At 41.2% G+C, this 65,254-nt stretch overlaps 1 protein-coding gene across 1 annotated transcript; it reads left to right on the top strand.

Annotated features, from left to right (window-relative positions):
* Nucleotides 1–10,760: 10,760 nt before the first annotated feature.
* Nucleotides 10,761–27,000, top strand: LOC311053542 (synaptotagmin-2-like; the record flags this gene model as incomplete). Its single annotated transcript, XM_084069145.1, has 7 exons — nt 10,761–10,854; nt 18,323–18,451; nt 19,083–19,250; nt 21,516–21,683; nt 25,097–25,214; nt 25,469–25,602; nt 26,785–27,000. Exons 1-7 carry the CDS (start codon nt 10,831–10,833, stop codon nt 26,998–27,000), a joined length of 957 nt encoding a protein of 318 aa, XP_083925271.1. The 5' UTR covers nt 10,761–10,830.
* Nucleotides 27,001–65,254: the final 38,254 nt, after the last annotated feature.

Here is a 65,254-nt window from a genome sequence, read left to right as displayed (position 1 = left end):
ATACATACATAGATGTATTATTATAGAGTGTATAACATAGTAATACTGTGATATACATACATAGATGTATTATTATAGAGTGTATAACATAGTAATACTGTGATATACATACATAGATGTATTATTATAGAGTGTATAACATAGTAATACTGTGATATACATACATAGATGTATTATTATAGAGTGTATAACATAGTAATAATGTGATATACATACATAGATGTATTATTATAGAGTGTATAACATAGTAATACTGTGATATACATACATAGATGTATTATTATAGAGTGTATAACATAGTAATACTGTGATATACATACATAGATGTATTATTATAGAGTGTATAACATAGTAATACTGTGATATACATACATAGATGTATTATTATAGAGTGTATAACATAGTAATACTGTGATATACATACATAGATGTATTATTATAGAGTGTATAACATAGTAATACTGTGATATACATACATAGATGTATTATTATAGAGTGTATAACATAGTAATACTGTGATATACATACATAGATGTATTATTATAGAGTGTATAACATAGTAATACTGTGATATACATACATAGGTGTATTATTATAGAGTGTATAACATAGTAATAGTGTGATATACATACATAGGTGAAATACTGTAGAGTGTGTACACTACAGTAGATGGATCGTGGGGCCGGGGCCCACTGGTGGGCAGTGAGGGTATTGCAAGTGGGCCCAGAATTGAGCTTTTGAAGTGGGCCTGATCATAGAACAGGTCTGTAGTGATATACCAGGCTGTATAGATAGATAGATAGATAGATAGATAGATAGATAGATGTATAGATGTATTGATAGATGTATTGATAGATGTATAGATAGATAGATAGATAGATAGATAGATAGATAGATAGATAGATAGATAGATAGATAGATAGATATCAGATGTAGGCCGTGTGTGTTTTCACTGACAGAGACCTCAGATAATTGTTCCTGGTTTGACAGAATCAGGGTTATAATTAAATAAGCCTTAAGGCTTATTATGAGATTAACTTTAAGAGCACTCACAGTAGTTAATAATGAGATACTTGTATTATGATTTAATAACTGATTAATTACTCCACTTTAAAACCTATCCTGCACTGCAGTGTTCTGTATTAATGTACCTCTATATATTATATATATATATATATATATATATATATATATATATATATATATATATATATATATATATATATATATATATATATAATGTAGCTCTATCTATCTTGTTGACTACAAATGAATTGGTCTTCACTACACACATTCACCTTTGACCTCTTTAAGAAGCACTTCATCGTCATAATTGGTCCTCACTAACGCTCATTATCATATCATAACCTGCCTTTCGATGATGTCACTGGTAGGCAGGTTTCTGAAGTGTCCACAGCCCTCCTCTGAGACACAGAGTGAGTAGAACAGAAGTGGTTTCATATTATAACGAGCATTAGTGAGGACCAATTATGTACGTAAAGATACGGTTTAAAATGGGTGAAGTGCTCCTTTAAGCCCTTTGTGTAGGCCTACTTCATCGTATAACACACGGTGAAAATAGCTGATCTTCAAGCTCACAGCGCGTCGTGTTGTGAGCTTGAAGATCAGCTATTTTCACTGCTTTCTCTTGTGTGAAAGCACCGTCAAGATGAACATGATTATTGGGGTCAGTATACCTGCCAGAGGGTCCGTTGTGTCATAATCCCCTCTGTGTGTCCTGGAGGTCCGCTTTATCTGCAGTGTGTTTACATCATCATGTGTGTGTGTGTGTGTGTGTGTGTGTGTGTGTGTGTGTGTGTGTGTGTGTGTGTGTGTGTGTGTGTGTGTGTGTGTGTGTGTGTGTGTGTGTGTGTGTGTGTGTGTCTGCAGTGTGTTTGTATGTTCAGACATCTTGTCTCAAACGTCCTGAACTGTTCCTGAAGGATCCGTGTTATTTATGAGGATGATGACTCATAGGTCCTGCATGATCACTTCATATTAGAGCATGACAATCACTTTAAGCACGGGGTGGGGTGGGGTGGGGGGGGGGGGGGGGGCGACTTAAACCGTGTAAACTTACTGCTGGCTGGAGTCCCCCAGGGCTTTATACCAGGCCCTCCCCCTCAAAACCGCTGGAAATAGCAGATCTACCAGCTTGTAGATCTGCTACTTTCACTGTTGATGTTGAAGTGGATATCTGTAGACTAGGATATTCTATCGCCAGGTGTTTGGATAAGACACTTAGTCCAGGCAGATCTTCAATCATCATCTGTTTATGTGCGTATAGGCAGGTCACAGCATAGCAGTTAGCAAGCAGTCAGCCCCGTAGCCCTCAATGTTCCACTACTAAATATAACCCTCTCCTCACATTTAAAGGACCCCATGTTGCAATTCTTCTTTTGATTCGCCCCCTCCTTTCTGATGGGGTCCTATTCTTGTGCAACAACACAATAACATGTTGATATCATCATCTCATTTCGGGGAACTTACGGTACAAACCCTGACTTCCCAGACGCTCTGAGTGCTGCTGCCTGAAGTAGAAACAGCTGTATAACAGTGGTGTGAACTAACTAAGTACATTTACTCAAGTACTGAAACGTCTTGAGGCCTCCTGACTGTATCATAGGATTTAAACCTGTCTATATTTCTCTTTTATAGAAGTATTTGCCACTACAATGTTCAACAAATCAGAGTTTTATAGTTTAACGGAGGAACAGTTGATATATTAATTAGCAGAGAGCTCGTTAAGAGGCTCGTTAAGAGTCTGCTGTGAAGCATCACTAATGGAGATAATAAAAGAACACAGACCCTCCCGTTACATTTACCTCTTCTTTTAATTAAAACGGACCTGATAACCATGAATGTGAACGTTTAATTCACTATTAAAACAAGTACGCCCCTGGACTATTATGTCACATGATGTACAAGTAGGCCACACCCCCTGGACATGATGCTAGTATGTCACATGATGTAGAAGGAGGCCACACCCCCTGGACATGATGCTAGTATGTCACATGATGTAGAAGGAGGCCACACCCCCTGGACATGATGCTAGTATGTCACATGATGTACAAGTAGGCCACACCCCCTGGACAGGATGCTAGTATGTCACAACCTTTTGTCTGATGCAAGTAGGTGGAGCTCCATGAAATAAGTGTGTGTGTGTGTGTGTGTGTGTGTGTATGTGTGTGTGTGTGTGTGTGTGTGTGTGTGTGTGTGTGTGTGTGTGTGTGTGTGTGTGTGTGTGTGTGTGTGTGTGTGTGTGCACGTGTCTCTGATGTAAGAAGGTGGGGCTCCGAGGAAATGTCCACTGATGCAGTCTGTTAGCCTGGCATTGGCCAGACTGATAATGTGGATTCACTCTCACGTTCCTCCCCGGTATCAGTCTGGACTTCGGCCCATAGGGCGCGGCCCATAGGGTATGAGAAATCATTATGTTGATGCTTTTCACTGTTGTACGGACGGCAGTTGAAACGCAGTCACTGATTGGCCCGATCATTTTCTGATATCTCATCATACTCGCTCCCTATGCTATGTTCAGTGTGCAACACCGCTCTCAACTAAGCATGATGAAGCCTCTGAGGTGTGGCGTAAGCGTAAGGCATGGATTTATACACAGAGGGTTAGGGTTAGCCTCTGGGGTGTGGTGTAAGCGTAAGGCATGGATTTATACACAGAGTTCATAGAATGATGCATTCAAGTTCAGGAGAATTTGGAAAAGGCAATTCTCTTGAATGCTGCCTTCAGATGCAGCATGGAGAGGAAACGAGGCTTTTACATGGTGTGAAGAGAGAGATCAAACCCTTTGATGTTTATGTGTGGATGTGCTGCTACACACTGATGTGGTCAGCACAGCGTCATAGCACATTATACCACAGCTCTACATTGTTCATCAGTCCAGGCCTCTGAATAATAGAAGCTGATCCTGAGCCTTGATTTAAATTATTCATACCAGGGAATGTAGGGAGGAGGAGCTAGTGCTCGTATCACCATGGTGATGGAGGAGGAGGAGGAGCTAGTCTCAGCTGTAAATATATTTAGTTTTAGTGACTGAATCTACAGTTGATTTAATCGACACATCTGTATTTTGGCCTTGATGGCGTCGTTATGCCTGATTTATACTTTGCTGTGTGCTGAAAATAGTATAATACTGTACTGTGCTCAGACAATAACTGATCTACAAGCTCACAACACATTGTCTGTACGTCCGTCCGTTCTGTGGGAACTCAGCCAGAGGATGACAGTTGTCACTGTGGTTACACACTCTTATCCTGGACACACACTGCCGGCTTTTAGTACAACTGTGTGTGTGTGTGTGTGTGTGTGTGTGTGTGTGTGTGTGTGTGTGTGTGTGTGTGTGTGTGTGTGTGTGTGTGTGTGTGTGTGTGTGTGTGTGTGTGTGTGTGTGTGTGTGTGTGTGTGTGTGTGCGTGCGTGCGTGCGTGCGTGCGTGCGTGCGTGCGTGCGTGCGTGCGTGCGTGCGTGCGTGCGTGCGTGTGTGTGTGACAAAAAACTCCCATATCTGCTGGGCGAAGTACAACAATGTGAAAACACAGCAGCAAGATTCGTGAGTTGCTGTGATATGAAGGATATCGAACGGAACACAACCACCCTAAAGACTAATCATTGTGTATATTCCTGCACTATACCTGCACCCAGTGATCTTGGTACATAGAAATTGATCTATTGAAGATTCTGACTTTCAAATGTACATTTTTTGTTTTGATTGTATTGCTGTATTGTTGTATTGTGCTTTTTGCTTTGGCAATGTAAACGTATGTTTTCTCATGGCAATAAAGCCCATTGAATTGAATTGTGTGTGTGTGTGTGTGTGTGTGTGTGTGTGTGTGTGTGTGTGTGTGTGTGTGTGTGTGTGTGTGTGTGTGTGTGTGTGTGTGTGTGTGCGTGCGTGCGTGCGTGCGTGCGTGCGTGTGTTCATTCAAACAACAACAACACCACAACTCACTACAGATGAAGACAAGAGATTATTGTCCATAAACGTTCATATCTGATCTTTAAATTCAATCAGAGCCAAATATATCAAGCTCAGCTCTGAGACGATGACTTTATAAATCTGATGTTTCTCGTTTTAACCAGAGAACTATTTACACAACTGATATTTAAGGTGTGTGTTTAAGGTGTGTGTTTGGTATCTTCCAGATGTTTAAGGTGTGTGTTTAAGGTGTGTGTTGGTGTGTGTTTGGTATCTTCCAGATGTTTAAGGTGTGTGTTTAAGGTGTGTGTTAAAGGTGTGTGTTGGTGTGTGTTTGGTATCTTCCAGATGTTTAAGGTGTGTGTTTAAGGTGTGTGTTAAAGGTGTGTGTTGGTGTGTGTTTGGTATCTTCCAGATGTTTAAGGTGTGTGTTTAAGGTGTGTGTTGGTGTGTGTTTGGTATCTTCCAGGCACGCTGAGCAGCCGACATGCCAAACAGTGGAACCAAGTGGAACCTGTTGAAGAAGAAGCCTGAGGCCATGGTGGGCCCGGAGCCCACCGGGGGCGCGGCGGGCGCTCTGACGGTGGCCCCCCAGCCCGTCGCCTCCACCGCCGCCGACAACTCCACCGAAGCCGTCAGCAAGAACGACGCCTTCGACGAAATCAAGAACAAGTTCCTGAACGAGATCGACAAAATCCCACGTGAGTATTTGAGAGTTCAGTCAGGAACACTCACATTAAAGTAGATTTAACCATTTATTTCCACAAATGGAATACAGTTAAGCTTGGCCTTAAAGGCTCTGCTCTTGGAGATATTCCCTGAATGTTGTCCATGCAGCATGCTAAGCACAATCAGGGAATGCTAAGCAAAACCCCCATAGGGATACAATATCAAACAATAAGCAATTATATTGACATATTAGCTTGAATTAGCAGATATAAATGACAGTCACAAGTATTTGAGCCAATGCCTAAAAAGGTGGAGGCTGGGGTGGAGGAGGTAGATAGCAGAAATGAATCAAGACAAGCAGAGACCTAGTGAATGCAAAGCCGTATTTAAAGGAACCTCTTTGTTAAGGCGTGAGCTGTGATTGGAGGATGAATGTGTGACGTAATGACCAGCAGAGATGTTGGCTGATGTTCACATCAGCTGACTGACAGCCGATTACAGCTGAGGCGTGCAAGACTTCCGTGTCCTGCATGAACTAACGCTTTGCTTCATTTAGTTTGAGTCAACAGTTTCATCCAATTAGCAGAGAGAGAGAGCAGCCATTTAACAGCTTCAAATGTTACAGTGTAGCCTGTACGAGTCCTCTCTCCTGATAGGATGAAACGGGTATCCCAAACGGAAAATTGTATTGTCTGTTTACTAAAGAGCTGGAGAGACAGGGAGACCCCCTGTTACTGAACAAACACTCTATAGCAATGATTACTATCACAATATAGAGCTATTTAACACTGTTACTGAACAAACACTCTATAGCAATGATTACTATCACAATATAGAGCTATTTAACACTGTTACTGAACAAACACTCTATAGCAATGATTACTATCACAATATAGAGCTATTTAACACTGTTACTGAACAAACACTCTATAGCAATGATTACTATCACAATATAGAGCTATTTAACACTGTTACTGAACAAACACTCTATAGTAATGATTACTATCACAATATAGAGCTATTTAACACTGTTACTGAACAAACACTCTATAGCAATGATTACTATCACAATATAGAGCTATTTAACACTGTTACTGAACAAACACTCTATAGCAATGATTACTATCACAATATAGAGCTATTTAACACTGTTACTGAACAAACACTCTATAGCAATGATTACTATCACAATATAGAGCTATTTAACACTGTTACTGAACAAACACTCTATAGCAATGATTACTATCACAATATAGAGCTATTTAACACTGTTACTGAACAAACACTCTATAGCAATGATTACTATCACAATATAGAGCTATTTAACACTGTTACTGAACAAACACTCTATAGCAATGATTACTATCACAATATAGAGCTATTTAACACTGTTACTGAACAAACACTCTATAGCAATGATTACTATCACAATATAGAGCTATTTAACACTGTTACTGAACAAACACTCTATAGCAATGATTACTATCACAATATAGAGCTATTTAACACTTATTGTAACAAACACATATCACTTACTGCATGTTTAATAGTTTAATAGTCAGCTAAAATGTCATGATCTTTGAAACTCCAGTGAGTCAGACGCCAGCCGTCCTGATTGGAGCAGACATTGTGTTAGAATTGGATCTGGTCCGTCGCTTCAGGGTGTGTGTGTGTGTGTGTGTGTGTGTGTGTGTGTGTGTGTGTGTGTGTGTGTGTGTGTGTGTGTGTGTGTGTGTGTGTGTGTGTGTGTGTGTGTGTGTGTGTGTGTGTGTGTGTGTGTGTGTGTGTGTGTGCGCGTGTGCGTGCGTGCGTGTGAAGCTGCTAATGTGTTTATTTTCTATTGATTGACAGGCCGCTCCTCCTTAACGAGGCACAAATCTAATTCTCGCCACATGTAATTGCCAACTTATCACCTCCCTAGCATCTATATGCGTGGCTCAGGCAGGTATCAGTGTTCTGGTAAACGATTGCCGGGTCAAAATGTCAGATCAGTTTATTTAGTTGTAGAGATGTGTTGCAACACTCTGCTGCTGTTGCTAGGCGACCCAGCGTCCTGCCGGCTGTTTACTCCGCTAGGCTAATTTAAATCATTATGCTAATTAGAATAATACATAATTAACAGTTTGTGGTTTCCTGGGGGAAGTGGTTTACTAAACAGGAAGGTCACAAAGGTCGCAGCGTTCAGGCCACTGGCGGGAGTTTTTACAGCAGGGGAGGGGTGTGTGTGTGTGTGTGGGGGGGGGGGGGTAGATAGATATATACCTTTAGGAAATTCAGACAAAGACAGAAGAATAACAATACAATAAATACACCCACAAACAAATACAAGTATACAGATTCCTCCTGCCTGGTGCAAGACCAGAGAGAGACCTCAGCACTGGTACCGTTAAGGTAGATCTCTATCAGCACAGGTAACGTTAAGGTAGATCTCTATCAGCACAGGTAACGTTAAGGTAGATCTCTATCAGCACAGGTAACGTTAAGGTAGATCTCTATCAGCACAGGTAACGTTAACAACTCATTCACTGCCAGAATTTTTTTGGCCGCGTTTGAACACTGCCATATTTTTCATTGAAAAAAAAAAAGTACTCAGGAGCCGAGATACAGAATTTTTAAGTTTTAAGTTAACAAGGAAGTGGATGGGAGTCTATATCTTCAAAAAATCATATCTCCTTGGTCTTTGGGTCAAAAAAAAAAAAAAATCTAAAAAAAAATATATATATTTTTAATTTTTAATTTTTTAAAAAAAGTCGTTTTAGTCGTTCTTGGCAGGCATGGCTTATGGACAGAAGTCGTTTTAGTCGTTCTAGGCAGTATATGAGTTAAGGTAGATCTCTATCAGCACAGGTAACGTTAAGGTAGATCTCTATCAGCACAGGTAACGTTAAGGTAGATCTCTATCAGCACAGGTAACGTTAAGGTAGATCTCTATCAGTGCAGGTAACGTTAACGTAGATCTCTATCAGCACAGGTAACGTTAAGGTAGATCTCTATCAGCACAGGTAACGTTAAGGTAGATCTCTATCAGTGCAGGTAACGTTAACGTAGATCTCTATCAGCACAGGTAACGTTAACGTAGATCTCTATCAGCACAGGTAATGTTAAGGTAGATCTCTATCAGCACAGGTAATGTTAAGGTAGATCTCTATCAGTACAGGTAACGTTAAGGTAGATCTCTATCAGTACAGGTAACGTTAACGTAGATCTCCACCGCACCCATACCGGGCCGACTCGGCGGCGGGAGGCGCTGAAAAGCGTCTCCTGCCGACAACCTGTTGTGGATAGCGCCGTGTCGTCGCGTTGGGACTGGAAAGAGAGTCAGAACAGATTCAGAACAGAGTGAGAACAGTCAGAACAGAGTCAGAACAGAGTCAGAACAGAGTCAGAACAGTCAGAACAGTCAGAACAGAGTCAGAACAGAGTCAGAACAGTCAGAACAGAGTCAGAACAGAGTCAGAACAGAGTCAGAACAGTCAGAACAGAGTCAGAACAGAGTCAGTACAGAGTCAGAACAGAGTCAGAACAGAGTCAGAACAGAGTCAGATCAGAGTCAGTACAGAGTCAGTACAGAGTCAGAACAGAGTCAGAACAGAGTCAGAACAGAGTCAGAACAGAGTCAGAACAGAGTCAGATCAGAGTCAGAACAGAGTCAGTACAGAGTCAGAACAGAGTCAGAACAGAGTCAGATCAGAGTCAGTACAGAGTCAGAACAGAGTCAGAACAGAGTCAGAACAGAGTCAGAACAGAGTCAGAACAGAGTCAGAACAGAGTCAGAACAGAGTCAGAACAGAGTCAGTACAGAGTCAGAACAGAGTCAGAACAGAGTCAGAACAGAGTCAGTACAGAGTCAGAACAGAGTCAGTACAGAGTCAGAACAGAGTCAGAACAGAGTCAGTACAGAGTCAGAACAGAGTCAGAACAGAGTCAGAACAGAGTCAGAACAGTTAGAACAGAGTCAGAACAGAGTCAGTACAGAGTCAGATCAGAGTCAGATCAGAGTCAGAACAGAGTCAGAACAGAGTCAGAACAGAGTCAGAACAGTTAGAACAGAGTCAGAACAGAGTCAGAACAGAGTCAGAACAGAGTCAGAACAGAGTCAGTACAGAGTCAGAACAGAGTCAGAACAGAGTCAGAACAGAGTCAGTACAGAGTCAGAACAGAGTCAGAACAGAGTCAGATCAGAGTCAGAACAGAGTCAGAACAGAGTCAGAACAGAGTCAGAACAGAGTCAGAACAGAGTCAGGTACCCTTTAGGTACCGCTGGCCTTTGCGTGCCTCGTTATACATGTTCTTAGACTGAAGCCCCTCCAGCCTCGTCTTAAAGGGTAAAGGAACTCTCAATCTGCATGTTGAGCTGTCAGGACCTTTCTGTCATAAAGACTAGTTCCTCTTCCTGTCAGGACCTTTCTGTCATAAAGACTAGTTCCTCTTCCTGTCAGGACCTTTCTGTCATAAAGACTAGTTCCTCTTCCTGTCAGGACCTTTCTGTCATAAAGACTAGTTCCTCTTCCTGTCAGGACCTTTCTGTCATAAAGACTAGTTCCTCTTCCTGTCAGGACCTTTCTGTCATAAGGACTAGCTCTTATTTCAGCCTCTTAGTTTCCAACATTTGTTTAGTTTCTTTGTGACACATTTTGAAGAAAAACAGGGTCTGTGGCCAAATATTGTATCTAAATACTGTATCTAAATACTGTATCTAAATACTGTATCTAAATATTGTATCTAAATATTGTATCTAAATATTGTATCTAAATACTGTATCTAAATATTGTATCTAAATACTGTATCTAAATACTGTATCTAAATACTGTATCTAAATATTGTATGTAAATATTGTATCTAAATACTATACAACATGTACAGTAATGTGGGTCCTTGACACGTTTGTTTACGGAATACATTTTACGGTCTCTCTTACGGTCTATCTTTGTGCGCGCGTGCGTGTGTGTCTCAGTACCCTCCTAGCCGTGTTCTCATCCTGACCTGTGTGTGTGTGTGTGTGTGTGTGTGTGTGTGTGTGTGTGTGTGTGTGTGTGTGTGTGTGTGTGTGTGTGTGTGTGTGTGTGTGTGTGTGTGTGTGTGTGTGTCTCAGTACCCTCCTGGGCAGTCATTGCCATAGCCGTGGTAGCGGCTCTTCTCATCCTGACCTGCTGCTTCTGCATCATCAAGAAATGCTGCTGCAAGAAGAAGAAGAACAAGAAGGGAAAGAAAGGAAAGGGGGATGTGGGCATGAAGAACATGAAGGGAGGAGAGGTAGGAAATATTAATAACTATATGTGTACCATTAACCCTATACCTATCCCTATACCCCATTATAACATGTGTATACACACTCACACCATACAGTATACCTCAAATACTCACACCCTTCCTGTTTCAAGTGTAATTTTAAATGAGTAAAGTTTACTGTACAGCCACATAGCATTATCCTCCAATACTAATAGTAATAATAATAATAATAATAATAATTGTTATTATTACATTAATAATACTAATAAGATAGTGTGTCATTAATTATTTGCACACATCTTTATTTCAGGCTGTCTAACCCTAACTGTCTGAATCTTCAATATACAGTCCATCTATGTTATTATAATCATTATTTATTGAATGTATTTGTCATGAATGTTGCTTCTCTCTCTCTCTCTCTCTCTCTCTCTCTCTCTCTCTCTCTCTCTCTCTCTCTCTCTCTCTCTCTCTCTCTCTCTCTCTCTCTCTCTCTCTCTCTCTCTCTCTCTCTCTCTCTCTCTCTCTCTTGTGCTTTTGGTCTTGGAAGGAAAATGACATAAACAATTTATTCAACATTTATCTGATCATTAAGGTCAATTACATGACAATAAGATGGAAATACTTATATTTAAGGTGCATTGTTCTGAAATGTATTTCCTTGTTGCATTCTATGTCACATGACCAATGACCCTGTCACATGACCAGTGACCCTGTCACATGACCAGTGACCCTGTCACTGCTAAATAGTAAAGTGTAAATGATGTCTTTGGGCCAGTTCAACGTTTCAGTGTAAAACAGAATGTAATTATGTTTAATTCATGTTCAGGGCTTTTAGACACATCATTTCCCTTCATGCCCTATAGCGGTGGTTCTCAAAGTAAGATCCGGGGAACCCTGGGGTCCTTGAAAGGGTTCCAGGGGGTCCCCAGCATCAAAATCAGTCAAACCACTTTAACCCTATTTTATATACTGTGGCTGTTTGAAAACAGTCGACCTACAAGCTCAGCAACGCACTGCATCGCAGCATGTTGTAAGCTTATAAATCGACTATTTATTTATTTATATGTGGGGGGGGGGGGGTAGAAAAGTCTAGAACAATGTGGAATAATTTAAACAAATAATCAATAAACTAATCTTCTGTGATGAGGGTCCCTGACACAAAAGCTTTTCACATTTGGGGGATTAGATCATCAATTTGGGGGCTCGTCCTTTGCCATGAGAATCATTTGAGAACCACTGATCTCCAAGTCCAGTTTGAGTGTTTTTACTTTGATTGTGTTGTTCTCTGGTTGTCTTGTTGTGACTCTCTCTTCCTTCCTGCTCTGTGTCTGTCGTCTTGTGCTCCGTGTATCTTCACTGTGGTGGATTCTTCTTCTCTCTCTGTGCCTGACGGTAGGTCTGACATGATGGTCCTACTGCGCCCCCCTCTGGCCGCTCTGTGTAAGCGCAGGCCCAGGGCCGGGCGGTGGTGGTGATGGTGGGCGGGGGTAATGATGGGGTGGGGCGGGGGCGGAGCTTGGAGGGACTGATTTGCATAATGATGACGATGATGATGATGACGAGTGCGATGGCTTATCTGTTTAGTCTTGCAAGGTTTGCGCTGCGACTGCGTTGATTGCAGGGTTTGCTTGACGGTCGATGGGAGCTTCGCAAATCACTGAAATGACTTGATATGATATTATGTGATATGATATATGATATAGGGCTGCACAATATATCGGAAATGTATCGCGATATCATGCACAACGGACATATCACGACTGCACTAAATGCTATATTTAAGTATATGTGTTCACTCTCTTCAAATATACAGTCATCCATTTCTTGCTTCTTTCTTTATACATCCATTAGAATGTTCATTGTCTGGATTCTATGTCAGCAGACAAACCTAAAGACACAAAGACAATTCTGACTGTATATTCCTCAATACAGGTTTACTTATCGCCAGTCATATATATCGCCATTGTAATATGCAACGATGTTATGGCATTATCGCATGTTTTCCTAATATGGTGCAGCCCTGATATGATATGATATGATTTATGATATGCCACACCCACTGCAAATGCCTTGACTCCTCCCTCCCCCGGAGGTGTCAGCCCGTCCTCCAACGATGAGGCCTGGAGAGGCTTAAGGTTTAAGATGGCGTCTCAGCGGAGCGGTTCAGAGCCTCGTGCACACCTCACTATAGAGTTCACTAACATGCATGAGCACAGGGGCGCGCACGCTGGGAGTTTGTCAACTCGGACCACGAGGAGACTTTATCCACATGTCCACCGATCAGCATGTTTCCACTGGTCTAGGTTTTTTACAGCATTGTGCAAAACAAGATGAAGTCATCATTTCAATTGGAAATATTCTTTAAGACCTGAGGAGGCGATTCTTTAAAAAAAGATCTAAATCCTAACAGTTTTTTGATAAAAAAATCGAAAACATTATTTTTCAAGATTTTTCAAAAATAGCAGATCTACAAGCTTTGCATATCTGCTATCTTTGAATAGCCAAAGAAATCTAAAGTGACACAGATGCGTTCCAGGTCTTAATGGGTTAAATCAGTGCCTTTCACCGCACTTTAAGAACCACTGCTTTGAACGCATTGAAATTCACAGACAAGAAACAACACAAGCCAGAATTATACTTTGGCTCATTTGAACTTAGCCGATCTACGAGCTCAAAGCGCATCTCAATGCGAGCTTATAGATCTGCTATTCTTATTTTTTTGTAATGGTATATATATATATGCTAATTGTTATGTTAACCATATGCTATCGTGACAACATGCTGGTCGCTCCATGAGGTTTAAAGGTGTTTGTTTGTCGACAAACGTCCCAACAGGCTCTTTCTGGCTGAACAAACATTGAATGGTTATTTTATATTAAAACATTGAATGGCCACAAACTTGACTTGAGAGTAACATGTACTTCCTGGATGACCGTGTGACCATGCTGACCATATTAGGAGATATCCTGTAGAGATATCCATGCTGTAGAGCACCCACCATGGCCCCCTGGGGTGTCACAGACCAGACATGGGTGCCAGAAGGTCTTCATCCCTGTCTGGATGGATCGCATTTGGATTGGGTTGTTAGAAATATTATCAGTGGTGGAAGAAGTACTATGTAGGCTCTACTTAGTTACTTTCCACCACTGGATATTATTTTATGAATCAAACGTACATATTTCTCATTGACATAAGTGTTGCTTATAGACAATTCTATGATCACAGATTAGTATCAAAGTGATTATTTTATGAATGACCCCGAATCCAAATATGATCCGTTCAGATACGTATGAAATGCTTTGACCTCGTCGGCCCTGAAGACAGATCTCACAAAACCAAACGTATTTATTATTTAACAGATTGATTATCATTTGGCTTTTTATTTTGTAACTTTACACATCTGTTGACGTGAAGGGCGTTGCTTTCAAACACACCATGTCTCTACCTGTGAACCCCACGGAGAGAACACACCATGTCTCTACCTGTGAACCCCACGGACAGTTTGAGAAAAACTCTGGGATTTTTCAATCTAGCATGATTACCTGAAAACATTACAGCTCATATTTCATGTGCCGTTATTTAAGAAGCGGTCAAAAGAAAAGAAAAGAAAAGGTTACAGACACATCCACACATTGCTTTATCAGTCGACAGCAGTCCCAAGGTAACTTCATTTACATTTGATATCTTTCTGTCAGAAAGGACTTTTCTTCTTGAATCTCTTGCATTGTGAGCCTGGCATGCTTGAATGAAAAGCATTTACCACACCTCCATGATAGTGAATGCACCAATAAGGAGCTGTGTGTGTGTGTGTGTGTGTGTGTGTGTGTGTGTGTGTGTGTGTGTGTGTGTGTGTGTGTGTGTGTGTGTGTGTGTGTGCGTGTGCGTGCGCTAGAGCCCAACCGATATATTGGCCAGTATTTGACCAGTATGTGTCTTGATTTTTCACCTTTTAAAATGTGTTTGCTAAAATATAAGTTATTCAAATTGATGTTAAGTCTTTCTTTCTTACAAAATATTGGTTAAAACATGCAGGTAATCGACCGTCTAGGACTGTCCAAAATCCACATCAGTCAAAAAGATTTGACTTGGGTCGGGCTCGAACGTGTGTGTGTGTGTGTGTGTGTGTGTGTGTGTGTGTGTGTGTGTGTGTGTGTGTGTGTGTGTTCCTCTTGCAGCTCATCAGGTCCTATCTGATGAAGACATCAGTGTTTTTGTAAGAAGGGACGTTTATCCAACATCATAAATCCTTTGATGTTGGACTTATCAGACTAAAGTCTTCTTGTGATTGATTGGTCACAACGATCTCTGAAGAGATAAACCTCATTAAAACGAGGGGAGAACGTTTTGTAAGACGGATTTGTGTGAAACAGCCAGAGTTGAGATAAACTAGTTCATTTATCAACTGGAAATGCAGGTTAGAAATTGGAAGTGAAGTGATTAAACAACAGACTAGCAGACTAAATTGAACCTGGAGCTGAGTAATGGGTTTTCTCTCCTCCTGATTGGATAAAATTGATATCCCAACCTGGAAATGTATTTTCTGTTTACTAAAGAGCTGGAGAGAGTAAACATGTTACTTAACAAACTGTCCCATTTATTACTATCGGAAATAGCACTTTAACTTTTTTAACAAAAGAAATGAACAAAAAACATCTTACATCCCTTTTTATTCTTTTAATGACAAATAGTATCTTATTTGTGGGGAATGAAGTTAACTCTTCATTCATGAAGTTAACCCTTCATTAACTCATTAACCCTTGCATTGTGTTAGAAACCTGCATACACTTTTGGTGTTAGTGGGTCAAATTTGACCCGTGATTTAACTCAGTCCAAAATACGTAAAGATATATCATTTATTTTTTCTCCCACCTCATAGCTGACTTGTTATGCATTCATATCCATGTAAACACTTTTTAAAATATATGTTTCATCTTTCAATATGTCTTTGTTTTCAATTATAACAATGTTAAAATTCACTCATTACATTTCCTATAATGAAGACAATGGATAATGATGTTATCTAGCTATAATAGACTAACGTTAGAACACACTTCCAAAAAGAAGGTAAAAAGTCATTTATTTTTCATAAAATAACTCATGATAGCAAATGCTAATTGAGGACACGTTTCTCTCACTCTCAAACATGTAAACATTGAGATGAATTGAGCCACACTTCTCTGCCGGGTCAAATTAGACCCTTAACACCACACCACTTTTTTTTTAGACCATCAGAACCATCAGAATTAACTAAAATGGTGGTAATTGATTAATTTTGTTGCATTAAAATAGCTGTTTCTGAGGATATCATGAAGCCTGGTTCCAATAAAGAAATGTAAAGGGTACTTTTTACCTATTTAAAGTAATACAAGGCAGGTCCACAAATAACAATTTTTAGCAACCTCTGCTGGTCACTACCGTCACTGCATGTATTTAGCATAGTCCTGCATTACCCAGAGTTCCATTTGTTTTCACCGGAAGGCGGAAGCGTTTCAAAAAACGTTCTTTTAAGAGCTGTGTTTTCTGTTGTTTTTCCATCTTCAATTCTTACAAAACAGCGTGAGATTCCTTTTTGTTATTAGCGCAGTAGTTCCTGGCCAAACAGGAAACCGGTGCGGTAGTTCCTGGCCAAACAGGAACGTTTCCGTTTTCCGGCCGGATGACGTCATTGTCACGGGAAAGAAGCCCCTCTCCACTTTCAATATGTTAATAAAAGGCTTTCGGGGGTGAAATTCATGGAGTGGGTGTTGTGAAACATTTCCCACTCACAAAAGATATTAAATGTAACTTTAGTTTTTTGGAAAAAGTTACCTAGTATTACGTTAAACTTGAAAACGGGTCAAAAATAACCCTAACACAATGGAAGAGTTAAAAAGTGTTGACATGGATATGAATGCATAAGTCAGCTATGAGGTGGGAGGAAAAAATGAATGAAGTTAACTGCTAGAGTTTTTCAGAAAGGTTTTTCAGACACACCAGTAAGCTGTGGTGTACAGCTTACTGGTGTACAATAAGCTGTACACCACCTTACTGTAGACCAGAGATGAAGCACCCACCACTACATATGACTTCAGACTAAATTGTCTTCTTGTGATTGGTCACAACTGTCTCTGAAGAGATAAACCTCATTAAAACCGGGGGAGAAAGTTTTGTAAGACGTATTACTGGGAAACAGCCAGAGTTGAGATAAACTAGTTCATTTATTAACTGGAACTGCAGACTAGAAATTGGAAGTGAAGTGATTAAACAACAGACTAAATTGGATAAATAAGTTGCCGATCTTCAAGCTCACAAGTCAGTGACGGGGTTAGCGCCACCTCCTGAGCAGGAGCTCTGGTCCATAGCATTAGAAGGAGTTCAAGGTTCAAGGAGTTTTATTGTCATTCCTTCACAGAACGAAATTTGTTACCCAGGTCCTGGTCATGGCAGAATAGATAAAATACACCTAAACACAACAAAACTAAAAACTGTATGAAAAGCAGCAACATTAAAAACAGCATTAAAAAACAATTCATGTGTCACAGTTCAGTACTTTCACAGATCACTAGATCACTAATGCAATGATCATCATAGTTCAAGGTCAAGAGTTCAAGATTCTCACAGCTAGAGGGTAGAAGCAATGTTTTTGCCTGGTGGTGGCCTTGATGCTACGCAGCCTCATGCATCATCATCAGATGAAAATAGCTTTTCTATAAGCTTACAACGCGTCTAGTCCTGATGCATTATAAGCTTACAGATCGGCTATTTTCGGCAAAGACATTTAGTGAAGAGCCGCCTTAGTGCAGAGCCCTGAGCGACTCCGCCGGTCAACTAAGTATAGGGTGTAAGTATCTAAGTATAGGGTGTATATAGTATAGGGGTCTAAGTACAGTGTGTACGTGTTTAAAAATAATTTGACTGTCTTGACTGTTTACATTGTCTTCTTCTTTCTTTCTCTTTCCCATTCTCTCTGCAGTCGTTTTATGAAGAAATCTGGCGTTTGGTTAAAACTATCTCTAGAACATCCAGTACACACAATAAACTATCTCTAGAACATCCAGTACACACAATAAACTATCTCTAGAACATCCAGTACACACAATAAAAAACTGTAACGTTGTTAGAAGTGAACAATAAAAAACTGTAACGTTGTTAGAAGTGAACAATAAAAAACTGTAACGTTGTTAGAAGTGAACAATAAAAAACTGTAACGTTGTTAGAAGTGAACAATAAAAATCAGTTACGTTATTAGAAGTGAACAAACAGCATGTTGACATCCAGGAGGAACGTAGTGAAATCAAGTCAGGTTGCAACTTGTGGTCATCGATGAACAGATTGCACTACTGTTGTAGTAACACCGGGGGTCAGGTAGGTGGCGCTGTTACTAACCCTGACTGCTGCTGAGGACCCAGGTTTGGTTTGGTTTGGTGTAATTTGCACCGCGGTCTCGTCCATGCACGGTTTGGCTAACTGCCTGTGCGGTCCGCCATCTTGGTTATGTTTACAGAAACAACAGGACGATGACGATGATGAAGATGACGCTGAGACGGGCCTGACAGGAGACGAGAAGGAAGAGGAAGTGAAGGAGAAGGAGAAACTGGGGAAGCTGCAGTACTCCATCGATTACGACTTCCAGGAAAACAAGGTTTGTTCGTTAAACACGACCATACAGTCTTGCGTTAAGATTCAAATGTTATTTAGATAGCATGTTATGTAGACTGATGCTAGGTTCATTGTTTACCTGAGACACTACACTGTCTCTCTGCATTCTATGTATGTGTTTACCTAGTTTACTGCAAGTCACTGTGGATAAAGAGCCTCTGATACATGACTACATTGTAAATCTTTGATGATGCAGAGTTCCACTATATTTCCACACTCACTCCAGAGGGACACATTGTATATGTACAGTCGGGCAGACACTCTTGTCCCCGTATTTTTACCTTTTTCGTAAATGAGTACTTCGCCATTCTAGAATGGCGGAGAAAATGTCATAGAAAATAGCAAAAAAAAAATCAGGATTCCAATTCAAAAATAGCAAAAATAGCAGATCTACAAGCTCAAAACGCGTCGCAAACTAGTCATTAAGCTACTAATATAGACTGAAGTAATTAAAGCTGGTCATGTTTGGAATGGTAACAGCTGAAATCAATAATATATCACTATTCTGATATTAACCTGCAGGCCGCATTAAGTGAAGGTGGCCAGTTGCCCATGTACTGTATGTTGTAAATTGTAAATTGATTATGACGGTTTTAACCCTCCCTGTTCTCCAGCTGACCGTGGGCATCCTCCAGGCAGCGGACCTGCTCGCTATGGACGGTGGAGGAACATCGGACCCCTACGTCAAGGTGTTCGTTCTGCCAGACAAGAAGAAGAAGTTTGACACCAAGGTTCACAAGAAGACCCTGAACCCCGTTTTCAACGAGACCTTCGTCTTCAAGGTGAGGCTGTTTCTCCTGAACCCACACATACTCTTTGAAGGATCTATCAGGATCTTTGAAGGATCTATCAGGATCTTTGAAGGATCTATCAGGATCTTTGAAGGATCTATCAGGATCTTCTTCCAAGCTGTGAAGGTGGATTTATCTTAGTTGATCCATGTAAACCTGGAACACCTATACGTTGCAACATTTTGCTGTTGCTATATATATATATAAATATAAATATAAACATATATATATATAAAAACATATAAAACCATATAAAACCCTACTCTCCTTCAAAACCGCTCTAAAAGAACACTTACAGGTGGCTGCTATTCAGAACTGGCCCCTGTAAAACGTCTAACCCCCCCCCCCCCCCCCAATATTTTGGATCACAACTCGTTTACTTGATGTTTTTGCATAGTATTGTGTATTTGTATGTCATTAAATATTTAGATAAATTGAATACACTGGACCCCAATGGAAACAAGCCATAATGCCTTGGGTTCAGTCCTTTGAGCTTCTTTTGGTGCTTTCTTTTTTTTGCAAAGTGCTATTTATTGTTGCTGCATCTCAGCCTGTCAGAACCTCAGAAAAGAAAAAAAAGAAAAGAGATGAAAGAAAAGAAAAATGAAAGTGCTTTGTTCCAGTGGCAATGAATTCAAACTGACAGCCAGACTGCATAAAGACAGCACGTGCGTGCGTGCGTGCGTGCGTGCGTGCGTGCGTGCGTGTGTGTGTGCGCGCGCGCGCGTGTGTGCGTGCGTGCGTGTCAGGGATTGAGTCCATTTTTCATCATGCCACTATAATGACAGCACTGCGGTCTGATGATAAGGTTTAGCCTGTCTGTCTGTCTGTCTGTCTGTCTGTCTGTCTGTCTGTCTGTCTGTCTGTCTGTCTGTCCGTCCGTCCCCCCAGCCTGCTGACACAGCCCGTCTGTCTCTCTGTAAACACACGGATCAAACGGTCGTCTTGTGAAGGACAGGACTGTCCCTCCTGTCCCTGCTCACTGTCCCTCATTAAACCACACACACACACACACACACACACACACACACACACACACACACACACACACACACACACACACACACACACACACACACACACACACACACACACACACACACACACAGGCCTAGACCACGATTACTCAAGTTTTAACACATATTTTGTCAGAAAGTCTAGTTCTATTATATTGAAGCACTTAAATAAAACCATCTATAAGCTTGACTATTTTTGAAACATTTTTGAAAGCTTTTGCTTTTGCCACACACACACACACACACACACACACACACACACACACACACACACACACACACACACACACACACACACACACACACACATTGAGGCTAAGCGTTGTGTTTTATTGAGGCTAAACGTTGGGTTTTATTGAGGCTAAACGTTGGGTTTTATTGAGGCTAAACGTTGGGTTTTATTGAGGCTAAATGTTGGGTTTTATTGAGGCTAAACGTTGGGTTTTATTGAGGCTAAACGTTGTGTTTTATTGAGGCTAAACGTTGTGTTTTATTGAGGCTAAATGTTGTGTTTTATTGACGCTAAACGTTGGGTTTTATCGTGGCTAAATGTTGTGTTTTATTGACGCTAAACGTTGGGTTTTATCGTGGCTAAATGTTGTGTTTTATTGATGCTAAACGTTGGGTTTTATCGTGGCTAAATGTTGTGTTTTATTGACGCTAAACGTTGGGTTTTATCGTGGCTAAATGTTGTGTTTTATTGACGCTAAACGTTGGGTTTTATCGTGGCTAAATGTTGTGTTTTATTGACGCTAAACGTTGGGTTTTATCGTGGCTAAATGTTGTGTTTTATTGACGCTAAACGTTGGGTTTTATCGTGGCTAAATGTTGTGTTTTATTGACGCTAAACGTTGGGTTTTATCGTGGCTAAATGTTGTGTTTTATTGAGGCTAAACGTTGGGTTTTATCGTGGCTAAATGTTGTGTTTTATTGAGGCTAAATGTTGTGTTTTATTGACGCTAAACGTTGGGTTTTATCGTGGCTAAATGTTGTGTTTTATTGACGCTAAACGTTGGGTTTTATCGTGGCTAAATGTTGTGTTTTATTGACGCTAAACGTTGGGTTTTATCGTGGCTAAATGTTGTGTTTTATTGACGCTAAACGTTGGGTTTTATCGTGGCTAAATGTTGTGTTTTATTGACGCTAAACGTTGGGTTTTATTGAGGCTAAACGTTGGGTTTTATTGAGGCTAAACGTTGGGTTTTATCAAGGCTAAATGTTTGTGTTTTGTCATGTTCAGATTCCGTTCCAGGAGATGGGCGGGAAGACTCTGGTGATGTCTGTCTACGACTTCGACCGCTTCTCCAAACACGATGTGATTGGTGAGCTCAAGTTTCCGATGCACACGCTGGACCTTTCCAAGCCGGTGGAAGAGTGGCGTGACCTGGACAGCGCCGACCACGAAGAGGTAGAGTCAATCACATCTATCACATCTCATTCATACGGGCTGATGCTTTTATTTATTATTGTGTACTGTCGATGTACTGTAGTTATGACTCAAACAGCATGTAAGGACTAACAATAACAATAAAGGCTTTTTAATGAAGACACTCTTTAATGGCATCAGGTGAATTCCAAAGTGTAATATATCCTCGATGGAAAATTGACCTGATATCACTGTCTGTTATTCAGCGTGTTCCAGGAACAAACTGTAATGACATGATGAGACATAAAGGACAACAACACTGTCTCTGTGTCTGTCTGTCCTCCAGACACTGTCCTCTAAATACACTTATCATGTAATGGTGTTATCAGGATTATGCTGCACTTCAACCTGAAAGAAAAACAACAACATTAAATACACTTATCATTTAATGGTGTTATCAGGATTATGCTGCACTTCAACCTGAAAGAAAAACAACAACATTAAATACACTTATCATTTAATGGTGTTATCAGGATTATGCTGCACTTCAACCTGAAAGAAAACAAAACACTGTCTTGACTTTTTAACACATTCCACGCCAGAGTTTAATATCATAATATACTCACCAGTGCCAGCGATTTATTGTTGTTTTTTTGTTTTTTTCACGTCGCCACAGACCTCGCTAAATACCTTAAAATCGCACGTTCAACTGTTTGTAGACACACAGGTTAGCTGTGTGAGACGCCCAGAGAAGACCGTTTCGATCGGCGATCGGCCATCTTGAAGGTACAGCGGTTTCTGTTAAACAACGATCAGCGAGGAGAAAAACAACAACCGAGAAAATGGCGATTTAGTTTCCGCTTTAGAGCGGCGCCGGATGGGAACGAAAATCTCTGGATAAGGATATTTCCGTTTCCGGGTGTGCTACAATGAAATGTGTCGTGGCGAACGAGGCCTACAATGAAATGTGTCGTGGCGAACGAGGCCTACTGGCACGCAATGTGTTAACACTCGACTGTTTCCTAGTTTCACACCTTCATTTGGTTTGACCTTTTATGTTTTATTTCAGACAGACAGACCTTTTATGTTTTATTTCAGACAGACAGACCTTTTATGTTTTATTTCAGACAGACAGACCTTTTATGTTTTATTTCAGACAGACAGACCTTTTATGTTTTATTTCAGACAGACAGACCTTTTATGTTTTATTTCAGACAGACAGACCTTTTATGTTTTATTTCAGACAGACATACCTTTTATATTTTATTTCAGACAGACAGACCTTTTATGTTTTATTTCAGACAGACAGACCTTTTATGTTTTATTTCAGACAGACAGACCTTTTATGTTTTATTTCAGACAGACAGACCTTTTATATTTTATTTCAGACAGACATACCTTTTATGTTTTATTTCAGACAGACAGACCTTTTATATTTTATTTCAGACAGACAGACCTTTTATGTTTTATTTCAGACAGACAGACCTTTTATGTTTTATTTCAGACAGACAGACCTTTTATATTTTATTTCAGACAGACAGACCTTTTATATTTTATTTCAGACAGACAGACCTTTTATGTTTTATGACAGACAGACAGACCTTTTATGTTTTATTTCAGACAGACAGACCTTTTATGTTTTATTTCAGACAGACAGACCTTTTATGTTTTATTTCAGACAGACAGACCTTTTATGTTTTATTTCAGACAGACAGACGACTCTTGGATTGAATGAATATATGAATCGATCATAAATATAAAATGTATTGAGAATAGAAGAACATGATAATATATTCCATAGTTGTGGGCAGTTTAATGTGGTTTGTTTGTCCAAAAAGCAACAGAAACCTGAGAAATAAAGACCTTTCTAAATCCTTTAACATTAGATGGGACGGGGCTGGGTTTGTTGTGATCACATTATGTCCGGGTCTACTGTTCTCCAGAAGTCATAGGTTGGCGAACAGCACCCTCTAGCGTAAACCATTGAAAACAACTGGTCAATGGCAGTGTGAGCCTCGGGCCAACTGACAGTGGCAGTGAACGAGTTAACGATAGATGGACGGCAAGAGGCTCTATGCACAGCAGCCATTTTAGAGATAAATTGGGCCTCTTCCTTACTTCCTTCACAGGTGTTACCAATGATACTAATGAAGGCTCTGTTCCATTCTGGTCAAACAGAGTCAGGGTGTTTGACTCACTGGAAACACTCTGCTACACCAGTGGGTCTCAAAGTGTGGTCCAGGGACCCTCATGGGTCCTTGAGGGGGTTCCAAATGGACCCTTATGGGTGTGTAACTCTGAGAGTGTACAAATGGAACCAAATGGACCCTTAACGGTAGACATTTGGTTCCATTTGTACACTGTCAGAGTTATGGGGGTCCTTGAAATGAAAGGGTCTGAGAACCACTGTGCTACACTAAATGGAACAGAGCCTTCATTGGTATCATTGCGAACACCTGTGAAGGAAGTAAGGAAGAGGCCCAATTTATTTCCAAAATGGCTTCTGTGCATAGAGCCTAGTCACAACGTCACAAACTGCATGAATGTCTTTTTAGAGCCGCCGTGATTAATCACCCGTTGCTAAACAAAAGATGCCTGGGGTGGGCAATTCACGCCATCAACACCTCCGTACTACTCGGCCTGGGGCCCGTGACCCACCTTTTTCCCACACATTTTGCAAACCTAGGTTGGCTCAGGGTAGAAGACAGTGTTAAACAACAAAACATGGGATTGGTATTCAAAATTGTCAATGCAAATTTGCCCGAAATGCCCCCTATACCCTATACCCTATACCCTATACCCTATACCCTATACCCTATACCCTATACCCGCATATCTGACTAAATACCTCCAAAAGGTTAGCGACACCCACAGTCACAAAACTAGAGGGAGCGTTAACAACGGTCTGGTACCACCCACCCATAAAACAAACATGGGTGCATTATCCTTCTACAGCACTGCCACCCAGGTGTGGAATAGTCTGACACATTTAGATCACTGGCTTCATTTAAAGCAGCCCTGAAAATTCACCTTTCAGGAGGCCAAAGAGGGAAGTAGTACCACTAATCCCTTAGACAGACAACCCCCCCCCCCTATTATCTTTTTTTTTTTTTTTTGTGATAATATTGAACTGTTGGTGCTACTTTATATGTTTATGAATTGAATACCAAGGACCTCAATGGAAACGAGACTGCAAGGACTTTTTTGGACGGACCTTTTAGACAAAGTGTTTTAACTGTACTTGTGCTGTTTTTCACATTCTGCCTAATAAAATATTCAATCAATCAATCAGTAGGCTACTCAAACAATATGAGTCACCAAGTTCTAACATGTTATGAATATCGTCTTTAAATTAAATTATTTTATAAAACATCACCAGAAATGTTTTGTTGTTGTTTGTTATGAATGCCATCTTTAAACGCAGCATAAATGTATTTTTTGTGATTGTTCTGCAGCCAGAGAAGCTGGGAGACATCTGTATCTCTCTGCGTTACGTTCCTACCGCTGGGAAACTGACCATCTGTATCCTGGAGGCCAAGAACCTGAAGAAGATGGACGTAGGAGGACTGTCAGGTACTGTATAATTATTATTATTTGATGGATATGGACTGAGGTCAATCCCCCCCCTCACACACACACACACACACACACACACACACACACACACACACACACACACACACACACACACACACACACACACACACACACACACACACACACACACACACACACACACACACACACACACACACACGAATGAATGAATAAATACATATATGTATTCATTAGTAATCAGTGTCTTCTTCTGGTCTTCTGGTCCTCAGATCCCTACGTTAAGATCAACCTGCTGCAGAACGGAAAGAAACTGAAGAAGAAGAAGACGACGGTGAAGAAGAACACCTTGAATCCTTATTATAACGAATCCTTCAGCTTTGAGATTCCTCTGGAACAGATGCAGGTACAGTACCCTTATTACCCTTATTATATACCCTTATTACCCTTATTATATACCCTTATTACCGTTATGATATACCCTTTTTACCCTTATGATATACCCTTATTATATACCCTTATTACCCTTAATATAACAAATCCTTCAGCTTTGAGATTCCTCTAGAAAAGATGGAGATACACTGTCTGTCTGTCTGTCTGTCTGTCTGTCTGTCTGTCTGTCTGTCTGTCTGTCTGTCTGTCTCTCTGTCTGTCTGTCTGTCTGTCTGTCTGTCTGTCTGTCTGTGTTTACCTATGACATGAAGTGCCATGTTATGTATTGTCTTGATAGTCAGTGAGCCATACATGCCAACATCACATTTAAGTATGACACCACATACAAATGTAATATTTCCAACAGATTTAGATTTTCCATATGCAGATCAACCTTATTTTGTTCTTCTTATTCTTTTGAAATATGTTCTTTCACATCAGGACATTGTAATGATCATTAGACTCTCCTATCTCCCACACTCCCTCCCCAGTCAGAGTTCAGAGTTTGAATGCATGTAGAATTATGTGCGTGTGATGTGAGATGTGACTTTGTTTAATTGACTACATAAAGTGAAAAAAAAAAATCACTTATGTCAGTGATTATCCTCCCCAGCGCCTAAGGTTGCTTACTCCTGATCATTATCAGTGCACATTCTGATACCCAACTAAATTAATGAATGCATTATAAATGGTAAATGGTGCATTTATGTAGTGCTTTTATCCAACGCACTTTACATAGATTGTGCATTACATTCACCCAATCACACACACATTCACACACACACACACACACACACACACACACACACACACACACACACACACACACACACACACACACACACACACACACACACACACAAACACACACACACACACACACACACACACACACACACACACACACACACACACACACACACACACACACACACACACACATTCACACACAGATGGAGGAGGAAACCATGCCACACCAACTCATCAGGAGCAGTTAGGGGTTCAGTGTCTTGCTCAAGGACACTTCTACACTAACTCTGGGGGAGCCCGGGATCAAACTGGGCCGCTTTACCCCTGAGCCACTGACACATTATAGGGTTAAGGTTAGGGTAAAAAGAATACCTTGCAGAGAAATAAACTTTTCTCCTTGCTGCAGAAAATCATCGCTGTGATCACCGTCTTGGATTACGACAAGATCGGCAAGAACGACGCCATCGGCAAGATCTTGGTGGGAAGCAAGTCCACCGGGGCGGGGCTTAAGCACTGGTCCGACATGCTGGCCAACCCACGCCGTCCCATTGCTCAGTGGCACCCCCTACAGCCCGAGGAGGAAGTGGACGCTTCATTGGCCGCGCTGAACGCCAAGAAGTAAAACATCTACTGTCTGCCCGGCCGCTCATAACCCCCCCCCAACACACACACACACACACACACACACACACACACACACACACACACACACACACACACACACACACACACACACACACACACACACACACCCCTCCCAACCACACAAAAGATCCATAGGTTAAACGTGCAACCTTCCCGAGACGTACGTTGAATCATGTCATTAAAAAAAAGAAGAAAAAAAGAAGACAAAAAAGGAAAACAGAGCGCAGAATGGACAGATATACTCCGTTAATTTTTTTCTTTAGATATATTTTTGTATCGGGGTTGTGGTTACATGATAAGAATACAGAGTAGTCTATGAAAATAATAGGAGAGTTATACAGTTATGATATAAGAGGGGATTAAAAACATAAACCTCCATAACGTCATTAATTGTTACCTTTAAACCCCTTTTCCCTTTACAGTTTGCTTAGAGTAAAAAAATGCTTAAATACTTAAATAAATGCTTTCTACTGCCGTACGATAGAGAAAAAACACAAGCAGGTTCCATTCCGTAGGTGTATCGTCAACGTGCACCATTTTCCATACCTGCCAATTTATCATTCTGAAGCCTCGTTTATGCTCCGTCTGAAGCCACGTTTATGCTCCGTCTGAAGCCTCGTTTATGCTCCGTCTGAAGCCTCGTTTATGCTCCGTCGCGCTGCTGAGAAAGGCAGAGAATAGCAGACCTACAAGCTCACAATGTGTTGCATCCGCCACGCATTGTGAGCTTGTAGGTCTGCTATTCTCGTGTCGCGGGACGAAGCATGAACCAGCTTCAGATGGTCCGGTTAGTTTGAAGTACATTCCTAGAAGTCGGGTAGCGAGTAGAGATAGACGCGTATCCAGTGACCCACAGACACACTGCCTTTTTCCAATTGGTTAAAACTTCTATCCATCATTTCTCAGGAGATCTGAGAGAAAAAAAAACTCAATTTTAAACGCCTTTTTTTTTATTCAAACAAATGCTTGATTAGAGAGAAAAGTTTGATTTGAAACTTCGACCAGTTGCTTCTTCCAACGTTCCCAGCAGGCTCGTGACTAGTTCACGTTTAGTTTGTCTCCACGAGAAGGCATACCTGAACTGTTAAGGGCTTGGTTTACATTGTTGCAGCGATGGCGTCGCGAACCGAAACTAGCCGATCAGCGAGCTCAGAAAGCGCAACGCTTTGTGAGCATGGCTGAACGGCTGTTTTGGGCACAGACGTGCACAGAAGATAAGGCTATATTAGTATAGCTATTTTCGGTGCGTGACACAGCAGGCACGCTACTACGTATAAATCTGGCTTCAGTCATTTTGAAAGTGAGCGGCCGCTTGTCATTGAAAGAGACTCTGTGGGACCGGCAGCGGTCCAAGGTGACATTACAGTGGGTGACGTCACCCATGACGAGACCAATGACAATGTACAGCCTGCGACCTACAGATCTACCACCACGACTCAATGCCTCTGGATCCGTACGCATGTGTTCTGCATAGTGTTCTGCTGCACTGCCATCAGCCATGGACCCACAGCAAGCCAGGGGAGTTATCCCTAGATCTACACATCAGTCATAAAGGAGACAAGCCTTCCAACGTTACAAAATATAAGCAATTTTCAACTTTACCAGGGACGCCTTCCGGTTAGCAGTGTTGATGTCGTCATTTACTTCATCGTTTACTTCATTTGGTTTAACTTTACCTTCCAACATTTTCTATCTTTTTCTATTTTTATTTTTTTTCTCTAGCACTTTAAATTGACAGGTTATGTTGAACTACTCTTTGACAGGATATGTTGTTACATTACATGTTGTTATAGGTTATATTGACAGGTTATGTTGTTATATTACATGTTGTTATAGGTTATATTGACAGGTTATGTTGTTACATTACATGTTGTTATAGGTTATATTGACAGGTTATGTTGTTATATTACATGTTGTTAAAGGTTATATTGACAGGTTATGTTGAAGTACTCTCCAAAGCCAGAGCTTTAATTGTTTAGTTTAAACATGATTGCTGGTAAACAACAACAACAACAAAACAAAGAGAGGAATGCATTTTCTCAACCATTTTGTGTGTAATTTGTTTTAGCAATTGTTTTAATTTAAGATTTTCTCACATGATTGCGAGGATGAGGTGTGGAAGGATGCATCAATCAGTGTGTATGTTTATACACAGATACCAAACTGCTGAATCTAAATGCCTGATGTGTACTTGGTTGCGCGGCCGTGCCGTGCACCGGAAATCTATTTTTTGGTGCACGACGCCGGCTCGCAGCTGTGTACAAATCACCCTTAATTGCACTACTTGCTCCGTTCTGTGGTGATCGAGGCTGTTCTTTGAACCGTGTAGTTTTTGTGATGCAACGTTGTGACATTCGGTTGTTTGCGTAGATCTGACAACTTGACACTCACTCGCTATTGGAGTGGTGATGGATTTTAGACGACACTAGCCAGTGATTTGGATCAAAAGTGTTTGTTCTTGTGGCCAAATCTTTAATACCTGAATCGATTTCAGATTACAATTTACAGTGAGCAAGTGTTTATTAGCATTTTACAGTCTGTTAAGACACAGAATTTACAACAAAAACCACAACTTGATTATTATGTGCAAGAAAATACAAAGTCAACGAACATGCTTGTGTCGTCAAACATTTGGAAGTTTTCACAACTTTTAGACAACTTTGGGAATTTAATGAATGTTGGGTATTGATTCATTTAGTGTTTTCTATTGGACAACAGTCAACCGTTTATTTATTCCGTCCAATAGAATTCATGTTCAGTGTTTTGTTTATTTTTTCTTCTCTGTTGACAAAGCAACACTAAAGCAAAGACAAAATGCAAGCAATCAAAGCAAACCCACTGGTGTGTCGTTTCACATAATATATACATATGTAAATACATATGTATGTATACATATATACATAGCTCATACATGTTAATACTGCATGTTTATACAAAAATACTGTACATAAGAGCATGTTTTAGAGACTAAAGCAAAAATATCTTGTGTACGTATAAATGGGTGTCATTTGTCATTTTAATAACACAATGAACGACGGGAAAAAAAGATGCACTGTATATTTTCTAAACGAATCAAAATGTGTGATGATTTTCCATGAGCGTCATTTGGAGAGAATGTCCTGCTATATTAGAATATTCTATTACTAATAATAACAACCTTTCTCCACGCCTGAAAACTTCTTAAAGCAAAGATGTGTCGTCACGTTAAGTAACCGTGTGTTGAGTCCGTGTAGGATGAAGATGTAGCCGCATGCAAGCTAGCTAAACTCCTTTATGTTTATGGAGCAATATATTTACCATTCAGTTAAAAATGTGTTTTATTTATGGCTTATCTCAAGCTCAATGTGTCTTTCCAAAGCATATACTAGTTATTTTTTAATTTATTTGAATTTGTACTTTTATATTATTATGATTTTGATTATTATTTGTTGTATAATTGATTGACTGATTGACTGATCGATTGATTAGTCGATTAAATGATTTTTATTATGTTATGTATGTATTTTTAATTTACTTTCTTTTTCTGTTTTGGGGAATGGGACGGTCTCCAAGTCCACAGCAATGTAATAACTGTCTTGACATGCATTTACACCAAAACAGAAACCAAAATAATAGGTACAGTATGCTATCTACTGTACCTGTACTGATGATGGGATGATGGGAGCTGTACCTTTACCTTTAATGCATCCCTTTTCCCTGTACCTTTACCTTTAATGCATCCCTTTACCTTTACCTTTACCTTTAATGCATCCCTCTCCTGACACCAGGACATTCACATTAAATGTGTGTCTCTCCTGACACCAGGACATTCACATTAAATGTGTGTCTCTCCTGACACCAGGACATTCACATTAAATGCATGTCTCTCCTGACACCAGGACATTCACATTAAATGCGTGTCTCTCCTGACACCAGGACATTCACATTAAATGTGTGTCTCTCCTGACACCAGGACATTCACATTAAATGTGTGTCTCTCCTGACACCAGGACATTCACATTAAATGTGTGTCTCTCCTGACACCAGGACATTCACATTAAATGCGTGTCTCTCCTGACACCAGGACATTCACATTAAATGCGTGTCTCTCCTGACACCAGGACATTCACATTAAATGCGTGTCTCTCCTGACACCAGGACATTCACATTAAATGCGTGTCTCTCCTGACACCAGGACATTCACATTAAATGCGTGTCTCTCCTGACACCAGGACATTGCAGAACGACGCAGAGATGAATGGTCTCACGTCGACACATTGTGGCTTGGATCCCCGTCTGTTATCCCAGATGAATTCATTTGTTTCAATTTAATTGGGGTTTTATTCTGAGTGGGTGTGGTTTTACGTGACACCCTCTTCACGACGTGTCTCTTTTACTGTGTTTTATGATGTGTGTGTATGTGTATTTACTGATAGACGAATACGATACAACTTAAAGCCATAAAACTCAAGCACTAACTCTTTAGAGCTCAGCTGAGTAGCTAGAGTCGATAATATAAATATATAGATATATATATATATATAAGAAAAAAGAAATCAAAAAACACGTCTTCATTTCCTAGGCCAGTGTTTTTTCTCTTCAACATTCCGTTCAGAGGTCTTTGTTCATTAAAAAGCCACATTTATATTCCGTAGTACGGCGACGTTGCTGGCCGGAAAAGAACAGATCAACAAGCTAGCGCTAAGCTAACGATGCAACACTATTCATAGGCTTGTTAGCTTAGTTAATCCACAATCAATAAGCTAACGCTACAATTAATCCTATAGCTTGTAGATCTGTTGTTTTGTGTCGAGTGGTGTCCTCACAGGACGGGCTATGAATTCAGCTTAACGAGGGCAAAATGCATTCTACTGTATATGTGAGCTTTTGAGGACAAAATTGTGACTTTTAGTAATTGAGTGAATGTGTCTTTTTCTACTTTCAAAAGCCGTTGATGTCCTTGTTTTTCATAGAGGTAGCTGATTTTAACGGTGGTGTTGTGATTAGTATTGTGTCTATGCCTCGTTTTGATATTATAGTATATGAATCCATAGATATAATCTCACAAGAAAGTTCTCAAAAAAATACTTATGATTATATGAGAGTTTGTTTTCCGCACAGAAAAATCCAGAGTTGTTGATAGAACTGTGGAAGTGTAAACGTGAGCCCCCCCTGCTGGGCCGATTTTACACTTGCAATCCTCCTGATTTTACTGTGTGTTCTTGGGCTGAGTGCAATTAATGAATCTAACTGGGGCTGCTGTCAGTTTCTCTCCTACCTTATGACAGTAGAATGTATTCATTAAGTCTTTACGTTTACTGTCAAAATATAGACTATATTGATCTGAGAGATCTGTTTTATTGGTTCTTGTTTTTAGTTGTTAGTTAGAGTTTAGTTCTAAGGTGTGGAGAAACCTGTTAGAAGCACCCATGTTATGTAGGCCTGGATCCCTCCCATAGAACTATGCATAGAACTATGATTTGATGAAGTCACGTAAACACAGCTGTTGTTAAACATTAAGTTGATAAAGAAATCAAAGTGACCTCAGTTTACTGGGGGAAAGCCAATAAAAACGTCAACTTTAAACTGCCACAACTCCAGCTATATCGACCACGTCCAGTAGCCCTGTAGATCTGTAGATCTATTCTATCTGTAGATCTATTCGATCTGTAGATTCTATCTGCCAACAGTCAACAGTCAACCTGTTTGATGCAATATTATAATTGAGTCACTGATGCCGGTTTATTCGATGTCCCAGTTAATCCTTGTTGACTGACCAAGCGACACACTGGAACATTAATCTACTTCTTTAACATTCCAGTGTGTTTAGTAAAATACTGCCAGTACCCATAAACGCCACAATTACAGTTCCTCCGATCATCAGCATTTCAGTTTGAATCTGTGGAGCCAAAGGGGTTAAACGGAGGACTGGGCACCTGACAACTCTGGGCACCAATTTAGACAATATATTTCCTGATTTTATGTTTTGTTTTAAATGTACATTTATTTTATAAATGGGAGGGTTAATACATTTTTTTTAAATATTTCTACGTTGCTATACAATGCTATAAACATATGGATAGCCAGTCATTTTGGGCATAAACAACAAGTTGAAGTTGTTCAAATCATCTGTACTCTTTCTTTGTACACGATATCCGACCAAAGCATACTTTTATTCTTTTACATGTTAGAATAACGAGCCGATGTCCAGGTGTCCATTCCAGCTGTAGCTACACTACTACTACTGTACCCGAGGCAAACAGAGAAAAGACTAAAGATGATGATTAACAGACTGCATTAATAGCACAGCATAGATTTATTAGATTTATTAGTTTTTTTTATGCGTTTTCACTGCCCAGGGTCAGAGGTCAGACTCCACAATCACACACTGACCGTCTGGACAGTCCAGTTCTATGAGGGGACAGAGACTGAGAACTGTGTGTGTGTGTGTGTGTGTGTGTGTGTGTGTGTGTGTGTGCGTGCGCGCGTGCGTGCGTGCGTGTGTGTGCGTGCGTGTGCGCGTGTGTGCGTGCGTGCGTGTGTGTGCGTGCGTGTGCGCGTGTGTGCGTGTGTGCGCGTGTGTGTGTGTGTGTGTGTGTGTGTGTGTGTGTGCACGTTGGCTGTGTTAAACCCGTCAAAGCGTTGGCCCTTTAGCAGACATGGTGCAATAAAAGCCAGATTTTATACCTCGTCGTGCGATGGCGTCTCGCTCCAAAGAGTAGTCCATCTAAAAGCTCTTACATCGTGTTGTGAGCTTTTAGATCGACTACTTTCGGCGCGACGTGATGGTTGGACGAAGCATACCTTACGCATCAACACATCCAGATCTACAACTGTTATTCTGCATGTTTCATCTATTAATGTACATCTATGTGGAATTATCAGTCAAACTAATAATTGTGATTTTAAGTGGGGATTATATCTATACATTTGTTTTAAATAGCTATATGTACTGTAGATGTAATAACCTTATTATGCACAAACACACGTCATCTGAGTCAGTGTGCAGCACAGAGCACCCTGCCTTCACCCACAGCCACCCAGGGGTGTCGTTTCTTTGAGAGAGGTCCCCAGGGCATGGCAGTTTGTCTCCCCCTGGTGTCTGCATTTATAACCTCAAATTCAGTTTCATGCATCATTATTTTCTTATTTATTTATTGTTATATTTGCAATTTTAAATCTCTTAAAGGCTGAAAGTGGTCACTTTGTATCTTTTATTTTTAAATCTTAAATCTCTTAAAGGCTTAAAGTGGTCACTTTTTAATCTTAAATCTCTTAGATAAAGTGGACACATTTGTGCTGCCACCCTCTGGTTTCTTTGGGGAATGACACCTCTGGTAAAGAGAGCACCCTTCATTAAAACAGAACAACAGTCAGTGTTGCTTTACTTTAGTTTTATAAACAATGACAGGATTTAAAAAGGGAAACCATCAAAGTCAATTCGATCATACAGTACAGTACAGTACAGTACAGTTACCACCATGTCTAAATGTGTTCAAAGCCTCTTTGAAGCGTCTTGTGTTATTTCTATATTCTGGGACGTGTGTAATAATAATAATCACTTGTTTAGTTGTTCTAACGCTGTCGTTTGAACTGCATTTACATCAATGGAACACAGAACAGACTCTTGTTTTTATACTGTAGAATTCTCAGTGTACAGTAAGGGGGGAGGGGCAGACTATTCATTATTAATAAGGGTTTAACTAAGAGCCTGCATAAGGGTCCATTTGGTTCCTCTCAGTCAAATAAACAATGAGAATTTTACAGTTTTACTTTTCTTTTGTTTCCTCAATCTTGTTTTTTAGGGTTTTTTTCTCCATGATGTGCAAAACTCTGACAATGAGCATCAATGTTCCGCTAGAATGCACGCCTTCATGTTTACAACGTGTTTAACATTCATTTATTTACTGATTATACGTGTATAATAACTGTACTGAATCTCCCATCTTCCATGCAATTGTATTCTAAAAGCCTAAAAGACACATTTATGCTCCGTCCCCGCCACTGTTTTCTCGAGCGGGAAAATAGCCGATCTATAAGCTCAACGGGCTTATAGATCGGCTAGTTCCGGCCTGTGACCCCGTTGCGCGGTGAGGTTTAAGTCAGGCTTGGTTTATGCTCGGTTAGACGACAAAGTGTAAATCTCTGTAAAGACTTTCTTGTTCTTTTCTCTGTGGGAGCGTCCAGAGCGTCCTCTAAAAAGCTGTGTTTTTAAACGTGTGTCTTTCGTGTCGTGGTTCTTTGCGTGTGTAGAAAGTTCATGTCCGTTCGTCGTGCCTCTGGTGTGGATCGCATGCTTTAGCCCTTGAACCCGGACACTTAAAAACCATGCTCACGAAACTTCCTCTCTCTAGCGCCCCCATGTGGGCCGAACCACCGCTACAGGCGGCGGAGGGGAAAACAACGATCAAGGGAACCAAATAACTTAATACCAATTTATCATTATGTGTTACCAAGTTCTGTAAGAAACTGATAGGAAATAAAGGCCTTTTAATTACCCCTGACTCTGTGTGTGTGTGTGTGTGTGTGTGTGTGTGTGTGTGTGTGTGTGTGTGTGTGTGTGTGTGTGTGTGTGAGACTTAGAACATGTGCAACATTTTACACCACAAACAGTTCATCACGTCACCCATTTTCAACCGTGTCTTATCTTCATATAATTGGTACTCACTAATGCTCATTATAATATTATATTATATCTTATCTTCATAAACAATTGCACACTGTAGCTCCCTTTTTCGTATTTATCTTTGGTACCACCTGAGGGGTCTGCTCTTCTTCAGACTAGTTTGGCACAACAGAGACGCCATCTTAAAGGGTAAGACCACTGTGGTAGAGGTTTGGGTTGTGTAGTTACCTTGCCATGATGTAACTCCAAAGGTGGACAAGAAATGAAAAATAATTGCTCCATTGATTAGCCAGATTTTGCTAGTTTTATTAAGAAGAAAACCTGTTCACATTTTATACAAGAAAAAAAAACCTTTTACTGGGTTTGGTGATTCTATAGCGTTATATATTGTCTGAATCAGCTTTGTTTGCGTGTGTTTATGTGCTAAAAGAGTGACTATTTATTATTCATTTCTTATCCACCTTTGGAGTTACATCATGGTAAGGTAACTACACAACCCAAACCTCTACCAAAGTGGTCTTGCCCTTTAAATACAAAGTGATCAGCTGACCATAGATAGAAGAATAGATAGAAACCTAGATACCTCATGGCCGCTGCAGTTCATTGGAGCGACCTGTTTCGTATGGTGGCCGCCATATTTCCGGGGGGAACGGGCGCTGGCCAATCACAGTGCGTTGACTACTGGCCAATCACAGCACGTCTTTTCCAGGACTTGTCTGAATCTAGTTGTCCCGCCCCCACCTGCCTCTGGTTGGCCTACTGAACGCCCCCTTCTGTGACGCACGCGGAAGTTTCCAGCTAACCCCCCCAGAAGCGGAAGCGCGCCCGCCATACAGCCGCCTCAGAGCCAGAGGAGGCGTCTACCTTTATACGTCCATGGCCATGACCATAGAGGCTATGCGTGTGACATCATCGTACCTGGAAGTTATGTGGGAACGCCTACTGAGTGGCAAAAAAAATACTTTCTGGCCTTGACAGCCCATACGTCCAAACAGAAAAGTCCTTTCTGATTGTATCAAACAACGTTAAACTCACCAACATGGCAGCTGTACGGAAAGCTTGAATTATCCTCTTTCTATCTGCAATGTTTGTGTTTCATGAAAATCCACCGTAGAGACATGTTATGAGATTTTTATGTCAATACATTCTGTGCAGGTGATTATGTTTCTAAGTGTCAGAGTTTGGAAGCGCTCGTTTTCAATAACACAACGTTGTGCTGCCTCCTGCATCATGTGACATTTAGACACAGGTGGTACTCAGGATTGTCTCGGTGGACTTATTTTAGTTATAAACAAATGTATAACATTTACATACAGTGAATACAAGGTGAATTTACAAAAAGCGTATATTAAACAAACACAATGTCATAAGTAGATAAGATAAGATAAGATAAGTAAGCCTCTACATATAAAGCCTAAATTATTTGTCATAAATTCACAAAAATGGCGCCCCTGAACTGAATGTCAAGAGACAATATCAACAAGATATCCCAATATTACTAAACAGGAGTACACAGTCCAGGAGGAACAACAATATAGATATTGGGATTGCTTCATTTTAATCACTGTAACTCTATATACACGCCTATTTGAAAATAGCCAATCTACAAGCACACAACGCGTCAGATCGCAGCACATTGTGAGCTTGTAGATCTGCTAGTCCTATAGCTCTCCTCTCATCGAGGATCACTTAGTACAGTGGTTCTCAAACTTTTTCATGTCAAGGACCCCCAAATTGACACTTATTATCCTGCGGACCCCCATTTGAAAAGATATGCCAGGGACCCCCCATAAGAGAAGATTTTTATGGCTCTACCAGTGATTCTCAACCATTGTAATTTCAAAGACCCCCAGGTTGACATGCATTTAGGCTACGGACCCCCATTTAATGGCCTTTCTATCTCTGGGACCCCAATTTATATTGTAAAATCAATGTTAAAGGTGTAGTGAAATGAAAAATATGTTTTTCACACTTTTAGAGCATATCCGTGGTCATCATATGGGCATACCTAACAATAGATGCCCAAAAAAATGAAAAAAAACCCATTTTTGTGAATTTTTACATCTAAAGTCCCTAAAAAGCCAATCTTAATTACTTCCTGTAAACGAAAACGTGCTGCGTGATGACATAATACAGCCTTCACGAATATAAATGAATCTTGATTACATGCACCTGTTTGATTCCCATAGCTGCACGTTCTTCAAACACAGCTGATTTTAATTACAGAGATACTCCGTTTTGAATCTCATTGAAGATGAGTGTATTACTCATTTTAAACTTCATCTGCACACTAAAATATGTATCTGAAAACATTATAGGTTAGAAATAAGCCAGGTAGTAGCAAACGTGCTTCACTGGCCGTCTCTCTCTCACTTGTAAACAAACACTAGCCGTGTGCCAGCACGGCTGAAGTGATTGAGATCCAACGTCCCATAGCCTGAAGGGATGGGACCTTCTGATTGGTTTAGAGTCGTTGAGCCGACGTTTCAGGCTGAACCTTCAAAATAAAATGCCCGAAAATGTCACTTCAGTGCGTCTTTAATGTAACTCTGAGAGTGTGCAAATGGAACCAAATGGACCCTAACGGGTCCATTTGGTTCCATTTGGTTCCATTTGTACACTCTCAGAGTTACAGACCCATAAGAGTCCATTTGGTTCCTAATCTATCATTTAGCTGGGGACCCCCTGGAACTCCCTCAAGTACCCCTGGGGGTCCCCGGACCCCACTTTGAGAACCAATGACTTAGTAGATCTGATTTTCCAGAAATAAAATTAAAAAGTTATGTTTTTGAATAATTTTAACAACACAAATGTTGTATAGGGGTAAAATGTTTGAGAACCACTGGTTTAAACAGCATTAGACAATAAAGTTTGAGTGACTTTGCCTAGTTGTTTATTTTGGGCTTGTTTTCATAGACCTGGTTGCTTGTTTCTCACGCGAAATGTGGCAACATTGGGCACCCCTGGCAACACTGGGGCAGTGTGAGTGAGTTAGCTACCTGCTGCTAGCTGTTAGCATCGGGAGGCATGCGATAATCCGACAGACCTTTTCTCCGACTATGTGGCATCCGCGTGCGGTTAGGGTCAGGGTGCGGGTTTGGTTCGGGTTTAGTATTGAAACGTCGGAGCGCTGCGCTGTCGGAGGAATGCGCTGTCGGACTAACGTACTGCACCCGTTAGCATCAACACTTATCCAGGTGAGTTAGCTACCTGCTGCTAGCTGTTAGCATCAACACTTATCCAGGTGAGTTAGCTACCTGCTGCTAGCTGTTAGCATCAACACTTATCCAGGTGAGTTAGCTACCTGCTGCTAGCTGTTAGCATCAACACTTATCCAGATGAGTTAGCTACCTGCTGCTAGCTGTTAGCTTCTACGTAGGTGGTGCACCTCCTACTGGCTCCACTGTGACACTGCAGTGTATCTACATAGGTGGTGCACCTCCTACTGGCTCCACTGTGACACTGCAGTGTATCTACGTAGGTGGTGCACCTCCTACTGGCTCCACTGTGACACTGCAGTGCATCTACGTAGGTGGTGCTTCTTTCCTTTCCTGTCTTTGTCCTGGGTTGGCTCCCATAGTGTCAGTTTGTTGACTCTAGTTCCAGGTGCCTGACGCAGTGCCCTGCCAGCCTCATCCTTCTCTCTCTGACTTTGTCTGTGACCCGTAGTATAGGTCCTCATAGAGGTCCCCGTTTCTGATGTGGTCCATGTGACACCTAGTGCCATACGTAGCATTCTTGTGTTTGTTTGTTTGTTTATTTTATTTCGAACATTAAAAAAAGAAAATACAGGAGAAAAAATAAAAAGTAAATACAGAAAACGATAACTCAAAAGTACAATAAAACATTAAAAAAATGTGGTGATGCATAATAATTTTCACCTTTATAATAAAATCTTAATTGTTCGAAAAGGAGTAGAATGAAGCCTAAGCTTATCTGGCTCTACCCCTATTGTAACTATATATGTTTACATATACAGTACATACATATACATAGTCACAAATATATATATATATGTTTTCTTTTGAACCATTTCATGATAATGGTCAAATATATATATATATATGTGTAGACTCCATCCAGGGCACTTTCCTGTTGTGCTGTGAGGGTCCATATCTCAGCTCCATACAGCAGTACTGACTCCACTGTGAGGGTCCATGTCTCATACAGCAGTACTGACTCCACTGTGAGGGTCCATGTCTCAGCTCCATACAGCAGTACTGACTCCACTGTGAGGGTCCATGTCTCAGCTCCATACAGCAGTACTGACTCCACTGTGAGGGTCCATGTCTCATACAGCAGTACTGACTCCACTGTGAGGGTCCATGTCTCAGCTCCATACAGCAGTACTGACTCCACTGTGAGGGTCCATGTCTCAGCTCCATACAGCAGTACTGACTCCACTGTGAGGGTCCATGCCTCATACAGTAGTACTGACTCCACTGTGAGGGTCCATGTCTCATACAGCAGTACTGACTCCACTGTGAGGGTCCATGTCTCAGCCCCTCTACATGTACATGTATAGGCCTTTTCCTATGAGCTTTTCCTATCTTTAAAACATTTTAACAACACAAATACGTTGATGCTGTCAGATGAAAGAGGGCGGGGCTCCGACTGATCTACAAGACCTGTCTGGGGAGATGAAGTGAAGTCTCTCCCATGGCCGCAGTAACATGTAGTGACCACTAGGGGGAGACATGACACATGATGTCTGCATCTGCCATGATGCATTTATGAATCATTTTATATAATTCTCAGAAATAGTGTAAAATATCTGATCTACAAGATGGATCATGCTGCTTCTGCAGATCAAACAAACTAAAGTTAAATATCTGTGTGGGTTGATGGGAGACTTTTAAAGGAGGGACTTTGTCATTAGTTCACTTCCATGTATCTTTTTATTATATATTATTATATATTTCCCATGGAGGAACCACTTTGTAAAGAAGTGTTTTCACTAAAATGCTTTTAAGAGCTTTTTAAATCCTCTGGGATGTTGTTGTTGTGATGATACTGTTGTTTCTATAGTGCTTTTACATTATAATTATTAAAGTATCATAAACTCTGTTTCTATAGTGCTTTTACATTATAATTATTAAAGTATCATAAACTCTGTTTCTATAGTGCTTTTACATTTAAAGCTAGAAAAGAATTGCTCCTCGGTGCACAGGTCTCCACCATGCCTACATAGACCTACCCAGACCTACTCAGACCTACCCAGAACTACCCAGACCTACCCAGACCTACCCAGGCCCACCCAGGCCTACCCAGGGCCCGCAAACTTCAGAAGCCAGTCATAGCTACTTGGAATGGGATCTGGAAAATGGTCGGAGCCTTTCATGGGAACTTGTGTCATGATCAGTGGCGTCGTTAGGGGTGGGCTTCGGTGGCTATAGCCACCAATGTTTTGTCCAAAGCCACCAATAAAAAAAAAAAAAAAATTAAAAAATTAAAAGTTTTTTTTTTTTTTTTTAATTATATATCTATCACCCTAACCTAACCCTACCCCTAACCCTAAAACCGAAATAAAGTAACAAAAAACGGGGGGGAAAGCACCCTAATCCGCGAAATCCGCGAAAAAAAACGCGCGCGCGCGCCTGTGGGGCTAAGCCCCCGACCTAGTAGAGACCTAGCGACGCGTCTGGTCATGATCCAAGGAATCAACCTACGGTTGAACATATAGGCAAAAATGTGATACAGGCTGTTAAAGCGCCACCATGAGGCCTATTTGAACACTTTGGGGTGGAGATTCTTCCTTGGCCTACTGTAAACAAGAATCAAAAGGTGATAATCTGGTGCAGGTACCAAACAAGAAGCTCTTATTAATGGTTCCACTGTAAAATACGGAAGAGCATTATGGACTGTGCTCAATCGTCTGGGATTTATTAACCTGTAACATCGAGCCATCGTTTTTTTTGTATTCAATTCAATTCAATTCAATCTTTATTTCAGACCCAGGAGGATCCATATCACAAGAAAACAACACTACACAATAAAAACAGAAAATAAAATAAAATAAATAAAAATAATGCAAATAGCTCACAATGTTCAGTTTCTGACATACAGACATGTGCGCCAATGGTTCCACAGTCTAGAGGTGAACCTGACAGAGCTTCGTGTGGGGTCTGTTATGACAGCGATTATGTCATTTACTGACTCCGATGCTCTACACATAAACCTATACATAAGGTTGCGTAGCACAGCAGCACAGGTGGGTACCCCAACACTAACAAACATCTGGCTTGCACTGGAGCTTCTTGGAGCTCTCAGCAGCAGCCTCATGCAGTCATTATAGGCCACTGTAAGGCGTCTGATGCTGCCTTGCCTGAAGCGACTCCAAAGGTGGGCAGTATACAGTGGTGTACAGAAGGATCTAAACAGTGAGATCTTCACAGGTACTGAGCACATGCTAAATTTGCGGCACAGCATGTTTGCTTGGGCATACAGCTTACGCCGCTTTCTATAGATGTCTTTGTCATCTGTTAGGTCATTGGAGATAATATGTCCCAAATAAGTAATCTCACTGCACACACTAAGGGCAGTGCCAGCCAGGTAGAAGTCAGGAAAGGTAGATAGTCTGTCTTCCCTACTTCGGACAATCATGACCTTACTCTTTTTAGCGTTGTATTTTATATTAAAATCAAAGCCATACTGTGAGCATATCCTCAGTAGCTGTTGTAGCCCAGCACTATATGGACTAAAGATGACCAAATCATCTGCATACATCAGGTGATTAATTAACGAGTCACCAACTCTACACCCTGTCCCACATGCATTTAACATCAGTGATAAATCATTCATATAAACATTGAAAAGGAATGGAGAAATTATTCCTCCTTGACGGACACCATTGGTCACATGAAAAGGAGCAGATATTGACTTCCCCCATTTTACCCTCATTGTCTGGTGAGCATACCAGAACACCAAGATTCTGACTAGGAAACTAGGGACCCCTCTCTGTGTCAGTTTTAAGAATAACTTTTCATGATTAATGCGGTCGAAGGCCCTAGAGGCATCAATAAAAGAAACAAACATAGTAGAATTCTGCCTACTATATTTATCTAAAAGCTCTTTAAGTGCAAAAATACACAAATCAGTGCCGTGTTTTCGTTTGAATCCAAATTGGTTATCCGCTGACAGGATCAACCTCTCAAGTCTACTCAGTAGAATTGTCTCTAGCACTTTGGATAAAACGCTGGCCAATGCTATTGGCCTATAGTTATCAGAGCTGTTTAGTTTACCCACTTTGTCTTTAATGACCGGCACTAATACGACAGAGAGCATGGAAACAGGTAAAAACCCATGAACAAAAAAACCTGTAAAACACATAGCAACCAAAGGGCACAGTTTCTTACTTTACTATTGTTTTGTTTGTTGTTTCTTTTCAGTTGCTCTTGGTAGTCATGGCTGCCAGTTCCCCCCTGTTGTTGTGTGGGAGTTCAGACTGATCCAAACCGTTCTGAATAACTTATAGCTTACATAACGTCTTAAGACTAGGACTCAAGTCTAAGAGGATCAGGTCATCAGAGAGTGTTCCGTCAGGTTTGTGTCCTCCACAGAGGATGATACGATCTCCCACCATGCAACAGGACATCCTATACACTGGTCTTTTCCCCTTGGGCTCAACCTTCTTCCAGGAGAATGTCTCTGGATTGTATTTCCACAGATCATTGAAGTACTCAGGGTATTTGCAGCCACCATATATGATATGAACAGCTCTCCATTGTAGGTAATGGCTGAATGATCACAGCGGTGTGTTCAGCCAGATGTTGGTCTCTTGTGTCAAACACTCTGATTGTGTTGTAGACCCTCCAGTCCCCCCAGCCCCCAAATACAAACATCTTTGTCCCGATGATGGTGGCAGAGTGACATGATGAAGCAGGTGGTGAAGTTCCTCTGGTGTTAATTAAAGACCAGACCATTGTGATCAGTTGGCGGAACAACTCAAAGCCGGGCCAGGAGGCACAGCACAGTGATCAGGCCCCCCCTGCGCATGCACGCACGAGCGCTGCGCGAAGCGCTCGCGCAAAAAATAATAATCTGGTTTTGGGGGGATTCGGTCACTTTTTTTTGTCACTTTATTTCGGTTTCAGGGTTAGGTTAGGGTTATGTTGTTTAATTCTTATTGTCTCCGTCAGGCCGAAGAGTATCTTTTCACTCCGTCCGTCCGTCCGTCCGTCCGTCCGTCCGTGTGTGTGTGTGTGTGTGTGTGTCCGTACGTCTGTGAACACCTAATCTTTTGGATTGGTCAAGCTTCACGTGACATCACAATATGTAATTTATGTAAATAATAAATAGGTAAGACAGAATTAGGATCAGTACTGATCCTAATTCTGACGGAGACCTGTGCTCCGAGGAGCACATTTTCTAGTTTTTCAATATTATTTTAATGATGATAATGCTTTAAATGAGAGGCGGAGAGGCGGAGCACGTCCATGTGATCTGACGGCCCGGGCCCCCCAGGGTCGCGGGCCCGTAGGTGGCCGCCTCCCTGGCCTCCCCGGACGCGCCGCCACTGATTGTGATGGTGTCCAACTTGTAGATGTCATTAATGTGTCTATAATGCTGGATGTATCCTCCATGGATATGTTGTTGGTAGTCATGGCTGCCAGTTCAAACATGATGTTGTGTGGGAGGTCAGACTGCTCCAGACCGTACTGAATAACTGATACCTTACATAACGTCTTAAGAGTGTGTTTTATGTCCACCTAAGATGATGATACGATCTCCCACCATGCAACAGCACATCCTACGCATTGGACCCGGTCTTTTCCCCTTGGGCTCAACCTTCTTCCAGGAGAATGTCTCTGGATTGTATTTCCACAGATCATTGAAGTACTCTGTACTTAAATGATCTGCTGTATAATAGCTGTTGTAACCACCATATATATACAGCTCTCCATTGTAGGTAAAGGCTGAATGATGGCAGCGTCTTTCTGGAAGAAGCTGTGCAGAAGGTGTGTTCAGCCAGATGTCGGTCTCTGTGTCAAACGGGTGCAATACGTTAGTCCGACAGCGCATTCCTCCGACAGCGCAGTGCTCCGACATTAAACAGTAAACCCGAACCAAACCCGCACCCTAACCCTAACCGCACGCGGATGCCACATAGTCGGAGAAAAGGTCTGTCGGATTAACGCATGCCTCCCGTGTCAAACACTCTGATCTTGTTGTAGTTTTCCCCATAGACCCCCCAGCCCCCAAATACAAACATCTTTGTCCCGATGATGGTGGCTGAGTGATCCATTGAAACAGGTGGTAGAGTTCCTCTGGTGTTAATTGAAGACCAGACCATGTTGGTGGTGTCCAACTTGTAGATGTTATTAGTGCATCCAAAATGATGGGTTTTTCCTCCATAGATAAACATGACCTTCCCCAAGACACAGGCTGAGTGGTTCCTCCTCTCCACTGGAACAATCCCATAGAACGTTTTGCAGGGTTTGAACCATCTGTGGGCGTTGACATCAAATGCATAAAGCACGTTGCAGTAAGGAAAACCTCCCCATATGTAGATTATATGTTCTATCAGTACAGCTGTGTGGCCATAATGCTTGAAGGGAACATCTTCTCCTCCAGTTGTGACTGTGGGCAACTTCCTCCAGCGTAAAGACACCGTATTGAATACATGCACATCAATCTGATTGAAGTAGTTGTCACCGTCCCTTCCAAAGTAGTACACCTCGTGCTGCACTGCAACAGCAGCATGATAGAATCCTGTTGGTTCTCCATTCAGATGTACCGTCCAGCAGAACATTTCTCACACCGTAGACCACGTTGGATTTGTAAAATATTGTTCTGTAAAAGAATGGAGCCTAAAGTTTGACAAATCCACAAAGCCGAGGACTGTTGATCTCCTAATATGGCGAATTGAATCCTCAGCGCTATACAGAAGACAGTGTGTTCAGATACACAACAGACAGTGTGTTCAGATACACAACAGACAGTTTGTTCAGATACACAACAGACAGTTTGTTCAGATACACAACAGACAGTGTGTTCAGATACACAACAGACAGTGTGTTCAGATACACAACAGACAGTGTGTTCAGATACACAACAGACAGTGTGTTCAGATACACAACAGACAGTGTGTTCAGATACACAATTCTACACATTATATTTAGTCTACAGTGTAGCTGAAGACATTGGAACCTATAACTGAATTCCTTCATTGGACTAACTTCACTATGATGGTGACATGTTTCATCTGGTTTCTAGATGTTGCACATGTCATCATAATAGGCAAACATGTATTAATGTTGCAAAATGACTACAATATATTTCTGAAAACATTAGAGGTGAGACATGCAATATATGTGTCAATCATTCATATCCAGTCCAGTCGCTGCTGTTTCCACGCTGGCTCACTGGCACGCTGTCTCACTGCCACGCTGTCTCACAGCCACGCTGTCTCACTGTCAACAGGATGGTTGTGTTTGCAGATCCTTCACTGAGGAGGAATCTCAATCCTAGCAGGTCGGTACTTCATCCACTGTCTGTCTAAAACTATCATCTAAAAGAAAACCTTATTATTTAAGACGTGTCATAATAATGCAGTCTCTGTTCACTACAGTAGACTATTATCTTTGCTTGCATGAATTCATCAATGATTTATAGCATGTTATCTATGTTACAATGAGAGACAATGTTTATTTTTCTGTCTATAATACAATAACTAGATCACGTTGCTGTGCTTTAATGCACAACCTATTGTATTGATTGTTGCACGGAGTGGTTTGGGTTTATGAATGCCCGTTATGTTCCATAACCAGTGTTGCATATTATATTATACAGACAGTACGGTACACTTATATTTCATACCAGTGTTGTATATTATATTATATCATATTATATTATATTATACAGAATACACTTATATGTCATGCCAGTGTTGTATATTATATTATACAGACAGCATACTTTGTTACTGTTTGTAATTGTATCCCATAATTCCTGTGCATCAGATGACATCTGTCTCCACTGTAGCTGATGTTGAACAGGATCATTTTATTTTATAATTGAATGTCATGTATCTTTATCAGATGATGTCTCTCTCCACTGTAGCTGATGTTGAAAAGGATTTATTTTATTTTATTTAATATTGTAATGTAATAATGTGTCTCTCCACTGTAGCTGATGTTGAACAGATGGAGACCACGGTGCTGTCTGGGCTGAACGGTAGGTTTCATAGTTTTTCTGTTTTAAAAGGATTATCGGGACAGTTTCCACACAGTAAGATCCTCAGTGTTGATCTGACTCTGTGGGTTCATGTTGAGTTAAATGAACACTGAGGGTTTTACTGAGCATGTTTGTAGGTTTAGATGTTACTCTACATGTTTGTAGGTTTATATGTTGCTGTGCATGTTTGTATAGGTTTATATGTTACTGTACATGTTTGTAGGTTTAGATGTTGCTGTGCATGTTTGTATAGGTTTAGATGTTACTGTGTATGTTTGTATAGGTTTATATGTTACTGTACATGTTTGTAGGTTTAGATGTTGCTGTGCATGTTTGTATAGGTTTATATGTTACTGTACATGTTTGTAGGTTTAGATGTTACTGTGCATGTTTGTATAGGTTTAGTTGTTACTGTGCATGTCTGTAGGTTTAGATGTTGCTGTGCATGTTTGTATAGGTTTATATGTTACTGTACATGTTTGTAGGTTTAAATGTTACTGTGCATGTTTGTAGGTTTATATGTTACTGTGTATGTTTGTATAGGTTTAGGTGTTACTGTGCATGTTTGTAGGTTTAGATGTTACTGTGTATGTTTGTATAGGTTTAGGTGTTACTGTGCTTGTTTGTATAGGTTTAGAATGTGTTGTTTTCACACAGCGTGTTTTGTTGTGGTAAAACTGATGGAAGTGTCTCTCTCCTCACTATTAAAATGAGACATATTGCATTTTAATGGTGATGATCCTGTATTCAAATAGTCTAATTGGTGGACAGTTGACGGTGGACGTCACAAACCTAACATTTGGACCTGTGAGGCGCACCGTTGAGCCGATCCTCACCAAACTTGGCACAAACACTGTTCAGGGGTGTTACGACCTTATATGGCGTCTAGAGGCCAAGAAGTAACACATTACTCACGTTACCCACACTGGTAACAAAGGAAGTGTAAATGTATTAACTATATTAAAGTTATGGTTACAGAAACTAAATAGAAGGATAAGACGCCAAGGCCAAAACATCAAACCAAAGACCACTCTAAATAATCAATAAATACACGAATCTGCATCAAGTCAAATTACAATTCTAGTCTCCCTGACTGACAGAAAAACAGCAGAAAAACAGGAGAAAAAGTGAATTAAACTGCAGCACATCCTTACTAGAAGCTTCTCATGTCTGTACTGAAGCACACAGCATAAAGATACTTTAAGCACTCAGCATTACAATATGGCACACAGCCTACAGACAGGCATGGCAGTGGAGCTTCTCCCAGGCTTTTATGCCGCCTGATTGGCTGATTGACGATGACGACAACCTTTTGGCACAAATAATTACAAATCACAAAACATAACATTACTAAAATGCTCACATGGTTATTGCTACTGTATTATGTAATGCAATATAGTTTAATGTATTGTCCTCTTACAGGAACCAGTGGTGAACCAGGGGTTCCAGCAGCTGTGGTGATGATGGAAGGTTCTGGAGCTTCTGTCCCAGAACCACAACCCCACCACCCTGGTTCCCTGGACCCCCTGGACCCCCAGGACCCCCTGGGAGGCAGGGTTTTGGGGGGCTCCAGTGAAAACAACAACAGCAGCATCACTCCTTTTTCTGAAGACGATTCATCACATCAGCCTGATGTTGGAGGTATTCTGTGAGCTGCAACAATTAATGATGATATTTTTGTTTTCAAACTGTTTATATGATGTTTTGCATTGTAGTGAGGACCATGTAGAGAGTAGGCTATATTTGTCTGTCATTAATGTTTCGATGAATTGAGTACAAAGGACCCCAATGGAAACAAGCCATAAGCTTTCTTGGGTTCAGAATCAGATTTATTGTCACATCACACGTTTACAAAGTAAACTAGAAAAAGTGCTCCTCGGAGCACAGGTCTCCGCCAGGTCGGGTAGGCTATTGTGGCCTCCTGGTGGCGCTATAATAGGCCAACGTGAAAAGGGTGCCATTTCTTCTTAGGCCTTGCACGACAATCAGACTGACTGCATTCATGATTTGAGGCATTTTGTTAAAAACATGTGTTTCGCTAAATTAGACCTGTTGGTGGCGCTATAACAGGCCAATGTTAAAAGGGTGGCATTTGTTCCTCAACATAGTGTGAATGTGCGTGCAAAGTTTGAGAGCAATTGGACGGTGCGTTCATGATTTGTGGAATTTTGTTCAAAACAAGCCAATAATGCAAACTTTAGATGTCAATCTTAGCCAATCAGTATGGAATATAAAAAATCAAACACATCCATCGTGATCACATGACTATAGAGATCATGTGTACCGATTTGCGTGAAATTTGGATAAAATTGGAAGGAGTAGTATAAAAAAAATTGTTTTACATAAGTCGGCCTCCTGGTGGCGCTATAAAAGGCAGATGTGAAAAATGCAGGGCAAAGGTTTTTCCTTGACCTATAGGGAGTGTGCATACAAAGTTTTACACAGATCGGTGCAATTATAGGTAAAAACACGAATCGGCCTGTTATAGCGCCACCATGAGGCTGATTTGAATATTTTCAAATGGTAGTTCTTCCTCGGCCTAATGGGAATGTGCGTGCAAAATTTCACGGAAATTGCATGCTGTGTTCATGATTTGAGGCATTTTGTTCAAAAAGGAGCACTCCTGCAACCTTTGGAAGACATTTTTAGCCAATCAGGATGGAATATTAGAAATCTGAAAGACCTGTTTCGTTTAATGACAATAGAGATACTGTGTACCGATTTGCGGGATTTTGGGACAAAATCTGTAGGAGTACTGTCAAAAAATGTGTTTTGCACAAATTGGCCTCCTGGTGGCGCTATAACAGGCCCCTGTGAAAATTTTGGGGCAGAGGTTCTGCTCTGGTATCCAGGGAATGTGTGTGCACAGTTTGGCTGCGAGCAAGCCAACGGTGCCGGAGATTAGCTGTACACAGACAGATCGAATGACACACGGACACACGGACACACGGACGGACGGACAAGGGGTAAAACATACTCTCTCGCCATGCCTTTCGGCCTGGCGGAGACAAAAAAGTGGGTGAAATTCGTGTTCGTACATCATTCCCATCGTAACGTTATTTCCATAGAAAGAAGAGCAGGAGGAAGAAGGGGGGGGGGGGGGGGGGAGGAAGATCAAGCAAGAGAGAGAAAAACTAGAAAAAGTGCTCCTCGGAGCACAGGTCTCCGCCAGGTCGGGTAGGCTATTGTGGCCTCCTGGTGGCGCTATAATAGGCCAACGTGAAAAGGGTGCCATTTCTTCTTAGGCCTTGCACGACAATCAGACTGACTGCATTCATGATTTGAGGCATTTTGTTAAAAACATGTGTTTCGCTAAATTAGACCTGTTGGTGGCGCTATAACAGGCCAATGTTAAAAGGGTGGCATTTGTTCCTCAACATAGTGTGAATGTGCGTGCAAAGTTTGAGAGCAATTGGACGGTGCGTTCATGATTTGTGGAATTTTGTTCAAAACAAGCCAATAATGCAAACTTTAGATGTCAATCTTAGCCAATCAGTATGGAATATAAAAAATCAAACACATCCATCGTGATCACATGACTATAGAGATCATGTGTACCGATTTGCGTGAAATTTGGATAAAATTGGAAGGAGTAGTATAAAAAAATGTGTTTTACATAAGTCGGCCTCCTGGTGGCGCTATAAAAGGCAGATGTGAAAAATGCAGGGCAAAGGTTTTTCCTTGACCTATAGGGAGTGTGCATACAAAGTTTTACACAGATCGGTGCAATTATAGGTAAAAACACGAATCGGCCTGTTATAGCGCCACCATGAGGCTGATTTGAATATTTTCAAATGGTAGTTCTTCCTCGGCCTAATGGGAATGTGCGTGCAACATTTCACGGAAATTGCATGCTGTGTTCATGATTTGAGGCATTTTGTTCAAAACGGAGCACTCCTGCAAACTTTGGAAGACATTTTTAGCCAATCAGGATGGAATATTAGAAATCTGAAAGACCCGTTTCGTTTAATGACAATAGAGATGCTGTGTACCGATTTGCGGGATTTTGGGACAAAATCTGTAGGAGTACTGTCAAAAAATGTGTTTTGCACAAATTGGCCTCCTGGTGGCGCTATAACAGGCCCCTGTGAAAATTTTGGGGCAGAGGTTCTGCTCTGGTATCCAGGGAATGTGTGTGCACAGTTTGGCTGCGAGCAAGCCAACGGTGCCGGAGATTAGCTGTACACAGACAGATCGAATGACACACGGACACACGGACACACGGACGGACGGACAAGGGGTAAAACATACTCTCTCGCCATGCCTTTCGGCCTGGCGGAGACAAAAACATATTTACACTAGTACCTGAGATATAAAGGTTCGTGAGCATACAGCAGCAATGCACACATGTGCATGATATACTTAAGGTGCTTAGAAGAAAGAAAAAAAATACAATAAAAGACAAACGTCAGTGCGTTATACATGGGATTAAGGTGCAAAATGTCAGTGCGTGTCGACGCATAATCCACATAATTGACTGACCCTGGTATAATCCGCAAGTAGTTCCATGAGGAAGAGCAAAGAAAAAGGGTTTTAAATCCTATTAGCAGACCTTGTATTGAACTGTGCTTTCCTGTGCCTTTTTCTTAGCTAATTACTAATAAAGTATTGAATCACTCAAACCTACAGATGACTGTGATCTCTCTCTCTCTCTCTCTCTCTCTCTCTCTCTCTCTCTCTCTCTCTCTCTCTCTCTCTCTCTCTCTCTCTCTCTCTCTCTCTCTCTCTGTGTATAGATGACTGTGATCTCTCTCTCTCTCTCTCTCTCTCTCGCTCTCGCTCTCTCTCTCTCTCTCTGTGTATAGATGACTGTGATCTCTCTCTCTCTGTGTATAGATGACTGTGATCTCTCTCTCTCTCTCTCTCTCTCTCTCTCTCTCTCTCTCTCTCTCTCTCTCTGTGTATAGATGACTGTGATCTCTCTCTCTCTCTCTCTCTCTCTCTCTCTCTGTATATATGACTGTGATCTCTCTCTCTGTGTATAGATGACTGTGATCTCTCTCTCTGTGTATAGATGACTGTGATCTCTCTCTCTCTGTGTATAGATGACTGTGATCTCTCTCTCTCTCTCTCTCTCTCTCTCTCTCTCTCTCTCTCTCTCTGTGTATAGATGACTGTGATCTCTCTCTCTCTCTCTCTCTCTCTCTCTCTGTGTATAGATGACTGTGATCTCTCTCTCTGTGTATAGATGACTGTGATCTCTCTCTCTGTGTATAGATGACTGTGATCTCTCTCTGTGTGTATAGATGACTGCATGTGATCTCTCTCTCTCTCTCTGTGTATAGATGACTGTGATCTCTCTCTCTGTGTATAGATGACTGTGATCTCTCTCTCTGTGTATAGATGACTGTGATCTCTCTCTGTGTGTATAGATGACTGCATGTGATCTCTCTCTCTCTCTCTGTGTATAGATGACTGTGATCTCTCTCTCTGTGTATAGATGACTGTGATCTCTCTCTCTGTGTATAGATGACTGTGATCTCTCTCTCTGTGTATAGATGACTGTGATCTCTCTCTCTGTGTATAGATGACTGTGATCTCTCTCTGTGTGTATAGATGACTGCATGTGATCTCTCTCTCTCTCTCTGTGTATAGATGACTGTGATCTCTCTCTCTGTGTATAGATGACTGTGATCTCTCTCTCTGTGTATAGATGACTGTGATCTCTCTCTCTGTGTATAGATGACTGTGATCTCTCTCTCTGTGTATAGATGACTGTGATCTCTCTCTCTGTGTATAGATGACTGTGATCTCTCTCTCTGTGTATAGATGACTGTGATCTCTCTCTCTGTGTATAGATGACTGTGATCTCTCTCTCTGTGTATAGATGACTGTGCCACCATCATCCTGGCCTGTCTTCACTGTCACTTCTACAGCATGGCCCTGATGCTTCCACACACGTGTGAGCGTGTGGTGAGCTGCTGCTTCCCCACGTACCGACACATCAAAGACAACATCGACGCAGACGAGACCCAGCGGGGGGGAGGAGGGGGGTGTTGCTCCTGTGACGTGGATCTGGACTGTGGAAACGTGTGTGGTGGATCCTGTGAGGACGTAGCAGATCTGCTGGAACTGGCCATGGAGGTCTCTGAGATCTGTTACCGCTGATCACCTGGAGGTCTCTGAGATCTGTTACCGCTGATACAGGGGCGCAGAGGACACATTGTGTGTGTGTGTGTGTGTGTGTGTGTGTGTGTGTGTGTGTGTGTGTGTGTGTGTGTGTGTGTGTGTGTGTGTGTGTGTGTGTGTGTGTGTGTGTGTGTGTGGGGGGGGGGGGTATCAAATATCTGAGGATTTGTTTTATATATAAAGGGTTCTTTAAAAACCAAAGCAGAAGGCTACAGCAGCGTTTCAGTTCAACAGAGCCATATAAACATGTTTTAGCATTTTAAAGCAATCAATCCTTCAGCAATTACGAGTGACGTCAGGAGGCTTATCAGGCTGTGTGCAACTATTACAGCCTACACCAAATAACAATACAACAAGGCTTTTGTTTCAATATGAAAACACATCTACTAGTCAGACCACTTGAATGTATGCTTGATTGTGTGTTCTCTGAACTGGGAGTTGTGGAGGATGAGTTTCATTTATTTTTTCACTGTCCACTGTACAATGATATAAGAAATTATTTATTTGAAAAAAATGCAGGATACGAATCCAGATTAGTTTTGGATGTCTGAATGTTATGTGTTAAGTTGGCTGTTCAATAAGGATGTCTGAATGTTATGTGTTAAGTTGGCTGTTCAATAAGGATGTCTGAATGTTATGTGTTAAGTTGGCTGTTCAATAAGGATGTCTGAATGTTATTTGTTAAGTTTGCTGTTCAATAAGGATGTCTGAATGTTATGTTAAGTTGGCAGTATGGCGGTCGTGTTGGAGGACGATGTATCCATAAACCACAGCTTGGACAATCATTATCTTTATGTATTCTGTCTGCAGCGTATCTTGGTGTATGTACATTATTGTGTGAGTGTCTTATAAGCCTGTGCTTATGGTCATCTTGACCATTGTGTGGTGCAGGACACTATGATAAAAATCTGTCTATCTATCTATCTATCTATCTATCTATCTATCTATCTATCTATCTATCTATGAATGCATGATTACCTGTGTAATCAGTTCAGAGCTTGTAGATCGGCTACAGTCTGGCTTGTGACTAAATCCTAAACTACACTGTTAACTGTTAAACTACACTGTTAAACTACACTGTTAAACTACACTGTTAACTATTAAACTACACTGTTAAACTACACTGTTAGAACTACACTGTTAAACTGCACTGTTAAACTACACTGTTAACTGTTAAACTACACTGGATCCATTGGAACTCATCAGGTTCTTTTGTCCATTTCCTAAAAAGTAAAGTTTTTAATGGACATACAAGGTTTCCTCTAACAGAGAGGATATCATATAGATTTTATGGCAGACAGAGTGATGTAATGTGTTTTCCATTCATTTCCTCTTCAGCTAAAGTGCAACTTAAACCCAAAAGCTCTTTGTTTCTAATCGTCTGGAAATCAATCAGCAAAACCTTTTAACTTCTAGACTCACTATGTTTTGGTCCAGGAGGCTGTGTGTGTGTGTGTGTGTGTGTGTGTGTGTGTGTGTGTGTGTGTGTGTGTGTGTGTGTGTGTGTGTGTGTGTGTGCGCGCGCGCGCGTGCGTGCGTGCGTGCGTGTTGATGTATGACTTGCATCGTGTATGAAGTGCAGAACATTAATATTACATTAATATTAATGCCCCTACAGGAACAATGAGGTATTGTATATTAATTTCCTGAAGTTTGATTGGAACATTTCTCACTTCCTCACAACAACAACAACATTAAGCCTGAAGTCACCGTTTTGGGCACTTTTTCATGTTCAAATTGTCCCATTTTGTGCACATGGTTTGGATGATGTCAGGACATTCCATTATGGTGGCAGAGTAGTAAAATACATTTCTGCCCAGGTTTGTGCTGCATTTGGTGAAGTAGTGTGTTAGAAGTGTAATACCATGTCTGCTCTCTAGGGGGTGCTAGACCATGCCGCTAGAGCCAACTCTCTCTCCTCCGTCCTGATACTCCTGGACCTGTCTGCAGCGTTCGACACAGTGAACCATCAGATCCTCCTCTCCACCCTCGAGGGGATGGGTGTCTCAGGCTCTGCACTCTCCCTGTTTGCATCCTACCTGACAGGTCGCTCCTACCAGGTGATGCTAAGAGGGTCTGTGTCAGAACCACACAGGCTATGGCAAGCCGTTTTAACACTTAATCGAACCATGCTCCTATCTGCAATAAATGTTTTAGATAGCCAAAAACACGTTTCTCCTAGTCAAAACTGTATTCTCACTAGTCATAATTGTAATTAAAGATATCCATAATGCCATTCTTACTAGTATAAATTGTATTTCAAGATATCTATAATTTAATTTCTCCTAGTCAAGATTCTATTTCAGATATCTTAAAATCCGTAAAAAAATACAAGTGGCTGTTTTAACATGTAATAGCTACACTGAATATGTATACTAAATATCTATAATTCAGTTCTTCCTAGTCAAAACTAACGTTTCGGATATCCATAATGACATTCCTCCTAGGAGGAACTGTCATTTGAGATATCCGAAACGTCATTCTTCCTAGGAGGAATGACGTCACTTTTCCCATTCATGTGTATTGGGCTTTTAGTTTTGGATATCCGTAACTGCATTTTGGATATCTAAAACCAACATTCTGGATATCTGCAATAGAATTCTTACTAGGAGGATCTACTCTTTCAGATATCTACAATGCAGTTCTTACTAGGACAAACTACCATTTTAGATATCCGAAATTAAAAAATCATTTCAGACCTCCGTAATTACCTTTAGTATATCCAATAATTCATTGTTACTAGGACACATGGAATTATGGATATCCACAATTCATATTATTACTAGTACAAATGTAATTTCAGATATCTGCAATTAGTATTATATTATGACTAGGAATAATACAATTACAGATATCTGGTGACAGGTATATATTACGCCATTTTAATATAAAAAGTGTCCATTGACTATCTAGAATTATATTTGTGATATCGCAAATAGAATTTCTCCTAGTTAAAACTGTATTCTTACTAGTCATAAAGTAATTGCAGATATCTGTAATTACATTTAGACTAGTCAAAACCGCATTTTGACTAGTCAAAACCGCATTTTGACTAGTCAAAACCGCATTTTGACTAGTCAAAACCGCATTTTGACTAGTCAAAATCCTTATTACAGATATCTATAACTACATTCTTACTAGCAGAAATAGTATGGCAAGCCGTTTTAACATTTAATAGCTAGCCTGGATATCTATAATTCAGTTCTTCCTAGTGAAAACTAACGTTTCAGATATCCATAATGACATTCCTCCTAGGAGGAACTAGCTAGACTGGATATCTATAATTCAGTTCTTCCTAGTCAAAACTAACGTTTCGGATATCCATAATGACATTCCTCCTAGGAGGAACTGTCATTTGAGATATCCGAAACGTCATTCTTCCTAGGAGGAATGACGTCACTTTTCCCATTCATGTGTATTGGGCTTTTAGTTTTGGATATCCGTAACTGCATTCTGGATATCTAAAACCAACATTCTGGATATCTGCAATAGAATTCTTACTAGGAGGATCTACTCTTTCAGATATCTACAATGCAGTTCTTACTAAGACAAACTACCATTTTAGATATCCAAAACTACGTCATTTTAGATATCCATAACTACGTCATTTAAAGGGGGGGCGAGCCTTATTGTACAGTTTTCTCTCTTTTCATTCTTTTAATCATCCATTTTTAGCGGTGCCAACCGCTCTATATCTGACTTTGTCTGTGTGTCCGTGTGTCCGGGTGTCCGTGTGTCTGTCCGGGTGTGTGTCTGTCCAATAAACAAACATTGATGACAACATCAATACGGGGCTCATCAAAGGCACCGCTTCCTTCACACAGGGTGTGATTTTTGAGTGGTGCCAACCACTCCTACATTTTACTTTGTCCGTGTGTCCGTATGTCCGTCCGTCCGTATGTCCGTCCGTCCGTATATTTGAGCACGGCTGATTGGTCAAGCTTCACGTGACACGTGACAATATGTTGTCACGTGTCACGTGACAACATATTGTTGCTGATTGCAACACAAGGATGCAACCAGTTACACTTTCAAAGGCACCACTCTCTTCACACTGGGTGTGATTTTTAGCGGCGCGATCCTGCTCTATACCTGACTTTGTCAGTGTTCACCGTCAACGTTCTGTGTGTGTGTGTGTGTGTGTGTGTGTGTGTGTGTGTGTGTGTGTGCACGCGCGCGCGCGCATCTGGGCCTATACAAGGTATAACTGGGCCTATAGAAGGTATAACTGGGCCAATAGAAGGTATAACTGAGCCTATAGAATGGGCCAATAGAAGGTATAACTGAGCCTATAGAATGGGCCAATAGAAGGTATAACTGGGGCCATAGAAGATGGTGGGTTGGTGAAAGGATGCCACTGTCCCTGGATGCTGGGCTTGTCTGTGTGGAAAGGCTTGTGGATACGGATGATGTCCAGGCCAGACTGATTGGTCAACGTGGCCACAAGCTCCTGAATCTGCTGGGAGGTTTTGTTGTCGATGGGTTCCTCCTTCACGTTGCCATTCACTGCAGGGACGTCAAGAAAAAGAAAGCCATACAGAGATGAGTGTGAAAATGCATTAGGACACCAGGGTTAAAGTCACTTTATCAACCGGAGATAGATTTCAACTGACAGAAAATGTCAACAATGCACCATGCTAAATCTCTAGGCCTCATGAAAGCTGGTATTATAGCGCCCCCTACAAAAATGTATGAGTACTAACAACAATATGGCCAAGCAGCATCAATCTAATTTTGTTAGCAAAATAAATTGTGTCGGTTCCAATAACCAACTGTCATATATATATACATCAACTAAACAACTGCAACAGTTAATCAGTTATGAAAAATAATCAATTTTAATAGGTCATGTGCACCGGAGAGCTCATATTGACAGAGGTGGACAGAGTACTCGACCCCAGTACTTGAGTAAGAGTACTGATACTCCTTGGTTAAATTTACTCCACTACAAGTAAAAGTAGCCCAGTCAAAATGTTACTCGAGTAAGAGTATAAAAGTAATTGCTTTTAAATGTACTTAAGTAATCAAGAGTATGCTTTTAAAAACACGTAAAATACTTAAGTAAAAGTAAAAGTAAATTTCCTTTTTTCACATCAATGAATTGCTGTAATTTTTTTCACAATAAACGTATAAGACCTTGTAACTCTTGCTTCAGAGAAGTAACTCTGAAACCACCTGCACTGATGTGCTTGCTTGTAGAACCACTACGTTATACAAAGCCTGCAGAAATGCCTATAAAAACATACAATTGAAATTAATGGCATCGAAAAGGTTGTCCTAGTCATTTTCATGTTTTATTAAACACCAACTCCAACTTCACCTCCAACTTGTTTTTTATTCTACAGTGCGTTTTTAGCATATATTGTGACGATCCGTAAGGAGCCACCGTTGGTGACAGGTATAGGCAGCTATAATGGGTTGTTATGGGTTTTAATTGATTCATTGATCATGTCATTCACAAAGAGGTCACGTGGTGTTGGTGCTACGTCAGTCAGACAGTGGTAGTAAAGTCAGCTGTTCACCTGCGGTTTTTATCACTGAAATGGAGAGGGGGTGAATGGGGGAAGTCCAACTTTGCTAACCGCACGGTATAGCCTACTATTCACTATGTCATGATGTCGCTAAATGAAATACCTTTTAAACTTTAATACAATGAACAAACTCAGTACCTTGGAACAGTGACTTTAATGACAAGCAGCGCGTCTGGCAAGTAAACTTTCCCCCCGATATAGCCTCTCGGTGACTAATATGTTTGGTAGTCGCCATACATTTGTTAGCAAAGAGTGACACAAAGGAGACGGATTGGAGCCACGGAAGGACACGAAAAATCACACGTTGGACGCGGAGCAAGCGAGCAACGCTGAACGCATGCAAACAAACAAACAAACAAACAATGGAATGACATGCACGCAGGCACGCACGGAGCCGCGGACACACACACACACACACACACACACACACACACACACACACACACACACACACACACACACACACACACACACACACACCACGGAACGGAGCGTATCACGGAGGACGAGCGGTAACGTAACCCGACCCGTTTTTGGTTCTGCTGTTGACCCATGTTGGTTCGTTTGGAACAGTTTGAGCTGGTTCTGCTGCTGAGTGGAAACTGTCATTGTGGTGAACTTGAATACACTGATGTGTGTGCGCGGCCCGCCGGGCCAAGCTTTTAGTGTGTGTGTGTGTGTGTGTGTGTGTGTGTGTGTGTGTGTGTGTGTGTGTGTGTGTGTGTGTGTGTGTGTGTGTGTGTGTGTGTGTGTGTGTGTGTGTGTGTGTGACAAACGATTAACATGCGCTGGCTGCTCTCTTTGCGATCGCTGTGGCTGTTTATGTGGCTTTGTATTGGATTCTCACTGACTGTGATCATTTCGTTGTTTATTCAAAATGAGTGGAACAAAAGTTGGTTCACATGTTGGAAAAAAAGGACATGGGAAAAAAGGAGAATAAACCTCACTGAAAAGGTACTGGCAAATAAAATCGAATCAATCCAAAAGGAACGCAAAAAGAAAGTGGAGGAAACAAAAGCTCTGATAACCTCTATTAAAGAGCTCATGAAAGATGAGAAAAATGTTTCACTGGTTAAAGCACAACTTGATGCCTTGATGAAAGTGTCTGAAAATGACAATGCACTGCATGATTCTTTAATGACTATTATTCCACTTGATGAACAAGCAAAATAACTGGTTCTCAAAGGTCAATAAATATAAAGATGGATGCATTGAAGATGTTAACGCCTGGTTCTCAGTAGCCAGAGGACCACCAAGCCAACCCCAGCTAGAGGCTCATAACAGGCCTACTGAAAGGCCCCAGCAGCATGAGGCTGCTGAGGAGGAAAATGGAGAACATGGGGATGTGGAAAATTTGGAAAATGTGGAAATGACTGTGCTTCAGTCACATAATGTTTATGATGCTCAGGAGGATGTTCAACCATATGACAGCATATCAAACCTTAGCAACAAGACTCATGTTTCAATGAGATCAAAGGTTTCCTCTACTGCATCTGCATGTGTTAAAGCCGAGGCTGAAATGGCTGCTTTAATGGCTCGGCAAAAGTTGCTTGAACAAAAGCATGCTCTAGAAGAACAGGAAGCTCACATAAGAAAACTAAAGGAACAACTTCAGCTTGAAGCAGACATAGCCGCATCGGTGGCAATGCTGAATGTTTTGAGAACCTCTGGCTCAAGGGTGCGGAGTGCTGCTTCTCAGAAATTGAATGGAATGGAATCCTACTTTGAAAAGGGCCTCAACATTAATGCAGAGACATTCGTACCACACAAGGATGGAAAAGGACAACCTGCAGATGTTGGAGGCACAAGGCCAAAGCAAAGGCAACATGATGGAGCCCTCAAAGGATCGGACTGCACTGCAGTGTCATTTCAAAGCGACGGCAAATTCCGCGATCACTTATGACATCTCACACAGCTGGACCAGAGCCGTGGATGAAAATATACATGCATAGAATAATATGCAGGTATAGAATTATACAGAATATAAGAATAGACAATTCCTCAATGTTGATGGCCACATCGTTATCTTTATAGTTAACTATAGTTAACATTTATTCCTGAAATAGTGAATGAAGCGCCAGGATGAGCAAACTAACATTTATGAATTTAATCCTGACCTGTCCCTCTTTTTGCTCGTACAGTCCCCAGAACCCCAGTACAAAAATGTACTCCATGAAGTGTAGATGTGTGTCAAAAAGGAAACGTCGCAGCCGAGGGGCGCGCAGAACGGTGGATGCATATTTATAGCAGAAACAGCTTCACATTTAACTAGCCATACTCATTCAAATCTGAACAGATTCTTAAAATGTAAAATTCTCTATTAGCTGATAATAGCTGTGAAGGGTCTTCTTCCATGTGTATCAGTCATGATTGTTTCGCCATCAAACAATAACAAGCAAAAAGGAAATATCGGCGGGACCTTCTTCTCCATTGCGCTGCTCGCGCACCTCTCGTCCTAAAACACCTTCGCCCCAGGTCTAATCAAACATCTGTTCTAGAGTCTGGAAATAAACGTCCGAAGAGAGTGTCTCCTCAAGTGCCTCATCTTGTACCTGGGTGAAGATGTGAGCTGCCTGATCAAAGAGTTCCTGGTAAGGCAGTTAAGTACTGCCATCTTTTAACCCAGTTTAGACCAGTTAGATTGTCACTTTAATTGCTATGCTATCTATCTGAAAGAACAGGTGAGTCTGTCAGTCTTGTCTATCTATCTGAGAGAACAGGTGAGTCTGTCAGTCTTGTCCGGCTATCTATCTGAGAGAACAGGTGAGTCTCAGTCTTGTCCGGCTATCTATCCCAGAGAACAGGTGAGTCTGTCAGTCTTGTCCGGCTATCTATCTGAGAGAACAGGTGAGTCTCAGTCTTGTCCGGCTATCTATCTCAGAGAACAGGTGAGTCTGTCAGTCTTGTCCGGCTATCTATCTGAGAGAACAGGTGAGTCTCAGTCTTGTCCGGCTATCTATCTCAGAGAACAGGTGAGTCTGTCAGTCTTGTCCGGCTATCTATCTGAGAGAACAGGTGAGTCTCAGTCTTGTCCGGCTATCTATCTCAGAGAACAGGTGAGTCTGTCAGTCTTGTCCGGCTATCTATCTCAGAGAACAGGTGAGTCTGTCAGTCTTGTCCGGCTATCTATCTCAGAGAACAGGTGAGTCTCAGTCTTGTCTAGCTCCGAAAGGGGCCCGAGCGTGTAAGTTTCCTTTCCTGCCATACAGCTGCTTTACTGCCGCTGGTTCTCCGCTGCCTGGTGCCATTTTCTTGTCCCTTCGCTGGTTGTGTCTTTGTTATTTTAACAGTGCCAATGGCGCCACAAACGGAGGTCGCCAAGCTGGAGGTGGAGATTCGTTCCATCGGGGAGATGATAGAGGGACTCCTGCTGCAAGTCAGCACTGTGCTCCCGCCTGGCCGCCGCCGAACCCGGGGGTAGCCGGCAGTCATCGTCCGCCGCTGCGGCTATTGTACAGCCTTCCCTGGATGATGTTGGATCCTCGCCTGCCCCCCTATCCTGGGCAACGGTCGTTAGAAAAGGTCTAGTGCCATAACTTTATCTATATTTCCTGGTTAGGCATCTAGTCCTCCCAGGTGCTGTTACCTACTGCCTCTCCGGAGGAAAGATATCAGACATGATTGCACTAGCTCCAGCTGTTGTTGATTTGCATCCTACTGTCACTGTTGTCATTACACACGTGGGTACGAATGACGTCATGGCTAGACACTCCACAAAGATGCGAACAGACATGGAACTACTATGCTCCACAATAGAAAGACTGGGAAAGCCATGTATTGTATCGGGCCCCATTCCAACACTTTCCAATAAAATTGAACACTTTAGCCGAATCTATAGCTTTCATCTGTGGCTTCAGAATTTCTGTAATGCCCTAGGATATGACTTTATTGTGTCCGCCAGGAGACTATGTTTTCACTTTCCGTCCCCCCCCCCCCCCCCCCCCTCGGCCAAGCTAACATTGGTCAAGCCTCACGTGACACGTGACAATACGTTGAAAGAGTGTGCTCTGATTGGCTAGTGAGACGCATGACGTATCAGCGGCCTATAAATAGATGTGTCACTTTGAGAGAGAGGAGTAATCACAAAATGGCTGAGAAATGGCGGAGTAACACAGGATTAATCAAGTAACACTTAAGACAGGATTAATCAGGAACAGTACTGGCGGAGCACATCTTCTAGTTTCTAACTTTGATTACTTTTGGCGTATCCATAGTATGTACAGGAAAGATGGTGTGCACCCAAATAGTAGGGGCACTTCAACTCTACGGAACAATTGTATTAAATACATTGCTATTAATCCTTGATATGAAGCGCGGCGCGTTCCAATTGTTTTAACCCCTTCTTCAGTTTTTAGCTCTAGCCACGTGGATCAAGCCGCTTTGTGTCATATATCTGTTCCCCCAAAACCCCCCTGTCTATTACATTCTCAAGTTACACCATGCACTGTTGATGACTTCAACCTAATCAATATTCCCATTCAGCCATCAGTCATCATTCCTACTCCAAATTCTGACACAGCATTTTCCAAATTGACATTTAAGAATCGGAAAGGGCTGGGGAATATTCACTACAATATTAGGAGTCTAGTCCTTAATTTTGATTTTATAGTGTTACTTGTTAAGCAGACTAATCCGGACATTCTGGTGTTAGGTGAGACATGGCTCAAAAAAAGTATCAAGGATTCTAAAGTGTCTCTTTTAAACTATAGTTTATTTAGAGCCGACAGATCAGGTAGATGTGGTGGGGTATGTATTTATACCAAATCCAATCTTTCCACTACACTTTTAAATGCTGTCTCACACCCTAAGCACTTTGAGTAGCTCTCACTGAAGGTTCAGTGAGAGCCACTCCACTACAACCAACATCATTGGTTGTAGTGGGTATCTACAGACCCCCATCTGCAGACCCAGGTTCTATAGACACTTTAGCTAGCATGCTCTCCATGGGCTCGGATGGGGAGCTTTTGGTTTTAGGTGATTGGAACCAGAACTGGTTGCTGGTTCTGAACACCTCAAGGAAGTTACAAATTACTTGAATTTATCACAAATGGTCCTGGAAACTATTAGGCCAAATTTAATGGATAATTCAAGATCCACCCTGATAGACCTTATCTTCTCTAACAGGGCTGACAAGATCTCTGCTTGTGGTGTTTTTGAGTTAGGTGTTAGTGACCATTGCCCGGTTGGGTGCATAAAAAATGCCCGATTACACCGGACAAAATCTAAGGTGATCTCTAAGAGACGCTTTAAGCACTTTAACGAACAAGAGTTCTTATGTGACATTTTTAATAGTAACTTGTTCTTAATTTCTGAATTTACTGATGTTGATATGGCGCTAGAGTTTTTTATAGAAACATTTGTTGCTATTGTAGACACACATGCTCCAGTGAAAAAACTGAGAATCAGGGATAGAGTTACCCCTTGCTTTTCACCGACATTAGCTACCCTATTCAACAAGAGGAAAGAGCTTGGTCGCTTGCTAGGCGTTCTGGAGACCCTGCTCATTGGGCTTGCTTTCGGCAAATTCGTAATCATTGCACGTCTTTTCTCAGAAAGGCTAAATCTAATTATTTTTTAAATTTAATAACTTACTCTCAGGGAAATACAGTTAAATTCTGGAAAGAAGTGAACGCCCTTAATAATAATTCCACCTCTGCCCTACCATCTCAAGTAAATGGTAGTAATGGCGTAATTTCAGATCCTTTGGAGGTATGCTCTGCTTTTAATCTGCATTTTACAGATGCAGGGCACTTATTTAGTAATACTTATAGTGGACTCCCACTTTCAACGGATTACAGCAATTTTAGAATTAGCCCAACTGCTCAGTTCTCCATACAGCACCTCTCTACCTCTATTGTTCTGGAAGCTTTGCTTACAATAAACCATAAGACCTCGACTGGTGAGGATCACTTAGATCCTTTATTTTTAAAGACAGCTGCACCTCTTATTGCAGAGCACATAGCTCATATTTTTAATCTCTCTATTTCATTAAATATTTTCCCTCGTATGTGGAAACTTGCGCACGTCCTCCCACTTCACAAAGGTGGTGATAGACAAGAGCTAAATAATTACACACCGATTTCAAAGTTGCCTTGCCAAAATTTTGGAATCACTCATAAACTCACAACTCAAATTATTCCTCTCATCCTTCTCAGCGTTAAATGAAAATCAATCCGGTTTCAGAGCCAAACATAGTACAATCACTGCAGTCACCTTAGTTACAAATACCATTAATAATAATAATGAAACCTCGGAATGGTTTCAAACTTACTTAACAAATAGACATCAAGCTGTGAAGTCCGGAAGCTCTCAATCTGGGTTTCGGCCAGTCTCCGTGGACGTCCCACAGGGCTCAGTCTTAGGCCCAGTACTTTTTACTTTATATATTAACAATATTATCTCTACTCTTAATGACTGTAAGGCCCACCTTTGTGCAGATGACACGGTCATATACTGTGTCGCTGACTCAGCTCATCTTGCCACCAAGAAGCTGCAGCTTGCTTTCAATGCTCTCCAGGCTGCCCTGGTTGAGCTTAGACTGGTTTTAAATGCAAGCAAAACCAAATTCATGCTGTTCACTAGAGTTAAAACCACCAACCTTAGCGACATAGTCATAACCTCTTCAAGTGGTGCTACAATAGAAAGGGTCTCGGAACACAATTACCTGGGCATCTGGCTAGATGAGAAATTGTATTTTAAATTTCACATTGATAACCTTGAGACAAAAAAATAGGTTTTTCTATAGAAATAAATCATGCTTTCCTGCATCCAGTAGGAAAACAATTATTGAA

This window comes from Gymnoscopelus microlampas (genome assembly GCF_963454915.1).
Source record: "Gymnoscopelus microlampas genome assembly, chromosome: 10".
NCBI lineage: Eukaryota > Metazoa > Chordata > Actinopteri > Myctophiformes > Myctophidae > Gymnoscopelus > Gymnoscopelus microlampas.
Note: the sequence above shows the minus strand (reverse complement) of the source record. Positions and strands in the feature narration are given on the sequence as shown.